The 72,089-nt window shown below is 37.0% G+C and overlaps 2 pseudogenes; both read right to left on the bottom strand.

Annotated features, from left to right (window-relative positions):
- Positions 1–12,587: 12,587 nt before the first annotated feature.
- Positions 12,588–50,218, bottom strand: LOC147373878 (developmentally-regulated GTP-binding protein 1 pseudogene; annotated as a pseudogene).
- An 898-nt stretch (positions 50,219–51,116) lies between these two features.
- Positions 51,117–51,888, bottom strand: LOC147373877 (motile sperm domain-containing protein 1 pseudogene; annotated as a pseudogene).
- Positions 51,889–72,089: the final 20,201 nt, after the last annotated feature.

Raw genomic sequence — 72,089 nt, 5'->3', positions numbered from 1 at the left:
AAAGGCAGTAAGAAATCAGTTACTGTGTTCCTTGATCTCTCATGATTTTACTTATTTTCCAAGCTTGCTTATCTGCATACCAACAGATTCTGGGGACTATCTCTAAGTCTTTTTACAAATTCCTCCTCTCTTTTGGTTGGCCAGAACTCAATGTTCTTGTTTACAATGAAGAACTCTGACTGGTAGAGTTTTGTTTAAAAAAACAACATAACATGTTTGCCTTCCACAAAAAGCATAGATTTAGCACTTTTATGTGGCACGAATTCCAACTAAGCTGAAAATTCTTCAAAATAATTTTATCCATTTCTTAGAATTATAATTTTATTTCATATTCTCTTTCTCTTAGTAAAGATATCCCCCTAGTCCATGCATATGTTTATAAAACAACTCCATCTATTTTTATACGTTAGTTGCTATTTCCACAAATGTTCTAATACTTGCAAAGTGGGCTTGCAGTTTTCCCCATTCAGTATTCAGCTAGGAGTAAATATATATATATAATCTTAAAACTAAAACTACATTTACTATTGCAAAAGTAGCATATGATCTACATTCTTTTTTTTTTTTTTGGCTTATTGATTTTTAAATGTTAGATATTTATTGAGCTAATACAGACTTATCTTAGGTTTACTTGCAGTATTTAATTTCTAGTACATAAAGTTGAGCAATAAAAATGTTATTTACATTTCTTTTGCAAATTATCTTTAAAGTTACTTATATATTAAATACATTATGTATGTTGCACACATTTATCCCCTTTTTTATGGCTCAAATTATTTTTATAATTTTTGTTTAAAATTGTTATTTTAGTTAACACAACAATATTTTCCCAGTGTTTTTCTCCTTTATCTTTGATCCTGGGCCCTGGTAATATTGCTAATACCCTCTGTCCTTCAATCACAAAGGAGTAATAAAAGCTTTCTGCTGTTGATACATTTTGCAGCACCTTTATAGATTTTCAGCATAGGAAAAACTAATTCTCTGTATTAAATTTCCTCTGTTTGCAATGTTTAGATTTTGAGGGTATTTTATTAATTTACTGGAAAGTGTTTGGAATTTGCTTCTCTAAAAAGCCTCTTGATGAAAGTGAAAGAGGAGAGTGAAAAAGTTGGCTTAAAGCTCAACATTCAGAAAACAAAGATCATGGCATCTGGTCCCATCACTTCATGGGAAATAGATGGGGAAACAGTGGAAACAGTGTCAGACTTTATTTTTCTGGGCTCCAAAATCACTGCAGATGGTGACTGCAGCCATGAAATTAAAAGACGCTTACTCCTTGGAAGGAAAGTTATGACCAATCTAGATAGCATATTCAAAAGCAGAGACATTACTTTGCCAACAAAAGTCCATTTAGTCAAGGCTATGGTTTCTCCAGTGGTCATGTATGGATGTGAGAGTTGGACTGTGAAGAAAGCTGAGCGCTGAAGAATTGATGCTTTTGAACTGTGGTGTTGGAGAAGACTCTTGAGAGTCCCTTGGACTGCAAGCAGATCCAACCAGTCCATTCTAAAGGAGATCAGCCTTGGGTGTTCTTTGGAAGGAATGATGCTAAAGCTGAAACTCCAGTACTTTGGCCACCTGATGCAAAGAGTTGACTCATTGGAAAAGACTCTGATGCTGGGAGGGATTGGGGGCAGGAGGAGAAGGGGACAACAGAGGATTAGATGGCTAGATGGCATCACCAACTCAATGGACGTGAGTTTGAGTGAACTCCGGGAGATGGTGATGGACAGGGATGGTGATGGCGTGCTGCAATTTATGGGGTCACAAAGAGTCGGACACAACTGAGAGACTGAACTGAACTGAAATAGAGTAAGAAAGGGATTTAACTGAATCATTTCCTAAGAATTTGACCAGCTGTTACAAAAAGAATTGTTTATACTGAGAGTTAAAAATGCCACTTTAAAAAAATGCTAAGGAAATCTGTTTCTGTACTTTCTATCTGATTATATTAATGTTTCTCTATATGTGTGCCCTCTGCAGTCTATTTACTAAATTTTATAATATCTGGAGTCTTCCCTGGTGGCTCAGATGGTAAAAGCATCTGCCTACAATGCGGGAGACCTGGGTTCAGTCCCTGGGTCGGGAAGATCTCCTGGAGAAGGAAATGGCAGCCCACTCCAGTACCCTTGCCTGGAAAATCTGGTGGACGGAGAAGCCTGGTAGGCTACAGTCCATGGGGTCTCTGCAGTCTATTTACTAAATTTTATAATATCTGGAAGTTTAAGATTGTTAGCATCTGATGTGATTTTCAAAATTATCTTTTTTCATCCATTTATATTACTTTATTATATTCTTCCACTATATTATTGTAGTGGAAAAATTATATCATCCTTCCATTATATTATCCTTTCAGAAAAACCTTCTATCATTTTTGTTATTTGATACAAAGTCCTTTGGGATATTTATAGGAATGGCATTATTATAGAAAGAATCAACATCTTTATAACATCCTACTTTTGTAGCTAGGAACATGAAACTCTTTATTCAAGTTTTGTTTTAGACATTTAAAAATTTTAATAAAATTTTAAAAATTTATTATGTATACGTTGCAATTATTCCTAGATATTTACTATTAATGCTGCTGCTGCTAAGTCACTTCAGTTGTGTCCGACTCCGTGTGACCCCATAGACGGCAGCCCACCAGGCTCCCCCGTCCCTGGGATTCTCCAGGCAAGAACACTGGAGTGGGTTGCCATTTCCTTCTCCAGTGCATGAAAGTGAAAAGTGAAAGTGAAGTCGCTCAGTCATGTCCGACTCTTAGCGGCCCCATGGACTGCAGCCCACCAGGCTCCTCCGTCCATGGGATTTTCCAGGCAAGAGTACTGGAGTGGGGTGCCATTGCCTTCTCCATTTACTTTTAAGTTTTTGCTAAAAACCTAGACCATTTTGTTATATTTTTTAACATGTATTGATATTTTAGGAAAGTACTATATTAAGATATATTTTATTTAAAACTCAATACAAGAATGTACTGAAAATAACAAATGGAATCCTCTATATCCACCACCCAGTTATCAAGATTTTATGACATTGCCTTACCTAACCTTTGTTATTGCTACTACTACCCATATTCAACTCTCCATGACTCATTAGAATGTCTTTTTACTATTGTTTTAGTTAACATCAATATTTCAAATTAATGTTTCTTATGACTCTTGAAAAATCTAGATCAGTTCTTCCCACTGCTCTACTTCTCCCAACTTCCCCCTCCTCCTTCTCCCTTTATACTACTGCTTTGTTGTAAAAACTAAATCAGGTGCTTTTAGCAACTGGATTTTGGATTTTTGTTTGCTTCTTTGGAATTAATTTAACTTGTTCTTTTTTGTCTTACATTTTCTTTGGCAGCTGGCTCTAAAAATTTGATTTGATTCAGCATCAATTATTATACATAGTAGTGTATATATGTCAAACCATTCTCTCAGTTCATTCCTCCCCTTGCCGCCATACCCATATGTCCATTCTCTACTTTTGCTTTGCAAATAAGTTCATACCTATCATTTTTATAGATTCTATATATAAGTGATATTATATATTTGTTTTTCTCTTTCTGACTTACTTCACTCTGTATGGCAGTCTCTAGGTCTCTCCTGCTGCTAAGTCACTTCAGTCGTGTTCGACTCTGTGCAACCCCATAGACAGCAGCCCACTAGGGTTCCCCGTCCCTGGGATTCTCAGGCAAGAACGCTGGAGTGGATTGCCATTTCCTTCTCCAAGGCATGAAAGTGGAAAGTGGAAAAGTGAAGTCTCTCAATCGTGTCTGACTCTTAGCGACCCCCATGGATTTTCCAGGCAAGAGTACTGGAGTGGGGTGCCACTGCCTTCTCCTCTAGGTCTCTCCAAGTCTCTGCAAATTTCTTTCCTTTTTATGGCTGAATAATATTCCACTATATATACGTTGTTTCGTTATTATTTAGGTGCTAAGTCATGTCTGACTCTTTTGTGACCCCATGGACTGCAGCCCAGGCTCCTTTGACAATGGGATTTCTCAGGCAAGAATACTGGAGTGGGTTGCCATTTCCTTCTCCAGGGGATCTTCCTGTTCCAGAGATTGAACCTGTGTCTCCTGCACTGGCAGGCTGATTCTTTACCACACAGCCAGAATAAAAGCCCATTGTATATATGTATCACATCTTTATCCATTCCTCTGTTGATGGACATTTGTTTCCATGTCCTAGCTATTGTAAATAGTGCAGCAATGAACATTAGGGATCATGGATCTTTTTGAACCTGGTTTTGTCTAAGTACATGATCAGGAGTGGGATTTCTGGGTCATATGTATAGTTCTATTTTTATTTTTTTAAGGACCGTCCATACGGTTCTCCTTAGTGGTTGTATCAATTTACATCCCCACCAATGTAAAAGGGTTGCCTTTTCTCCATACCATATCCAGTACTTATTGTTTGTGGATTTTTTGGTGATGGCCATTCTGACCAGTGAGAGGTGATACCTCATTGCGGTTTTGATTTGCATTTTTCTAATAATTAGTGATGTTGAGCATGTTTCCATGTGTTTGTTGGCCATCTGTATGTCTTCTTTGGAGAAATGTCTACTTAGGCCTTCTATTTTTTTAATTATATATATATGTGTATATATATATATATATAGAGAGAGAGAGAGAGAGAGAGAGAGAGAGCTGCATGAGTTGTTTGCACTATATTTTGGAGAGAAATACCTTGTCAGTTGCTTCATTTGCAAATGTGTTCTCCCATTCTGAGGGTTATCTTCTTATATCATTTATGGTTTCCTTTGCCATGTCAAAGCTTTTAAGTTCATTAGGTCCCCTTTGTTTATTTTTGTTTTTATTTTCATTATTCTAGGAGGTGGGTTGAAAAAAAAGAGAAATCCCATCATTCTTCTATTCTTAATTTAAAAAATTTTAAATAAAATAATACATAACATGCTACTGAAACCTCCTGCAGACCATTTGTCAACTTGTCAACAATATTTTCCTTCCTCCCCTTCTCTCAGAAACAACAACTAACTTGAATTTATTCATCAAACCTTTACATAATTCATACCATTACTTTGCATGTACTTATTCACAATGAATATACCACCTTGTGTGTTTTCACAATTTTGTCACCATTCTACACGTGTAATGACACGTTGTAACCTGTTTGTGTCATTTTCATTTTTTCTCATTTCAAAAGTTGTATTTGCATTTCATGGATATTAAGTCTTTATGTTTGTGAATAGCTAACATTGTTATTTTTAAAGTTATTATCTGTTTTTTCTAATAAAATATATAGTAAATTCATGTTCTGATTTTTATTCTGACAGCTGGCTTTCTTCATGAGCATTCTAAGCTTTGCACGCTGATATATTTGATTGTATTTTGAACCTTTTCTCTCATTTCCTTCCTTTCTCTACCTACACGTCCTTCTCCTTCCCTTTCCTCTCTTTTAATTGCGCTTTTCCTTTAGAGGATTTAGAAAATTGTTATTACTTTTACTGGATCTTTGCTTCAGACTAGAGCCTACTTATGTCTCATAAGAATGTTTCAGTCCTCTTTATGACACTGCAATGGTGCATCAGTTATTATTGCTTTTGGTCCTGTAAGGGAGTCAGTGGTAGAGAAAACATCAATGGATCATACCAGATGCAATGGTTTCATCAAATAAAGATCTTTTTTTTTTTTCTCACAAAAGATATAAGCTATCCATGATATCATAGATGTATAAGCTTCTTTCAAATCTGTTTCCCTGTTGTTACCTTGTGATTTTCCTCCTCAAACACTCCAGAGGGCTCCTGTACCCACATGCATTTGTGATATTGAGGATGAAAGGGAAGTGAAAAAAGCAAATGCCTGTGTAGAATGTCAGCTATAATTATACCTTCTAAAATTTCTGGAAATTCCATTAAGTACTTTGCTTTTACCTTCTTGGCCACTGATATGTATGTGATTATTTGACCTCCAAGGGAGTCTGAGAAAGCAAGTAATTTTTTTTTAAATTTTTGTTTAATATTAAATTTTAGAAGGCAAATAATTTTAATTGGGTTTTTTTAGCCAAAGGAAAATTGGGAACCTCTTGAAAGAAGGGGAGAAGGGGTGAGAGGATGAGGAAAAGGAGGAGAGGAGAGATGGGAAATTAGAAGTGGTGTGACAGAGATACTGTGATTATTACAGATTTATCCTCCAGGACAAGGGCAACTTGGCTTAGTATCTGGTCAGATGGCTGCATCTCCATCCTCTCACCTCATCTATGCTCACAACTTCTTATAAAACAGGATCAGAAACTACTGCTGGTGGGTCACTTTCAGTTTTGCATGGCTTTTGAGCTAAAAATATATTTTTATATTTTTAAAGACTTGTTCAAAAACAGAAGACCCACAAAGCTGAAGATATTTACCCTGCGGCTCTTTGTAAAAAAGTCTGTGACATCTTTTGAAAGTTCAGACTCAAGTTCCAGCAGGCTTTCCCCTCATCTTTTTGTTAACTCTGGCTACCTGATACTGTGGGACATTTCAAGTTTCTTGTAGTCCCATGGGAATTCTGTGAGCTATTCTCACCTTCCAGAATCCCTGCAGCTTCAACCCACTTATTACTTTGTGTTTATGTCTCATTTCTGAAACATTTTACACATATATTTTATAACTATATGTATTTGCACATCTACATGTTCATGACTATATGTGTGTCTACGAATATATGTTCATAACAATGACACTGGCCATACATTTTCATTTTATTCTTTTCGTGTTTCCTGTTGCTTCATATTTCAAAGTTTCTGTCATGTAAAATATTTTAATATAATGTAAAAGTCTGTGGTTATAATAAGTAAATCTCACTCATCTCTTTTTGTTTTTTGTTATTTCCCCTCTTTTGTTGATTTTTTGATTGATGGTTGTATTTTAAGGCTTCCTTTGTGGCTCAGATGGTAAAGAATCTGCCTACAGGAGACCCCTCTGTTCTTAAACATTAGAAAAAGTTCTAACTCCATTATTTTAATCATTGCTCCATTTCCAGCACTTTAATTATTAATAGAAATTAATTATTATCTATTTACTTAACACTGTCATTTTTTTCATTCTTCCTATTCCTTCTTTTTTGGTGTTGTAATTTCCACATTTATTTTTCATATCCCCTCCTTGAAAGAAAAGTTATGAAGAACCTAGACAGCATATTAAAAAGCAGCAGAGGCATTACTTTGCCAACAAAGGTCCATCTAGTAAAAGCTATGGTTTTTCCAGTAGTCATGTATGGATGTGAGAGTTGAAGTATAAAGAAAGCTGAGCACCGAAGAATTGATGCTTTTGAATTGCGGTATTAGAGAAGACTCTTGAGAGTCCCTCAGACAGTAAGGAGATCAAACCAGTCAATCCTAAAAGAAACCAATCCTGATTATTCATTGGAAGGACTGATGCTGAAGCTGAAACTCCAATACTTTGGCCACCTGATGTGAAGAACTAACTTATTTGAAAAGACCCTGATGCTGGGAAAGATTGAAGGCGGGAAGAGAAGGAGATGACAGAGGATGAGATGGTTGGATGGCATCACCACTTGACGGACATGAGTTTGAACAGGCTTCAGGAGCTGGTGATGGTCAGGGAGGCCTGGCGTGCTGCAGTCCAAGGGGTTGCAAAGAGTTGGACATGACTGAGTGACTGAAGCAAAGCAATGTTTATATCATATAATTCACCCTTTTATTTTTTTATGCTAATTTAATTAAAATTGGTTGGTCAATGTTATACGTCACCATTTAGCTTTTCAATTAATTAGAATAAACCATCTACCCCCAACACAGTGAATGACTCATAGATCCCAGCTCTGAGCCAATCAAGCTCTGAGCCAATCACACATGGCATTTTTCTGGCTACAGAAATTAGTTTAAGAGGTTCAGAAGCATGCACTGAAGTCTTTGGGTTGGAAGTACTTTTACCAGCTGGACATCAATGAGTGAAGTATAAAGCTCAGATGTTTCTTACAAGACATCCCATAATTAAAGAGTGAAATCAGTTTTAAAACAAAATTGACATTGTGATGGCAGTGTAGAGAAAGAGAATAATAGATATACAGAGAACAACAACAGGATAAACCAGTCATGAATTCTCTGACTCTGGATTCAAGAGAATTGATTATGTCCTTATTGCTTAAATTTTGCTACTCAAAAAATGATTCATGGACCAGCAGCATTAACATTGCCTGGAAGCTTGTTAGAAATGAAGAATCTTAGGTTCTATCCAAGACCAACCAAATCACAATCTACACAGAATTCCCAAGAGATTAATGTATGACATCAAAATTTAAGAAGCATTATCCATAGCAGTGGCTTTCAACATGTGGCTCATGCCTGCCTGGGAGTTTCCAGGCATTTCCCTGAAGTTGGTGAGGTCACACCTGTTTTTATAATTGTAGCAAGACATTCTTTTCCTTATCTACTGTACCTGGAACCACAATAGTTTCCACATTCTTAGTGAGGAATAATGCTGAAGGCAGAGCATACATTCATATGATTTTGAGGTTTTCTCTCTTCTTACTCTATAACAGACTTGTGTTGTTTGATTTTCAGCATATTTTTCTCTTTCTTTTTATATCACTGAGTTGATTATATTTGGAAGAGCCCACTCTCAATCTGGTTCAGATGTGATTGACATCTTACCCTTACTACTCTTTTTCCAGGCACATAGATATAACCTAAGTCTGGCCCATTAACCATTTTATTCTCTTGGCCAGAGTGATCGATTCAGAAAGTGGCATATGACCCATGTTAGTGCATTCAAAAGAAATACTGACACTTGTTTTTCCTGGAACACATTGAGAATGAGAGTCTCTCTTTAAACTGCTTTCTTTTTAAAAAGATGATGTAAACTAGCACTGCTGGGAACTCCCTTTCGGGATGGCTTCTCTGTTATAGCTAGGTATAGAATTTAGGTCTAAAATAATTTTTCTCAGAATCTTAAAGCATATGCCATGTGACTGCAGGGTGAGTCTATTTTGTGAAACAAAGGCAAGATATAATAGTAACTAAATATTGAAAAATACCAGTTCACATTCATTTCCTTCCAGAAACTAGTATAGATAATCGGATATAATTTTGAACTGAAGGTTCTAGTGATCCTTTCTTATTCATCTTTCAATCTCAGTACCTAGCACACTGCCCAGTTCATGGTCATTACTGAAATGAATAAGGACTTTTGAATATAGGCATTGTAACATCAAACCTTTTCTTCACTACACAGAACTAAACTGTTTTTAATTTTGTAAGGAGTTGAAAATATTTTTTCAAGGTTGACATCATATTATCTTTCAAGGCTCCTCAACTATAATTTGGCTTCTAAAGTTTCAATGAATATTATGAAAAACTTCATAGGAAAGATTTTCCTTTAATTTATAACTACTGTGTACTTAAGATGCTTGGGCTTACACTGGTTGAATAAGACACAATCCACACTGTCTGTACTCAGATCCTATTTAGCAGATAAGGTGGACAGAAGCACACTTTTATCTCTGTGTTGTAAGAGCAGCAGATGTAAAACATGGAGGGAGTAGAGTGATTAATTTTATCTGTGAAGATCAGAAAAGTGTGCTTGAAGGATGTGACAAGTGCAGGTGGAGGATATCATAAGCAAAGGAAAGGAATGTTTATATACACCAGCATTTGATGCACCAATATTTGGGGGGAACTGTAAACAGTGTTGGGGCTTCCCAGGTGGCACTAGTGGTAAAGAACCTGCCTGCCAATGCAGGAGACATGAGACCTGGGTTTGATCCCTGGGTCAGGAAGGCCCCCTGGAGGAGGGAATGGCAACCCACTCCAGTATTCTTGCCTGAGAATCCCATGGATAGAGGAGCCTGGTAGGCTTCAGTCCATAGGGTCACAAAGAGTCTGACACGACTAAAGTGACTTGGTATGTACTCAGCACACACATAGACCACGTTGGGCTTCCCAGGTAGCTCACTGGGTAAAGATTCCACGTCTGCAGGAGACGTGGGTTCAATCCCTGGGTCTGGAAGATCCCCTGCAGAAGGGCATGGCAACTCAATCCAATATTCTTCCTGGAGAATTCCATGGACAGAGGAGCCTAGTGAGCTATAGGCCATAGAGTTACAAAGAGTCGGACAGGACTGAAGTGACTGAGCATGCATGCATGCATGCAGACAGTTTACTATCCATTTCCAATATGGACAGTAAAAGAAAAGACTAAAGAGAAATGCTAAGGGCATATCGAGAAGGACTTTGGGTGCCATATCAAAGAACTTTGACTTTAGTCAGCTGACCAGTGTCATTAATTCTTAAATAAAATCTACTTGAAAAACATACAAATCCCTCCCTAAAACAGTTTTAAGGCTATAGTAGCTTGCATATTTATCCTTCAGTGAAAGCCATTTCTATAGACAAAGTGGATCCTTCAAAACACTTTGAAGAGTACAGGGAAGCATTCTGGAAACAATGGGGAGGTGGACTGGATGATAGACATAAAAGACAGACTTAAGGTAGTGGCTATGTAAATGTGCAGGTGGACAGATTTGAGCAACTTGAGGGATGGTAGGTAGGATCAACAGGAGTTCTTAAATAAATCAGGGCTCTGATCCAATTTATTTATTTATATTTAAGTCAGAACAAGAAAGCTTTAAAAATAATTATCCTTTAGGATGAAAGGGATGTAATCAGTGGAATTTAGGTTTGGTAATGTATATTTTTCAACTTTACAAACATAGAGGCTATTTATAACCCTTTTAGAGAATGATTATTTATAAACATATCATAAAAAGGGGAAGGGGACTTCGCTTCATAAACTGAAATGATTAATTTCTAGCTTGAGACTTCTGACAAAAGATGCTACTTATTCCTTCACTTTAGATTTGATGGCATAATCATGTATAGTTTTGTATTCTTTGAAATAGTCTAATATCTGTTGGTTCCAATTTTATGCAGATAATATTAAATTAGTTTTGGTGCTCTAAAAGATGTTTAGAACTTGACAGTAACTATTTCCTAATTTTCTTCTGCTCTTATAATTTGCTTTTTTCTTTAATACTTTGTAATATTTGCATTTTTATTTTGTAAATTGGTTGCGTAGAGTAATACTTTCCAATTTCTTTCACATCATGGTATACCTATAAAATGAAATATGTATACAATACAATAAAGGAGATATATGAGGTTGTTTCCTTTAGGAGATCACAAGCCAGGTACTCTAACCTATCATATCCTTATCAGACTACCCTAAAGCTAGAGGGAACTACCGTCGTCTCCCACTCCCACAGCCCATTCACACTGGTTGGAATGCTCTGAGTTAGTTCAAGGTGATGAAATGGACATGTGCATTGTTTAGTGAGTACTCTGATAGCATCTGACACATAACAGAATGCCAGTTGGCTCAAGAAACAGTTGCTGGTGGTCACATAAGAACTTTGCAACAGGACAACCTATAATTACTATGAAGTACATATGAAAACATGTGTTTTATTGATGAGGACTCAGGATAGGATATTATAAATACCCAATTCTTTCATTTAAAAATGAAAGCACTTGAGACTAAAAAAAATCATGTGTCTTGACTAGAAAGTAAATGAATAGAAGTTAAATGACTGTATTGTAAGTTTTATGAGTTTGGGGACATTTTGTTAATTGCTACATCCCATTCCTTGGTATAGTGCATAGCACATGGGAGAAATTTCCTAAGATTTTGTTGAATGAATGAATGAATTGGCTAAGGTCAAAAGGTAATGACAGAGCCAAAATGAGAATTACAATCTTCCATTTCCCAGTTCAGTGATTCCTTGTGTATAAGACTTATGTGTCACAGTGTTATCAGTGTTCTATGAATAATTCATCACATTGGCACAAGGCACAAAAGGTCATGGACACATTCCAAAATTGAATATTTTAAGGATTTACCTTTTCTTCTGTTTTGTAGCAGTTCTAATCAATCATATTCATAAGTCAACAGAAATATCTGGGTTGCCATAAAGCTGATATTTATCTTAATATATCTCTGTAAATAAAGATATTTATAAAACAACAGAAGTGGTCTTAAATGAGCTCTCACAATTTTTTTCTCTTTGGTATTTATAATATTTTGTCATTTTTTCAATAGTATAATATATTCAGGTTTGTATTTATTTCCACTAATTAAATGATGACAGATGAAAGTTTAAATAAGTAATTACTGATGTGTCTTACATGCAAGCATGAAAATCAGAGATAGCACCATCACTGAAAGGTTACGTCGCTCAAGAATTTATTAAATATTCATTAGCCTCACCTCAGTTAAGGTGTCCTTGTTTACATATTTGCAGATTTGCATACTCATGCCCTGAACAAGATTTCAAAAATGTTTATGATCCTATGACCATCTTAATTATAAATCGTCAAATAGATAAATAATAAATAAATAAATCTTAATGAATATATATATATTTTAAACCTGGCCCTTCATGCAGTTCCAAGTACAAGATGACATGAAAATAAATGAAGTTCCAGTTTGGGTGCATCCATCTCCCTCCTATGAATCCTGATCCAAATCCAGAATGGGTTTGGGGTAGTTTTCTTAGTCATGGGGAAGGCTGTAGTGGTTGGCATGGAAGATGGGGAAAAAGAAGGTTTACATATCTGAATGACATTCTTATTCCCCAACCATTAACTATTTTCATGTGTGTCTTTCACAGAGAAACCACAGACTGGAACATATTTAAATTCTTTGATAATATTTTCATTAATTTTCAGCAGTAATCCTCATTGTTGTCCTGGGTAAGGTAACTGGGTATGTTTAATCTGGGAACTGGCCTTTGGGTTTAATCTAAGTCCTCACAAATTTCAGATACTACCAGATCTTTTCCAACAATTTATCAAAATCCCAGTGATGGGCAGAGGTGGGTACAGTGAGACTTCTTATAGATGATATACAATATCTCAGTGGAGATCTGATCAATCTTCTTTAACTAACACACAGTTACAGAGGATATAAATTGCTTCTTTCCACCTCATCAGTGAAGTAATTCCCTGTGGTATTGCTATGGTCACGTCAGCATTACGAACTTTGTACTCAGCTAGAATGCTCTTTACAATTTCAGCATCCAGCTCACTCTGGCAGCAAGTGGCCTTCAGAGTAATGCTTCCTTTATCCGTCTTCTGAAAGCCAATATTAAAGGGTTTGCTGTTCAAGCGAATGCCAAAGGCATCCAGCTCATTTTCAATTATATTCTTATGTCTCAAAGGTTTCAGAGCACCCAGAACAATCAGGGTCAAGTGACACATTCGGGCCACTGCAATGACTTGACGGCCTCTCTACCTTTTCCATCCTTGACACTTTCAATGATATCTGAGGGATCCAGGAGCTGGACCTTGGTTCCTTTGTGTCTGATGACACAGTGGTCAGAGGAGTGAATCCCAGCTGCCATCTCGGAATATACTTTGGCCAAGCTACTGAACTGCTTGGACGTCCCCATAGTTAGAAAGCCCACTAACTCAATTGGAGCATCACCTCTCTTGGCCACACCAAAACCTGGCTCACCAGCACCACCACCTTTTGGAGAAACGAGTTTTCTGTGAAGCTTAACAGAGAGAGCCTTAAGCAGCTCTAAGCAGTGGTTTTGTACTTTTAGCCTGAGCCATCTCGGCTTCGATCCCAGAGGTGTCGGCTAAGATGCTGCTAATGGTGGCGATTTCCCTGGGGTGCAGGGGCCTCCACACAGACTGCTTCTGTCACACATCTGTCAGCGGACCTGCCACCGCCAGCAGGAGCTACTGCTGTGCGCAGGCGCGATACCTGCTACTTCTCCCGAAAGTTCAGTGTGACACTCAGTAACTCTCCACGACAACACAGTGCGGCCGGGTGTAGACAAACTTTCCGTTCCCCGTTTTTTGAAGAAGGTTTTCTGTCATTTCTTTTTTAGGGCATGGGTTGTGTCATTCAGTATGGACTTCTGGCTCTTATGGGTGCACAGGTATGTATTGTCCAAAACCAAATTCTGCACACTGAATAAAACAAAGCAGAAAGATGAGTTTATTTTCAAGGCTTAGGGCCTGCAAAACCGGGAAACTCAAGGCGACCGGCAATGTTTCCTGTTGCTTACTGACTGCAGTTTTTTGTTTTGTTTTTTTAATCACTACATAATTATATTTTAATACATAACAAAAATACAGACCACCATAGTAAATTGATGCCAATAAAACATGATATTTCATTTGCACTGCATGACAAATGGTTAACGTCCTTTGTCATTAATGAGTTCTTAGAAACCAGTAACAAAGACATTGATATTCCAAAGGAAATTTAAATAAAGCCAGAAGAAAATAAAATAATACAAATGACTTCTAAGAACCAAAGGATTTTTATGGAGTAAATGCAGAAGTTATTGTCTCTTTCAGCTGAGACCTGGTGGCTTCTTCCTTTTCTGGGTAAAGGTAGCTGAGTCAGGATCAACCAAGTCCAAAGACGGTGTGAACACACTTGGCATTTGTGGATTGGCTGGTGTACTCTGCTAATTTCTGAGAAGAGCTGTCAATTTCCTGCAACTAATGTTAGGTAAAGTTAAATTTAATTTTTCTTTCATGTGCCTACATTAACCAACTCCATTTTGTCTCCGACATAAGTGACTCCATTTCGTTTTGGTTCTACAGGATACATATACGTATACACACATCTGCACAAGGCCAAAATTCTGGTGGGCTGTGAGGTCAAGTGCTTTTACAAGAAGGAATTAGAAAGAGATTGATTCCAGAAGATGGATGTCTTCTGAGACTGAGGCTGTACTCTGGTGGAAAGTCAAGTCTGTCCAAAAGTGAGGTTGCAGTTGACAGCCCAAGGGGTGGGAAGAATTGGGCTAGGAAAGGAGCTTGCATGGACAGAGCAGCATCCATACCTGCCTTACCACCTTTATCACACTGGTGGCAGGTCCAGCCTAGCCCCAGAAGCAGGTATCAGACCTTGTTGGTGAGGAGGGGCATGAAAATCTGAAGTGCTCTATGGGACCATTCTTTGGCCCTTCTCTATGCCACTGCTGTGTATGTCGGAGTCTTTGACTCTTCATCTTTCATTATAATTTATAGTGATCAAATGTTCCAGGGAGAAATGATATATTGAATTATCTGTTAACATTCAGTGTGGAACATTTCATAAACTGTGGGTCAAGAATCACTAGCATCTTGGCGGATTGATGTGGATTATGCTGTTTCCCCTTTCACCATTTATCTATCTAAGCTGTGGAGTTTACAAAGCAGACACTAAAGTGGAGATTTAGTAATTGCCACATTGCCTGTGATTTTTCAGATAATGGAAAAGGGAAAAGTCATAGAATGTAAAGTAAGGAAAAGCTGTGACACTTTGATTTTTTAATAGTTTTGTTCTGAAAATCATGGGTCATTAAAGTTTGTAGTTAATACTAGAAAAGAGTCTGGCTTTCATTATGAAAGAGATAATTTATTCACATACAGAACAAGGTTCATTGATTAGGAGTAGTATGTAGTGAGTTAGAATAAACTTTGCTTCCAAAACTAAGTTCAGCATTTGGAAAAGTTTGATTGATACAGGAGAAACAAGGTATTATGTTTTAACCTAATCACTTAACAGTTTTTTTAGGCAAAATTGAGATGTGCAGACAAGATGATTCTAAAGATGAGTAAATTTTTAGCTTTTTATATTAATACCAAAGTAACAGGAGATGTCTACATATAGAAGTTGCATAAGTAATCGACACATTTCTGTGAAATTTATTAATGACTTAAGATGCAGAGGCATACATGTAAAATTAACCAACATTTATCTGGAAGTACAAAATTAATAGCTAATATGATCTGGAGTAGAATCAGGATTCAGAAAAATCTTTCATTTCAGTTCAGTTCAGTTCAGTCGCTCAGTCGTGTCCGACTCTTTGCGACCCCATGAATCACAGCATGCCAGGCCTCCCTGTCCATCACCAACTCCCGGAGTTCACTCAGACTCATGCGCATCAAGTCAGTGATGCCATCCAGCCATCTCATCCTGTCATCCCCTTCTCCTCCTGCCCCCAATCCCTCCCAGCATCAGAGTCTTTTCCAATGAGTCAACTCTTTGCATTAGGTGGCCAAAGTACTGAAGTTTCAGCTTTAGCATCATTCCTTCCAAAGAGATCCCAGGGCTGATCTCCTTCAGAATGGACTGGTTGGATCTCCTTGCAATCCAAGGGACTCTCAAGAGTCTTCTCCAACATCACAGGTCAAAAGCATCAATTCTTCGGCACTCAGCCTTCTTCACAGTCCAACTCTCACATCCACACATGAAGAGTTGAAATAATAGGCAGAATTCACTAAGAAAGTGTTTATATGAGATGTCCAGAAGTGGCAAATTTATAGAAACTAAAAGTAAGTTAGTGGTTACCAGGGCCTAGGGGAAGCAGGAAATGGTGAGTGACTATTAGCAAATGAAACAAATGATTTCCTTTTGGAGTGACAAAATGTTTTGGAATTGGATAATGGTAATGGTTGCATAATTTTCTGACTATACTAAAATCCAGGCTTCCCAGGTGGTGCTAGAATCCGCCTGCAATGCAGGAGATGTGGGTTTGATCCCTGGGTAAGAAAGATTCCCCGGGATTGGAAATGGCAACCCTCTCCAGTATTCTTGCCTGGAAAATTCCATGGGCAGAGGAGCCTGGTGGACTCTAGTCCATGGGGCTGCAAAGAGTCAGACACAACTGAGAAACTGAGCACATACTAAAATCCACTAAATTTTATACTTTAAAAAGATGAATTTAATGGTAAGTAAATTATATCTCAGTAAAACTCTAAAAAGGCACTTATGTTTAAGAAACTGGGAATAGAAGAAAAACTTACGAAAAACAGAAGGAAATTGAACATAGTAAAGGATTTTTATCTTGCACATGTAACCAGGTGAAAGTTTCATTGCATTCTTATTAACTCATGCGTTAAAAAAATGGAAAAAAATAATAGAAGTAAAATAGAAGTATATTATATCTATTATTATGAAGCCTTGTTCTAGATATTATAACCAAGATGTATATTGTAAATATTCTGACATGATATATATCATATTTAAATGCTGTGAAAGAGAAGGACATATTATATTCAGTGAAGATGGTTTGATTGTCTAGTGAAAGTGTTCATCTCTCAGTCATATCTGACTCTTTGTGACCCCATGGACTTTATAGCTCAGCAGTATCTTCATCCATGGAATTCTCCAGGCAAGAATACTGGAGTGGGTGGCCATTCCCCTCTCCTCCCTAACCAGGGAATGAACCTGGGTCTCCTGCACTGCAGCAGATTCTTTACCATCTGAGCCACCAGGGAAGCCTATATAGAATACATAAAAATTTTATGAAACAAATAGACTTGAAAGAATTCAAAAAAGAATTCTGGATGAAAAGGATTAACAAAGTCAACAGCTTTCTTATATGTTATCAACAAACAAATATAATGAAATGAAATGCAAAAGAGAACTCAATCAAAATAACAGTCTAAAAAATAAAAATATTTAGAGTTAAATTCATGTGATATTGGCAAAGATGAAGACACCTTATATGGATGTCAGAGATGGGTAATTGTAGGAAATTGAATGAAAACAATTTTGTGTATGCATATATGTACATTTCTCTAAGTAGAGAATCTAAACAGTCCATCAAATTCTCAAATGAGCTAAAGAAACAAAAAAGTTTATATATCATTGTCCATAAAGCAGCAGTATATAGAATAGTGTAGTAAAAATTCATTGATAAATGGGTGGTATAGCTTGATATAAATTGGAAATGACAGATAAATGGAATCATAAAGAAAATTTAAAAAATATATATTTGGTGTATGATAAATAATACATAAATAATTGATAGATGATTAATTTTTAAACAGCATTTGAGAAAAGAGATAATTATTTAGAAAAAAATGTAGTCTTCTTCTTCCCATAAACCAAAATTTCATATTAAGGACTTTATATAAAAATTAAATCTTAAAATATTAGAAGAAAATATAGGTTAATTTTTATGTAGGTGTAGGTCTTTAAGAGAGGCTTACCTGGTGGGTAAGTGGTAAAGAAGACTTGTCATAGAAGACTCGGGTTTGATCTCTGGGTCGGAAAGATCCCCTGGAGAAGGGAATGGCAACCCACTCTAGTATTCTTGCCTGGAGAATTCCATGGACAGAGGAGCCTGGCTGGCTACAGTCCATGGTGTCGCTAAAGAGTTGGACACGACTTAGCAACTAAGCAGCAATGACATAATTGCTTTACTATGTTGTGTTAGTTTCTGCTGTACAATGAAGTGAGTCAGCTATATGTATACATATAGCTGAGTATTCTTTTGCAAACAGGAAAGTTTAAGAACTTTACATAGAGTGAAATAGGCAAATAACAAATCAGGAAAAGCATTGCAATATATTTGACAAGGTTTAATGTTAATACATAAAATTCTCTAACACAAACTTCAAAGAGAGAGATCAAAAGAAAAGTGATCAAAGGGCAAGAAAAAAGCAATTTCTAAGAAGAAATACAAATAACCAGTAGACATATAAAATGTTCAAATGTAATCAAAGAAACTCAAATTTAAATAACAATAATACAGAACTGGCTACTATTGTGAAATTTGATAATTCCCAGGGTTTAAGCTTGAGTTAAGAAATGGGCTTTTCCTTTAATACACTAATAATTAAGGTCTAAATTGCCATTCATGTTCCTGAGTCGCATTTTGCCAATATCTATCAAAAGCCTTAAAAAATGTGCTTAAACTTTGTAAGCACTGGTCTCAGAATATCTTAGGGATATAATTGTAAAAATACTCACAAATGTCTATTTGAGAATTGTTTTGCAGCAGTTTTTATATTGGTGAAAATTTTAAATAGTATTAAATAGGTTAAATGAATTATGGCTGTGGAAATACTGATTTCCAAAGATAGTTACAACAGTATTTTCAGTCCCACATGTTCTTCCTTAACCTTGTCACTCCCCAGTTACCATTTTCCTTCCCCTTGAACCTAGGCAATATTTTATGGCTCCTTCACTGAATAACAGATGATGAAAGTGAAACTGGATGACTTTTAAAGGCAAAAGACTTTCCACCTGATTCTCTCCTTTGGGATTTTTCTCCCTTGAAACTCAGCTTGGGATGAAGCCCAGACCTCATGGCAAGGTCACCTGTAGGTGTTCCAGGAGAAAGCCCTAGGTAAGATTGCTGCCAACAGCCAGTATCTACTAATCATCTAAGTGAATGAGATTTCAGATGATGCTAGCCTCCAGCCTTTGAGTCACTACAGCTGATTCTAACTAGAGCAGACAAATTGTTGAATACTTCCAAATTGCAGATTTGTGAACAAAATGAATACTGTTGTTTTAAGTCACTACAGTTTGAGGTGGTTTATTATTATACATAGCCGTAGTACCTGGAACAACATTACCTCCAAAACTGAAATATTGTGAGGGCATTTTTAAAGAAAAACGTAGGTGGAAAATATGTATCTTTAAAATTTTACAGACATTTACAAAGTGCAATTGAAAAAAAAGGGTAGATCAAAAGAGTATATATTATTATATAAAGTATATATAGTAATACTATAATAATCTTATTGGAGAAGGACATGGCAACCCACTCCAGTGTTCTTGCCTGGGAAATCCCATAGACAGAGGAGCCTGGCAGGCTACAGTCCATGGGTCACAAAGAATCAAACATGACTGAGCGACTGAACAATAATAATACTATATATCATAGAGTATACATTATATATAATAATTACATTTTGTGTGTGTATACAAAAATTCACATAAATACCCAACAGTCAGCATGTGTATGTATACAAAAAGGCACTTGGGAAAGTATTTAAAAAATGTAGACAGCAGTTTTCTTCAAACGTTTGGAGTAAAGTGATGCTTTATACTTAATCTATGTTCTTGCTCATCTTGCTGATTTTCTAATTTTTCAACAAGTGTACATTGATCACTTGTTCAATAAATATTAAACAAATTTGAACTTAAATTAATAAACAGCTGGTAGAGTATGAAATACAGAGGAACCTGGCTCAATAGCTGGTCATAAGAAAAAAACAGGTGTTTTAGCTGATTACAAGTTCAAAATCAGTGAACAGTGTGTTGTAACTACCAAAATGTTAATGCAAACTTGGGTAGCAATTACAAAATTCTAGAATCCAGAGGGGAGAAGGCAATGGCAACCCACTCCAGTACTCTTGCCTGGAAAATCCCATGGACAGAGGAGCCTGGTAGGCTGCAGTCCATGGGGTCGCGAAGAGTCAGACACGACTGAGAGACTTCATTTTCACTTTTCACTTTCGTGCATTGGAGAAGGAAATGGCAACCCACTCCAGTGTTCTTGCCTGGAGAATCCCAGGGACGGGGGAGCCTGGTAGGCTGCCGACTATGGGGTCGCACAGAGTTGGACACGACTGAAGTGACTTAGCAGCAGCAGCAGCAGCAGAATCCAGAGGACTGGAGACACACTGAACAGATTACACTTCGAGGTACCACAGTTTTAAGAAAAACAGCAACTGATCTTTTTCAGAAGAGACTGACCCAGATGGTGGTAAGGTCTGAAGTGGGATTATGTGAGGGACAGTAGAAACAGCAGGGAATCCTATTGTGTTAGGAAAGAGAAAACAGATTTTTGTATGAGAAATGGGGTTAGACTTCATCTGGATAATTTCAGAGAGTAAGAATTAAGCAATAAATGAAAACCCTAAGGAGACAGATGTAGCTCAATTGAAGACACTATTTTCAATTAAATTGAGCTATTCAAAAATTTAAAGGATAGCCAAAGAATGTAATGAGACCAAAACCTTGGTCTCTGGTTTTGAGGTTCCCAGGTATCAGGTTGTTTATAGAACTCTGCTCTTCGTGGAAAGGTCTGGTCGAGTATCATTTGAAGACCTGTCCCTTTCCACATCTGCAGGTTTCTGTTGTAGGATCAGAACCCCGACAATATACTCTGTGGCCAATACTCTATAGTCACTCTTTAGCATACCTTTTTCTAACAGCCTGATTTTCTGAATTCCCAGTCTTTGCTAATTAGCACAGCTGAACTGAGTTTGGCAGTGATTTTTCTCAGAATTAAAGACTCATGTTTTCGTAAGATGATGTGTGTCTTAATTAAGTCTCCTCATTAAAACTCCCTAGCTTTGATTGTTAGTGTCTGTCTCCACACAGCACAAAACAGACATTTGGCTATTTCTTATGTAATTTGATTGGTATAACAACTCATTGTATTATTCAGCTCCACAAAGCAAAGTTTTAGGTATTTTTTTTTTCCCCGTCTAGATGGGCTGTGTAGCTCTGCTTCTTGTCTACTTCTTTTAAGTGGAGTTCCTGACACACCTGCACACTCTGCTTACCTACAGATTAAAGATTTTATCAAGTTGTTTGAAGAGTAAAGATTATTTCCTGCTTTTTCTACAGCGATTATGAGGAACTAATTTAAACTGAGCATTTTAAAAGAAAGATAATGTCCTCTTACAAGTTTGTTAAGACCGTGTAGTTTTCCTGTCACCTTGGCCCTGCCATCTCTGATTTTGCAGCATTGATGTATTTCAGGACTTCTGTGTTTACGGTAAAACATCACCCTTCTTTACTTTCTAAAACGTAGGTACAGGTCTCTACACATCTGATATTTGGGTCAAATGCTCTTACACCTCCCTTCGTGCCTCTTCTTTGTTCTTAAAAATAGGAGGAGATTGGAGGGCTTATAAAATTGAGAACATACTCCCAGAAAATATATGGTTTTATTTTCTTGACTCACATCTAGATACAGTCAAATAATTGAACCCAGCATGCAGCTCTGAGTCATAAGGGAATTTTATGATATCTGCAAAACATTTAAATTTGACTTATTAAATTGTACCTAAAATGAATTTAGGCAGTTATTAATAATTCTTAATAATGATAGCACAGAAAATAAACATACAATATCCAGGAGAAAATAAAGATATGTGATAGATAAGTGAGTGAGTGAAGTGAAGTCGCTCAGTCATGTCCGACTCTTAGCAACCCCATGGACTGCAGCCTACCAGGCTTCTCCGTCCATAGGATTTTCCAGGCAAGAGCACTGGAGTGGGGTGCCATTGCCTTCTCCAATGTGACTGAAACCACAAATGTAATATTAAATACACCATTTGGGTTTCTCAGGTGGTGCTAGAGGTAAAGGACCCAGCTGCCAATGCAAGTAGATGTAAGAAATGTGGTTTCAATTGTAGGGTTGGGAAAATCCCTGGAAAGAGGGCATGGCAACCCACTCCAGTATTCTTGTCTGGAGAACCCCATGTCAGGCTGAAGACCATAGGATTGCACAGAGGCAGTCCATAGGATTGCACAGAGTCAGACAGGTCTGAAGCGACTTAGCACGCAGACACATTCCATTTACTGGAAACAATGTCTCTATGGAATACATCTAATAAAACAACTTAAAGTATTTGCTGTGTGAATTTTCACAAGACAAATTCCCAATCAGAAGATATAATAACAGAAGCAAAAAAATAGAGCTATATATATTTAAAAGTCTTTACTAATGATTTGAAAAGCTTTTCAGCAAAAATTTACAGTGCAAGCTATATTCAGATGATCTGCACTGACTGTTTATTGCTAGGTGAGACATAAATCACTTTCAAACAAAATTATTCCTAAGAATAATCCATATATGGCTAAGTTTTACTTGAGTAGTTGTGAAAATTCATGCCCTACTTGGCAAATTGGTGAAATGTCCTTTTTCTTGTATATGAAGACACATTCATATAGTGGTATGTGTTAGAAGATGACTTGCATTGCTTTCTGTTTGCCCGTTTGTATGGAACCCATTCAGTTGGACTTAACAAATAATTTTTACCAATGACTTTTGTTCACTTGGTGGGAAGCCCTTGAATGCCATTATTTTTTATTGATTAAGCACAAAATAAATTTTCTCTTACTGGCAGTTATGGATATGGTAAAAGAAACAATGCTGCTAAGTCACTTCAGTCGTGTCTGACTCTGTGCGACCCCGTGGACTACAGCCCACCAGGCTCCTCCATCCATGGGATTTTCCAGGCAAGAGTACTGGAGTGGGGTGTCATTGCCTTCTCCCAAAAGAAACAATACTCCCCCTCAAAAAGGGAAACCCCCCCCCACATTTTAGCTTAATAATATTCTCTTAAGTGCAAAGGACTAGAAGATGAGCATAATAATAGAACATAATGCTGTGTTCATTTTCCTCTGGGAGTAGTTCATATTTACCTGAATTGTGGGTTGGGAGAAGCTCAAGTTTGGAAGCCAAATTTGTAGTTATTTCTGAGTGTATATTGAGAAATCATGACCACGTTTTCAGCTTTCTTGTCACTTCTCTGCTTTTGCTGTGCTCCTCCATCTCACTCCGTGGCAGGTTAAAGTAATGGGTGAATTTTGGGGTTTTGAAATAGGATGACCTTGGTCTCATCCCAGCTCTATCAGCAGCTGTGTGACTTGGATAAGTTACTTAACAGTCTTGCATTCTGGATTCTCTATCTCTGAAGGAGGGATAATATTCCTATCTCATGATTTTGTGAAGATTAAATAGACTAATGCAAGTACAGTGCTTAGTGAGAAGCATTGTGGGGGCTATAGTGTAGGACTCAGTGGTTATAGCATTACTGCTATTATTACTTTAACAATGTTTGGTGTACACAAAAGGAAGAAATGGCAAACCTTACTCTTTGCACTGATTCTGTTCTCCATTAGTTTAGGTGTGATTGAGCAGAATTTTCTTTTCTATGTGCTCTGTGGTTGTTATCATTCATTTTTATACATTTCAGTATTCTTTTCAGGAGAGTACTGTACCAGTCTTGACGATTCACTCCATAAAAGTGGCATCTGCCAGCCATATCCCTGAGAAACTATTATAATTTATAGGAACCAGGTGTCTGAAATTTGAGATATATTGTGCTTAAGAAGGATTTCTTAGTGATGCAAAATTTTCTTTTTCTAGTGAAAGTATTTCACAGAAATTGAAATGATATTTTGTCTTGTCTTAGAAAATAACTTATACATTATGATTTCTTTAGTTCCAAGAAAACACAAATGAGTAAGAGTTAAGTGAGAATCTAGGTTCAACTATAAATTTGTCCATAACATCAGCGTTTCTCAAACCTGGTGGCCCATTAAGATATTCTAGGAAGCTTTTCAAAATGAAGACTTCTGGGGACTTCCTTGATAGTCCAGGGGTTCAGACTCTTTGTTTCTAATGCAGGCATGCTGGTTTGATCCCTGGTTGACCCCATGCCACACAGCATGGCTGAAAAAAAAATAAATAAATAAAAACTTTTGTAAAATCTTGGTCCACTGGGAGTTGACTTGGAGGAGGAGGAGGGGATCTGGTTATACTGTGGGCTAGTGGTGATCTTGCACCATAGCCACAAGACATGAGTATACCAGAAGAGGCGTAAAGCTAATAACATGTCAGGTTGTGAGACCTGCACTTCCTTCCTATTGCTCTTAAGTTTTACCATGAGTCCTTCGAATTTCCTTAGATAATATGGCAAGTTCAGTTCAGTTCAGTTCATTTCAGTCGCTCTGTCATATCCGACTTTGCAACCCCATGAATCGCAGCATGCCAGGCCTCCCTGTCCATCACCGACTCCCGGAGTTCACTCAGACTCACGTCCATCGAGTTGGTGATGCCATCCAGCCATCTCATCCTCTGTCGTCCCCTTCTCCTCCTCCCCCTACAGGCAATTAATTATCCTGTTGCAGTCACTAGTGTTTCAGCTACCATCAAAACGTCTGCTCAAGGGTGAGAATCCTTGAGCTGTAAGAGTATTTTGCCTCAGAGGCAATTTGAGTGACCAGGAGACATAGGAGCATGAATGGGCAAATATCTTCTATGTGTGACCTGTATTTTCGGAGATTATGTCTGATTTAAGTGTCTACTTTAAAGATGTCTACTTTATTCTGAGAATATGGGTGGTTAATGGAGGGTTTAAAGGATTATTCTAACACAGAACATCCATCTTATACAACGTCCCAAACTGTCAACATAAGAGTTGACAAATGTGCAAAATGGCCACAATATTTTATAGTAACTGTCACCAAAAGGTGGAGTCTGGTTCCCCACCCATTAAACCTGGGGCTTGTCTTGTGGCCTTCTTTGACACACTGAATGTAGTACAAATGATGAAGTAAGTACAAGTTATAATGGGTTATGAGCCAAGACCTCAAGAGGCCTTGTACCCTCAGCCTTTGTTGCTTGTAGAACCCTGTTGTTAGCATGTGGGTGAGTCAACCTGGTGGATAAGCAGAGATCAGTGGCACATTTGCGTCCGTACCCGGATGAAAAACAGCCAGATATGTGAGTCTAGAGTGATCCAGAGGCCATCTTAGGTCACTGGGCCACCAACTAGCCTTCTTCATTCTGCTTGAATCGAGGGATTAAGCTAAGCAGATCCAGATCACAGAATGAGTCTGAGTATAGAATCTTGCTTATTTAACTTATATGCAGAGTACATCATGAGAAACGCTGGACTGGAAGAAACACAAGCTGGAATCAAGATTTCCAGGAGAAATATCAATAACCTCAGATATGCAGATGACACCACCCTTATGGCAGAAAGTGAAGAGGAACTAAAAAGCCTCTTGATGAAAGTGAAAGTGGACAGTGAAAAAGTTGGCTTACAGCTCAACGTTCAGAAAATGAAGATCATGGCATCCGGTCCCATCACTTCATGGGAAATAGATGGGGAAACAATGGAAACAGTATCAGACTTTATTTTTGGGGGCTCCAAAATCACTTCAGATGGTGACTGCAGCCGTGAAATTAAAAGATTCTTACTCCTTGGAAGGAAAGTTATGACCAACCTAGATAGCATATTGAAAAGCAGAAACATTACTTTGCCAACAAAGGTCCATCTAGTCAAGGCTATGGTTTTTCCTGTGGTCATGTATGGATGTGAGAGTTGGACTGTGAAGAAGGCTGAGTGCCGAAGAATTGATGCTTTTGAACTGTGGTGTTGGAGAAGACTCTTGAGAGTCCCTTGGGCTGCAAGGAAATCCAACCAGTCCATTCTGAAGGAGATCAGCCCTGGGATTTCTTTGGAAGGAATGATGCTGAAGCTGAAGCTCCAGTACATTGGCCACCTCATGCGAAGAGTTGACTCACTGGAAAAGACTCTGATACTGGGAGGGATTGGGGGCAGGAGAAGGGGACGACAAAGGATGAGATGGCTGGATGGCATCACTGACTTGATGGACGTGAGTCTGGGTGAACTCCGGGAGTTGGTGATGGACAGGGAGGCCTGGCGTGCTGTGATTCATGGGGTCGCAAAGAGTCGGACACGACTGAGCAACTGAACTGAACTGAACTGATAGAATCATGGGCTAAGTAAATGTTGCTTATATCCAATGGGTATAATGTTATGTAGCAAAACCCAACTAATATACCTGGAACAGTCCTAGTTTAGATCTGTTGTTGTGGTGTAATTATTAGTAAGGCCTTCTCTCATTCTCAAAACTATAGTTGTTCAAGTAGAGGTTGTACAATTAAGTCAAAAGTACTACTGTTGATTTTCCAAACAAATTTTATATTTAAAAATGTATTTTAAAATTAGTTATTTTCTGTTTTAAACTCCTTAAATGAATTTCTGTTGTACTTAGAATAAAATTCAAATTCCTTTCCTGATATATAAAGTCTTAATAATCTGGCCCCACTCCCTTTTCTGTAGACTTATCTCTCTGGTTCCGCAGTCCAGAAAACTGGCCTCCTTCCTGTTCCATAAACAGGTTAAGTTTTTTCTTTGAACCTTTAACTTTATTTTTCCTTCTTTTTCTAATGTCCTCTCTCCTTCTCTATACAAGCAGCTTCTTCTGATCATTAGAGCCCAGCTCAGTGCCACAACCTCTGAGAAGGTGTTCAGAGGTCCCCACTGAAAGAGGCCTCATTTCAGTCTTAAGCACAGCTCACTCTTCATTTCCATTATATATTTTATCATAAAATATAACTTTAAAAATGTTAGTTAACTTGATATTATTAATCTTCCCCATTAACAAGTATACTCCTTCAGATGATTGAATCCTGAAGTTTTAACAGAGTACCTAGCAGAAAGGAGTGAGATAAATATCTGGTGAATAAATGCTGGGTGCCCAGCTCAGGACTTGGAATTGACAGTCCTGGATTTGAGTTTCTCCTCTTCTGTTTCTAGGGTGTTTCATTTTGAGTAAGTCACTTACCCTTGTGGCACTTGTTTCACCATTTTGAACATATAGAAACTGGGATATTAAATGTGACAATGAATGTAGAGTGCAGGGTTGACTGGAATGTGTTATTAAATGTCAGCCGTCATTGCTAGCTGTTCTCTCTTCAAATGATATAATCCTTTTTACAGCAAATAGGTATTTATTTAAAATGTATTTTTCAATAGAGATTAAGTGCTTTTCTTAAGGTTCAAGGTCTTTGCTTACCTGTATTTATCTCAAAAGTGAAGAAAGCTCTGCCAACCGCATCCCATTCTATCCTGTGTCCTGTGAATTATTATTTTTTTGTTGACTGATTGAGCTGAAGGCAAAATAAGGGTAGTGGCTCATCGTACTATCAGTCTTGTCTTCTGTCATTTATTTCTCGTCTTTCAGATTACAGCTTTTTTTAAAGCTCATTTTGAAACAGACAAATAGACTAGTTCTCCTTACAAGTGTTTTTCCTGACAACTGAAACAATATTTTAGACCAATATCTCATCATACCACCTCAGCATAGCTTTGAGAATTATGAGATTTGTTACTGATTTGATATTGAATGATTACAAAGCTGGAATTGTGGGGCTAAAAAAGCCAGTGCTGTTTTCAAAGAAATGCCTCTGCATCTCAGAACATGTAGCTAGTGAAATCATTCTATTAATAAAGTGCTAATGCATGGATATATTACATATATTTCACAATAACCTTTTAAAATGAATTAAGTATAAAACAATTCAAATAAGGATAAACAAACTATATTTGTATATTTTTCCCTAAAGATTTATTTGTATCATATATAAAATACATATTTTTTACATCTATAAAGTATCCTAAATACTCTCTGTGAAACAGGACAGACCATGAGCAAGACACTGAAAATTTAGGCCTTGTCTTTCCTCCCTTCATTTGACATCTCTTGCCAAATGGAGTGTAAGTAACTCAAACTGAACATATGTAGTATTTTCCCTCTTTTTATTTTTAAACTGAAAGTGTAACATATGCACATAGCAAACCTTTCAGGTTGTACAAATGTGTTTATGGTAAAACATCAATTCTCCTCTCACTGTAGATCCTTATTCCTCCAGTGCCCCCTGAAACTAACCTCTGCTGAATTTCTTCTGCACATCTGTTCTATGCATACATATTTTACATACATGTAGATGATGTTTATCTTAAGCATCTAGAAGAATCTCTTCATGCCCAAATGGTCCTTTCCTTTGGACAACATCCTTAACCTTTGTTATCTCAGATGCCTCACCTGTATAATTAACCCACCTTCAGAGAGTTAATTTGGGATAAATGTTTTTTTTTTTTTTTTTTTTTTTTTATGGAAACCTTGAAAGAGTATCTGGTACAAGGCGAGTACTCTGTATTAGTTATTAATGTCTTCACATTTTTGCCCAAGATCTTGCATTACTGATTGACATAATTGCATTTTAATAAAGGTATGGTATTTAAATGTTGAATCCAAATAGTTTCAACTAAAAATGGTCCTATGCTACAGACTATAAAAATCTCACACAGAGATATATTTTTACCAAATTCAAAGGAGGATTTAAAAGTCCTGTAAACATGAACTTAGAACATACAGCTTATTTTCTACAGAGCACAGCTTGCCGTTCCTTAGATATCTTTTCTCAAATGGTAAATGCTAGAAGAAAATGAAGTAATAGAGATAGGGGCTTTCTGTATTTCTTTGCATTACTCATTTGCTCATTTATTAATTTAAAATGTATTTATTTTACACTTAATTCTATATCAGATACAAACTTAGGTGGAAAATAAGCAGATAAAATAATCACAGTCACTACTATCATGGACTTCATAAGATGATGGAGAAGAATTTATTAGTGAAGTAATTACATACCCGATATTAAAACAAAAGGTAATTTATCTAATAATTTTATTTCCAGTCACTTTGTCATGAAGTTCTGAAGGCAACCAAGAGTTGTTTTCTGTTATTGAAAGACTTATAAAATATACCATTCCTATATTCTAAAACACACTGTAGGATGATGGATCCCGATAGTCTCTTTCTCAATCTCTCCTTTTGTTGACAGAACCCTCATTATTCCTGTCCATCTGCAAAGTCAATTGGAATGCTTAGATAAATCTTTGTTTACTTTATTTTGTTTACTTTATAGGGTTTATATTAATTTGTGCTACTGTGTTTTTCATTTTAGAGTATATTAGTAATCATTGCCTGGAAAATCCCATGGACGGAGGAGCCTGGTGGGCTGTAGTCCATAGGGTTGCGAAGAGTCAGACATGACTGAGCGACTTCACTTTCACTTTTCACTTTCATGCATTGGAGAAGGAAATGGCAACCCACTCCAGTGTTCTTGCCTGGAGAATCCCAGGGATGGGGGAGCCTGGTGGGCTGCCGTCTATGGGGTCGCACAGAGTCAGACACGACTGAAGCGACTTAGCAGCAGCAGCAGCAGTAATCATTTAAATTTTATATATATAATAAGATACATTATAGGTGTTAGGATGGTGATATATCTATGAAAATAAAAGCTATCATTATGGTCCTCATGCCTTAATTTATTTGATATGTCTTGTGTTGACGTATGGGCTTGATGTATATTTTGATATTACAAAGGTAAGCTTTTACTGTAAGACAGAATGCTTATAAGACAGAATGTATGTACATCTGTATCATTTTTCTACCTGTGCAAGCATATCTGAAAAATATGTCGTATTGGATTATGGTGTCAAAGATCTCTGTAATGTTGATAGTTATTGCCAAATTTTTGTTCATAAGAATTGCAGCAATATGTATTCCAGTCAGCGATATATGAAGATGTCTGTTTCCTCATAGTCTGTTATTTTGAATTTTCAGTTTTTGAAAATATGATAAGATCAGGTGACTTTTCAAGATAAGTTTATTTTTTTCATTATAGATGAGTTTAAAATCTGTTTATGTGTTTAGCAGCTGCTTGCATTTTCTTTTCTTCTCATAACCTTTGCCATTTTTCATTTTTGTAATTTAGTTTTTGTAACATACATTCTAGCAAGAGTTGTTCTTCATCTGTTTTAGAATCACAGATATATTCCTAGGTTGCCTTTTAAATTCATTTATGGCATTTCTTGACATGAAGTGGTTTTTTTGGTAGTGAAAGTTATCAATCTTTTCTTTGAGAACCCCGGATTTTGAGTGATGGTATGAATATCCTCTCCAACTTTAAGTTATATGTGAATTCTCCATAGTTTCCTCCATTGCTTCTATAGTTTCTTTAAATTGTAAAAAAAGAAAGTTACAATTAAATTTTTGCTTATAATGATTACTTTTGAGGTATGTCAGGAAAGAAACCACTCTAATTTTATTCCGTATTTCTGTGGGAGCAGAGCTGGAGTCTAAGGCCTGTGAAGGAAATTGGGGTCTGGTGGGTGCCAATGTCCTTGCAGAGGATTCTCAACAGGCCACAGCCTTAGAAGAAGGGAAAATTGGAAATAGAAAGGCTGTCATGGAGACTGATGTCAGCTCTGGAACATTTCAGTTTCCAGGAGTGGATAAACACAATCCCATGTTTATACTGCCCCTCAGTTCAGTTCAGTCACTCAGTCGTATCCAACTCTTTGCGACCCCGTGGCCTGAAGCACTCCAGGCTTCCCTGTCCATCACCAACTCTCGGAGCTTGCTCAAACTCATGTCCATTGAGTCGGTGATGCCATCCAACCATCTCATCCTCTGTCATCCCCTTCTCCTCCCAAGCAGAAACTAAAGATAAATCACCTATGGTGAAACCTTATCTCAAATAAATTATTTATACAATAAATTTTGCAAATACAATGTCTGGTAACATAATAAAAAGTATTCAGGATATCATGGTGGACAAGGAGAAGAAACAGGGTGAAAAAAACCCAGCAGAAATAAGCAGTGGAATAAACCCATAGGTCTCCGGATAGTGGAGCCATCAGAGAGTCTCCCCCCGCCTCCAAAAATAAGTTAAAGGAGATAAAATATGAACTTAATTTTGTAGAGAACTGGACACCATAAGAAATAAATTATTTTAAGGCCAACAAATGTAATAACAAGATTTAGAAATAATCAGTAAAGATTTCTCAATATATTAGATATAGATGAGGACAGCATTTGTGAACTAATGGATCAGAAGGCAATGGAAAGCCACTCCAGTACTCTTGCCTAGAAAATCCCATGGACAGAGGAGCCTGGTAGGCTATAGTCCATGGGGTCACTAGGAGTCGGACATGACTGAGCAACTTCACTTTCACTTTTCACTTTCACACAATGGAGAAGGAAATGGCAACCCATTCTAGTGTTCTTGCCTGGAGAATCCCAGGGACAGGGAAGCCTGGTGGGCTTCCGTCTATGGGGTTGCACAGAGTCAGGCACAACTGAAGCGACTTAGCAGCAGCAGCAGCAGCAGCAGCAGCAGCAGCAGATAGGTCAGAAGAACATGCCCAGAAAGAACATGGACAAATCAAAACTGAAAATAAGCAAGAGAATGTAAAGTACACAAGTGAGTCATTCTAATTCAAGTAGGATTGTTGAGAGAAGGAGTAGATAGGGAATATAATACTTAAAAAGATGTAAGAAAATGCCAAGTGCAGCTGAATTAAAAAAAAAAAAAAGATTATCTTGAGAGCAATAGTGATCACTGGCAGGTGATTTCTTGCTAGAAAAGAGAATTGTGGTTTTAAAGGTAATGGAATAGCAACTTCAAAATGCCAACCGGAAATCCTCTATTGAGTGAAAGAATTCACTAAGAATGAAAGTTAAATTAATACATTTTTGGATGAACAAAACTGTGAGTATCTGTCAGTAACATGGCACAAAAAGATGCTAAAGGGTTTTATTCAGGCAGTACGGAAACTTTTCCAAATGGAAACTCAAAGACGCAGGAGGAAATAAAGAGCAATGAAAATAGAAATTGTGTGGTCAAGCCACTTTAATCTCCATTTTTATTTTGGTCTCAATTCTATCAATATAATTAGTTGATCTCAGTCAATCAATCTGACTTTTTGAAAAAAATGATTTTTATAACAATTTTTTAAGTAGATACTTAATGTTCATGGAAACAATATTTCTATAATTCTTGTATATTTGTCTGTATAATAAACCCTGGGCTTTTCTTTCTTTGATGATATTTTGGATATTTTTTCACTCTATTCTGTTATTATCTGTTGCTGCAGAGAAATTTGAAGCTTGCTTTGTTCTCCCCCTTCGCCCACTTTCTCCTGCTTGTTTCTGTATCGTCAAGGTTTAATAACTTGACTGGGATATAGCTTATTATTAGTCATTCTGGCTCACTTCTACTGCTATGATACACTCTGCTAGTTTCAGAAAATGAGAGTTTTCTGGAATGGAATATTTAAATATAGATTTTTGTCTTTTTTTTATCTTTGGAGACTCCAGTTATTCTATATTGGCTTGGTTTGTCTGTCTTCTTTTTAAATATAGTCTCTCTGATTCTTCTCAATTTTCCTTAACTCCATTACTTTTAAGTTTGACACAAATTTGTATTTACTCTTTCACTTACTATATTTTCATCAGTTTCTGTTCTTTGTGTTCCTTCAGAACTTCCATCACTTTCTGTTATTTGTGTTCCTTCATTTCTGTGATTGTTTTTATTCCTTCTAACTTCTTTCCCAAGTACTATCAGCTCACACATTATTTCCTCTTTTGTCTCACCATCTTTGTTCTGAGTTCTAAAATTTCTGGTTTGTGACTTCCTTCACGTAAGAGATGGCTTTATTAAGTATTTCTCAAATTGTGACAAAGTAACTTGTACAGCTTTTAACTTGCATGTGGAATTACTTTCTAGTGAATGTTCCTTGTTTGTAAGTTTTGCTGTTATTTCTTCCTTTTTTTTTTTTTTTGTCAACCACTGCTGCTGCTGCTGCTAAGTCGCTTCAGTTGTGTCTGACTCTGTGTGACCCCATAGACGGCAGCCCACCAGGCTTCCCTGTCCCTGGGATTCTCCAGGCAAGAACACTGGAGTGGGTGGCCATTTCCTTCTCCAATGCATGAAAGTGAAAAGTGAAAGTGAAGTCGCTCAGTCGTGTCCGACTCTTAGTGACTCCATGGACTACAGGCTACTGGGCTCCTCCATCCATGGGATTTTCCAGGCAAAAGTACTGGAGTGGGTTGCCATTGCACTACTCCTCCCTGATTTCTGCTCGTTTTGTTGGCTTGTTGTTGTTTTTTATCAGATGAGATCAGATCAGTCGCTCAGTCGTGTCCGACTCTTTGCGACCCCATGAATCACAGCACGCCAGGCCTCCCTGTCCATCACCAACTCCCGGAGTTCACCCAGACTCACGTCCATCGAGTCAGTGATGCCATCCAGCCATCTCATCCTCTGTCATCCCCTTCTCCTCTTGCCCCCAATCCCTCCCAGCATCAGAGTCTTTTCCAATGAGTCAACTCTTCCCATGAGGTGGCCAAAGTACTGGAGTTTCAGCTTTAGCATCGTTCCTTCCAAAGAGATCCCAGGGATGATCTCCTTCAGAATGGACTGGTTGGATCTCCTTGCAATCCAAGGGACTCTCAAGAGTCTTCTCCAACACCACAGTTCAAAAGCATCAATTCTTCAGCGCTCAGCCTTCTTCACAGTCCAACTCTCACATCCACACATGACCACAGGAAAAACCATAGCCTTGACTAGATGAACCTTTGTTGGCAAAGTAATGTCTCTGCTTTTGAATATGCTATCTAGGTTGGTCATAACTTTCCTTCCAAGGAGTAAGCGTCTTTTAATTTCATAGCTGCAGTCACCATCTGCAGTGATTTTGGAGCCCAAAAAATAAAGTCTGACACTGTTTCCACTGTTTCCCCATCTATTTCCCATGAAGTGATGGGACCAGATGCCATGATCTTCGTTTTCTGAATGTTGAGCTTTAAGCCAACTTTTTCACTCTCCACTTTCACTTTCATCAAGAGGCTTTTTAGTTCCTCTTCACTCTCTGCCATAAGGGTGGTATCATCTGCATATCTGAGGTTATTGACATTTCTCCCGTAAATCTTGATTCCAGCTTGTGTTTCTTCCAGTTCAGTGTTTCTCATGATGTACTCTGCATATAAGTTAAATAAGCAGGGTGACAATATACAGCCTTGACGTACTCCTTTTCCTATTTGGAACCAGTCTGTTCCATGTCCAGTTCTAACTGTTGCTTCCTGACCTGCATATAGGTTTCTCAAGAGGCAGATCAGGTGGTCTGGTATTCCCATCTCTTTCAGAATTTTCCACAGTTTATTGTGATCCACACAGTCAAAGGCTTTGGCATAGTCAATAAAGCAGAAAGAGATGTTTCTCTGGAAGCCTCTTGCTTTTTCGATGATCCAGCAGATGTTGGCAATTTGATCTCTGGTTCCTTTGCCTTTTCTAAAACCAGCTTGAACATCAGGAAGTTCACGGTTCACATATTGCTGAAGCCTGGCTTGGAGAATTTTGAGCATTACTTTACTAGCCTGTGAGATGAGTGCAGTTGTGCGGTAGTTTGAGCATTCTTTGGCATTGCCTTTCTTTGGGATTGGAATGAAAACTGACCTTTTCCAGTCCTGTGGCCACTGCTGAGTTTTCCAAATTTGCTGGCATATTGAATGCAGCACTTTCACAGCATCATCTTTCAGGATTTGGAATAGCTCAACTGGAATTCTATCACCTCCACTAGCTTTGTTCATAGTGATGCTTCCTAAGGCCCACTTGACTTCACAATCCAGGATGTCTGGCTCTAGGTGAGTGATCACACCATCGTGATTATCTGGGTCATGAAGATCTTTTTTGTACAGTTCTTCTGTGTATTCTTGCCACCTCTTCTTAATATCTTCTGCTTCTGTTAGGTCCATACCATTTCTGTCCTTTATCGAGCCCATCTTTGCATGAAATGTTCCTTTGGTATCTCTGATTTTCTTGAAGAGATTTCTAGTCTTTCCCATTCTGTTGTTTTCCTCTATTTCTTTGCATTGATCGCTGAAGAAGGCTTTCTTATCTCTTCTTGCTATTCTTTGGAACTCTGCATTCTGATGCTTATATCTTTCCTTTTCTCCTTTGCCTTTTGCTTCTCTTCTTTTCACAGCTATTTGTAAGGCCTCCCCAGACAGCCATTTTGCTTTTTTGCATTTCTTTTCCATGGGGATGGTCTTGATCCCTGTCTCCTGTACAATGTCACGAACCTCAGTCCATAGTTCATCAGGAACTCTGTCTATCAGATCTAGTCCCTTAAATCTATTTCTCACTTCCACTGTATAATCATAAGGGATTTGATTTAGGTCATACCTGAATGTTATAGTGCTGTCCAAAATCCACATATATGTCTGAGTCAAAGCTTCACTATGTGAATTTTTGTGTATGCTCTATTTTAGTTTAGCTATTGTTTCCATCCATGTATTTTCAATGTTGTCATTGTGGTGTCAGGCTTTGCACTGAGCTTTGGGGATGTAACAGTGAACAGTAAAGGCAGGTCTTCTGCTTTTATATATTTTATAAGATTAGCACAGGAAGAAAAATAATTGAATTCAATACAGTGCATGCTAAGTATGTACTATGAGAGGAGAAATATAGGATACTATGGAAACATATTAAGAACATTAAACATTTAGATTCTTCTAATATGTTCTAGTGTGGACTTCCATGGTGGCTCAGATGGTAAAGAATATGCCTGCAATGTGGGAGACCCACTTTCAATCCCTGGGTTGGGAAGATGCCCTAGGGAAGGAAATGGCAACCCACTCCAGTGTCATTGCCTGGAGAATTCCATGGTCAGAGGGGCTTAGCGGGCTACAGTTCATGGCGTCACAAAGATTTGGACACGACTGAGTAAATAACACTTTCACTTTCAATGTGTCCTAGCACAAGTCCTATAGTTTGGGGAGTGTTGAGGATTCTAATATTTGGAAGAATCATGAGAAGATGCCTAGAAGGAGGAACATCTAAATTGAGATTCAGCTCAAACTAAATGTGTTCTAATTCCAGCTGAAGTAACTGTTCATGATAGTATATACAGGCTAAAGAAAGTGCAAAAGAACATAGTATTGGTGGAGGAATGAGTTTTGTTGCTCTGTTACCGTTTTGTGAATCCATCAGCCGAGTGAATTTGTGAAGCTTTTATTTTAGAAGCACTATTTAGATTTTTGTTAACCCCTTGTAGAACTGACTTCAGAAGCAGGAAGAAGTGGGAAATGCTTTTAAAAAATATTCTCTCTGTGAAAAATGGTAGATCAAATAGATCAAATTTAGAGTTAGAGGGTAAAATATAATACTTTGGCTGATGTTCCTTCAGAATTTGGAAAATTGTTTGGAAAACCCTTTTTGGTTAATATTCTTCCTCTTATTCTTAGTAACTATCCTGCTGTGATCATTTCTCAACAGGATTCTTCCAGTCTTTGTCTGCCCAGCACCTGCCTCAGTTGAACTTTGTAAGTTTAAAATGACTCTAGGCTAATGTGAAAACTGCTGCTGAGGCAATATTTTAGGCCCTCTTTTGAAGATTCTTGCAGGTTCACAATATAGGCTGGTCTTAATCTTTCTTTTCTTTTAACAGTTATCACTTCCATAAGACTGTCTTAATTTTCCCAATATTTCTCCTCTGCATTAAAAAAATCCTGTAAGGAAAGACAAAATTTTTGTCCAAGAGGCGCTAGCTAATTGCAACAATTATAGTATCCATGTGGCACGTTTCCAGCTTGTCAGCTGCCATACAGCATTTAAGCCAGCTTGCTAGATCCTTTAATTTGTTTCTGTGTTTAAAGAAAGTACACAAACATTAACGAACCTATCATATTTATGCCACAAATGTCAAGTCTTGTTATAATTAAATCCTCTGAGTATTTCCTTTTATGTAAGAAAAGGAAAACATATTTGGGCAACTGTAAATGTGTGTTTTTATCTTTAGAGTAGAAACTACAGCTTATTTACTTAATTGGTTTGGCAAGAAAAAAACTGTTAGGAGGAAAGCAACAACTAAGGTCTTTTTCATCATGTATTCCCAAATATGAGCATTGGATCCTTTGTGTAACAGAGGACACACACCTGCAGAGACTAGAAATTTGAAAATTATAATGAACTAAAAGAAATGGTGTGAATCCTTCTTACAGTGAAGTCAGAATAAGAGAATAATCTGAAAAATATGAGTTAAGCTGTTTTTTTTTTAAACTGTGATTCTTTTTTTTTTTTTTTTTTAGTATTTTAAATGAATAAAGGAAAGCGAAAGAAGGTAATATTTTATTCCTGGAACTAGAAGTTCCAAAACCCTCTAGGGTCAAACTAGGGAAAGACAGAGGCATAAAAGGTGGGGGGGCTGTCAAATAAATGTACTTACTTGATTCTGCCAGGTTAACTTTCTCTTTTTGAGTTGATAGGTATTTAAAGCTCTTTCTTTCATGTGCTCTTTCATAGGTTTCTGTGATGAAGAGGTGTAATTTTCTCTGGATTCAACCTTTCCTCTTACTACCTCCTAGTTTTCTGGAGATGTACTTTTCCTAGACTTTTTTTGTTTATGTTGCAAAGCATGGTGCTAAAGAAGGTCTTGAACTTGGCTGTCTGAGTTCAAATCCTTGTTATACCACTTACTAGCCATGTGACTTTGGGCAGGTTACTTAATATCTCTTGCTTCAGTTTTGTCATCTGGAAGAGGTATGATAATAAATAGAACTAACATCATAGAGCTCCTGAGAGGAAATTACATCTATATACCTACCTACTTGCCTGCCTATCTAGCCCTCTATTTATCTATCCACTAATCCCATGGTAAACATAATGTGAACTGAAGTGAAGTCACTCAGTCGTGTCCTACTCTTTGCAACTCCATGGACTGTAGCCCCCCAGGCTTCTCCCTCCATGGGATTCTCCAGGCAAGAGTACTGGAGTGGATTGCCATTTCCTTCTCCAGGGGATCTAGTGTTCTTATTATTGTTTTCAATGTGAGAAAATTTATGGTGGGTTCTGTCTACTTTCTCTCACATGTTCCTCTATTGATCCACAGAAAAAACTCATGCCTTCTTACCAGGAGCAAACTCTAGACGTGTAAGTGATGTCTAACATGACAGTAACTTCTGCTATGCTCATTTTACTCATTTGGCACAGCCATCTGATCTCTATGCCTTTTAGACTTTCTGGTCAACTATGCCACCTCTAACCTCAGGAGACACATGCTGTTTTCTGGGTAGTCCTGTAGAAGACCCAATAACTAGGTTTAAGATTAGAAAATGGAAGCTAGTGGAAGATGCCATAAGTTGCAAATATTAGAAATGAAAAAGAGAAATCTATTATTTGCAAATGGCATGATTTTATACATAAATCCAGAACAAAATGTTGAATTGGGAAATATATTTACTATTTGTTGCCTTATTCTACTGCCTTATAAACCATCCAGTGCTACGTTGAATAGATATAATGATCATGAACATTCTTGTTCCGTGCTATGTTTCCACCTAGAACTTTTTTAAAAAAATTTTATTTATTTTATTTTATTTATTTATTCTTTTAATGACACAAATTTATTTACAAAAAAAAAACAGACTTACAGATATAAAAAAAAACAAATGTACAGTTACCAAAAGGGAAATATGGGGGAGAGGAATAAATCAAGAATTTGGGATTAACATACACACACTAAGATATGAGTCAGATAACAAGAACTCACTGTAGAGCACAGGGAACCTTTCACAGTATTCTGTGATAACCTATATGGGGAAACAATTAGAAAAATAATACATTATGTATATGTATAACTGAATCACTTTATTGTACACTGAAACTAACAACATTGAAAATCAACTATATTCCAATAAAGTTTTTAGAAACTCTTGATCCTGATGACATGAAAGAAAAAAAAAAAAATTCTCACAGAAGAGTCCCATTTATCTCTAGTGTATCCTATCTTGTTCACATTTCAACAAAAAAAGTATAGGACACGTTAAAGGCAAGAAATATTATCTGGGGAGACAAATAATCATCAGAACCCGATTTAGATGCATAGAATTAACAAATGGAATTTAATTTTTAAAAAATTCAAATTTATTTATTTTAAATGGAGGCTAATTACTTTACAATATTGTATTGGTTTTGCCATACATCAACATGAATCTGCCACAGATGTACATGTGCTCCCCATCCTGAACCCCCCTCCCACCTCCCTCCCTGTACCATTCCTCTGGGTCATCCCAGTGCACCAGCCCCAAGCATCCTATATCCTGCATCGAACCTGGACTGGCGATTCATTTCTTATATGATATTATACATGTTTCAATGCCATTCTCCAAAATCATCCCACCCTCTCCCTCTCCCACAGAGTCCAAAAGACTGTTCTATACATCTGTGTCTCTTCTGCTATCTCATATACAGGGTTATTGTTACCATCTTTCTAAATTCCATATATATGTGTTAGTATACTGTATTGATGTTTTTCTTTCTGGCTTACTTCACTCTGTATAATAGGCTCCAGTTTCATCCACATCATTAGAACTGATTCAAATGTATTCTTTTTAATGGCTGAGTAATACTCCATTGTGTATATGTACCACAGCTTTCTTATCCATTCATCTGCTGATGGACATCTAGGTTGCTTCCATGTCCTGGCTATTAGAAACAGTGTTGTGATGAACATTGGGGTACACATGTCTCTTTCAATTCTGGTTTCCTCGGTGTGTATGCCCAGCGGTGGGATTGCTATGGATTCATCTACTTTAACAGGTAGAAAGCCTATTGATATTTTATTTGTTTGTTTATTTTTTAAAATTTATTTATTTTAATTGGAGGCTAATTACAATATTTATTGGTTTTGCCATACATCAACATGAATCCGCCACAGGTGTACATGTGCTCCCCATCCTAAACCCCCCTCCCACCTCCCTCCCTGTACCATCCCTCTGGGTCATCCCAGTGCACCAGCCCCAAGCATCCTGTATCCTGCATTGAACCTGGACTGGCGATTCGTTTCTTGTATGATATTATACATGTTTCAATGCCATTCTCCCAAATCATCCCACCTTTTCCCTCTCCCACAGAGTCCAAAAGACTGTTCTATACATCTGTGTCTCTTTTGCTGTCTCACATACAGGGTTATCATTACCATCTTTCTAAATTCCATATATATGCATTAGTATACTGTATTGATGTTTTTCTTTCTGGCTTACTTCACCCTGTTTAATAGGCTCCAATTTCATCCACCTGATATTTTAAAAGTTGAGTTTTGAAACAAATTTGTCCAGTCACTTCCTCTAAATTTTTAAATTTATTGACATAAAGTTGTTCTTACTATTTTTTTAAATGTTTGTGGGGTATGTAATATTGCCCATTTTCTTTTGTGATGTTGTATTCTATGTATTCCTCTCTCTTTTTTTTTTTTTCCTTGAGTAATGTTTCTGGAGGTTCATCATTTTGTTAGTCTTTTGAAAGGACAGTTTTAATGTTCTTGACTTTCTCTGTTATGTGTTTATTTTCTATTTAATTGATTTCTTTTTCAGTTTTATCTAGTTTTTATTGGTGAATTTTAGTATGTCATTCCTTTTCTTGGTCCTTGATGTAATTCTACTATTCAGCCTTTCTTATTTTCTAATATTTTCAAGTAGGGCTACATAATTCCTCCTAAGCACTGCCTTCTGTATTTCCCACACGTTTTGGTATTCCATGTTTTAAATACTTTCTAATTACTATTCTGACTAATTCTTTGGTTTTGTAGGTGCTTAGAAATGTGGTACTTAAGTATCTGAAATTTGGTAATTTTTGATATATATATTTTTGATCATTTCTGACTAACTCCACTATAATTAAAGAAAATATTCTGTATGTTATACAGTGAGTCCCCCTACCAATGAACCTTTAGGTTGGGAAACTTTCAAAGATGTGAACGTGCACTGGCATATCCAATCACATAAGTTGGTTCATGTGTCTGGCATACATTGTCATGTCCATGCATTCTCTATAATTGTGCTTTTGTGTACTTTACTTTATAATACTGTATAGTACAGTAGTACAGTATATTTATTTCAAGCCCAAAATGTCCAGAAGCAAATGTGAGAGCAGTGGTCATGAAGCTGGTACTGCTAAGAAGCACCAAGTGATAACAATGAAAACAAGAGTAAAAATGATTGAGTTGAGTGATGGGAATAGATGGTAGATGTCACTCATAAAATGAGTTGTTCAACCATCAACATGATTCTAAAGAACAAGACAAAATCATTGACTGTGTAAAGTGTGCTGTGCCAGTGATGTCAACAATAATATAGAAGGAGCATGGAAAAATGGTGGAGAAGATAGAGAAATTTCTCAGCGTGTGGATGCAGAATCAGCATCAATGTTGAGTCCTGCTCAACCTAATGCTGATTTAAGATAAAGATAAAAGCTTGTATGAAGACTTGAAAAAGAAACACAGTGAAGAATCAGAGGGTGCATCTTTTAATGTCAGCCATGACTGGTTTCATTAGTTCAAGGCTAGAGTCAAACTTCACAACATAAAAGTAAGTAGCGAGACAGTGAGTGCAGATATGGTAGATGCCTGAGAATTTCCTGAAAGTCTTTGAGAAAGTATTGATGAAGACGTGTATTTACCCGAACAGCTTTTTAATGTGGATGAGCCAGGACTATACTGGAAGAGGATGCCAGACTGAAGTTATATCAGTGAGGAGGAAAAGTTAATGACAGACTATAAGGTAGCAAAGGATAAGCTAACGCTGTTGTTTGGTGGCAGTCCTCAGCAATATGAAACTGAAGCCTCTCTTAGTTTATCACTTAGAGAACCCCAGAACATAGAAAAGGGCTCGCTTCATATTATGTGGAAGAGTAACCCCAAATCCTGGGTCACACAGGTCATTTTCCAAGACTTGTTTTTCCACCACTTTATCTCAGAGGTAGAGAAACTGCTTGGGGGAGGACATCTGATTCAACATTCTTTTGCTGCTTGTCAGTGCTCCAGGCCAACCCCCATTCATGGACAGCTTTCACCCCATCGTCAGAGGAGTTCACCTTCCACCAAATACTACATCACTCATCAAACCTACAGACCAGGGAGTTGTAGCAACTTTCAAGAAATATTTACATCACACTTTTCAGCAGGCAGTAAAGGTGAGTGACAAATCAGGAAGAACCTTGTTGCAATTTTGGAAGGACTATAATGTGGATTGGGGGCAAGAGGAGAAGGGGACGACAGAGGATGAGATGGCTGGATGGCATCACTGACTCGATGGACATGAGTCTCAGTGAACTCCGGGAGTTGGTGATGGACAGGGAGGCCTGGCGTGCTGTGATTCATGGGGTCGCAAAGAGTCAGACACGACTGAGCGACTGATCTGATCTGATTTGATAATATCTACAAGGCCATAAAAACCATTGACTTTGCTTAGCATGAGGTTACAGCCATTACCCTGAAAAAAAGTCTTCAGTAACTTTGTGACCCTCAGCGAAAAACTGGAGCTAGAACTGCAAGAAGATGGCTTTTTTGAACTCCTTGCTGTGCAATAGGAAGAGCTTGCCAATGAAGAAGACCTGATGGAGTTGAGAAAGATAAAGAATGAAGAGAGACAAGAGGAAGAAGGAGTAATTGAAGAACCAAAGGGATTCATGATGCAGGAAATGGCAAGCGCAATTTTTTTATCTGAGGAGGCAATATTATTTTTTGAGGAACAGGACCTGAACGCAGAATGGCACACAAAGGTTGCAACAACACTTCAGAATGTGGCAATACAGTGCTATCATATAATCTATGATAAGAAAAACAACAACAACAACAACAACAACAAAGAGCTACTATCCAGACATTTCTGGATCGCTTTTCCAGAGGGTAGATAGAATTGAATCCAGAATTGAAGGAACTAGAACCTGTGCTATCAATGTCAGGCATGAGTGAAATTGCAGATTGCCCTCCTTCTCCTATTGCTGATGATCCTTCAGCTCTACCATTTCCTACCTTCTCTCCTTCCTCCTGGACTTCACTGGTGGCTCAGACAGTAAAGCATCTGCTTACAATGCTGGAGACCTGGGTTGGGAAGATCTCCTGAAGAGGGAAATGCCAACCCACTCCAGTATTCTTGCCTGGAAAATCCCATGGACAGAGGAACCTGGTAGGCTACAGTCCATGGGGTTGCAAAGAGTCAGACCTGACTGAGCGACTTCCCTTTCCTTTCTTTCTTTTCTCACTCCTCCAGTCAGTAACTCTTCTTGCCTGTTCACTTGATGCCAGCCTCTGTATGCCAGCTGTTGTACTGTACTACTGTACTTTTCAAGGTGCTATACTGTAAGATTAAAAATGTTTTCTTTATTTTGTGTTTGTTTTTTATGGTTTTTTTTTATGTGAAAAATACTATAAAACCTATTACAGTACCATACTGTATAGCCGATTGTGTTAGTCAGGTACCTAGGCTAACTTTGTTGGACTTACAGACTCATTGGACCTATGAATGTGCTCTCAGACGGAATTTGTTCATATATAGGGGACTGACTTGTATGTTAGTTTCATCATTATAAATCTGTAGAGACTGGTTTGTGACCCATAGATGACCTTTTATATAAAGTATTTCTATTAGGCAGAAGGCAATGGCACCCCACTCCAGTACTCTTGCCTGGAAAATCCCAGGGACAGGGGAGCCTGGTGGGCTGCCGTCTCTGGGGTCACACAGAGTCAGACATGACTGAAGCATCTTAGCAGCAGCAGTAGGCAGAAATAGAGTGTACTGTTTTATTGTTAGGGACAGTGTTCCACATCTGTTAATTATGTTTTCTGTTAACTATGTTTTTTGTCAATTATGTTTTTCTGTTGGTTGTTTGCTTTTCTTTTCTATTAATTACAAGAAGAATTTATATTAATGTTTTTTCAGTATTTTTGGAATTTGTCTATTTTTCCTTTCAATTCTGTAAGAGTTTTCTTCGTCTCTTTTGGTGCTGTAGTATTAAGTCCACACAAATTTAAGATTGTTATATATTTCAATTGAATTTATCTTTTTCTTGTTGTTGTGATAATTAATTTTACATATTAACCTGACTAGGCCATGGGTGTCCAGTTATTTGGTACAATAATCTGGGTGTGTTTGTGAGAATGTCTTTGAATGAGATTAACATTTGAATTGGTAGACTGAGTGAAGCAGATTGCTCTCCTCAGTGTGGGTGAACCCCAACTGACTAGCTAAAGGTCTCAATAGAACAGAAAGTCTGACTCTTCCCAGAGTAATAGAGAACTCCTTCTGCCTAGTTGCCTTGCAGGTCTAGGGATTTATTATCCTCCATAATTGCATGAGCCAAGTCTCTCTATTTCTGTGGTGGTGATGGTCTGACTCTTGTGACCCCATGAACCTGCCAGGCTCCTCTGTTTATGGGATTCTCCAGGCAAGGATACTGGAGTAAGTTGCTATTTCCTTCTCAAGGGGATCTTCCTGACCCAGCAATTGAACCCAAATCTTCTGCATTGCAGGCAGATTCTTTTCTCACGGAGCTACGACGAAGCCCTATATCTATATATCTCTATATTATATCCTGTTGGTTGTTTCTCTGGAGAACCCTAATACAATTATTACAAGATATTTCTCTCTATGTATAGTTTTTCATGGCATGCTTTTTCATCTTTTTTCTTTCAAACTTTCTATGTCTTTTAATATTTAAAGCATATCCATTGTAAGCGGTGTATAGTTTGATTTTTTTCTATTCAGTCTGACAATTTAAAAAAAATTTGGAGTAGTTAATCCATTTAAATTTCAAATAATAAATATAAGTAATGATACATGTGGAATTTAAATTTATTATCTTTATATATTCAGGGTTTTTTTTTGTTTGTTTATTTTCCCCCTCCACTCTTATTTTCTTTTAGAATAATTGTATAATTTTAAAGTATTTTCTTTATTCTCTTAGCTTTTTAATTATATACGTATATTTATTATTGAAGTGATATCCATAGAGCAGGATCCATAGGGCAGGAGTCCCCAGCCTTTGGGATCTGATGCCTGATCATCTCAAGTAGAGCTGATAAAATAATAACAGAAATAAAGTACACGATGAATATAATATGCTTGAATCATCCTGAAACCGTTACCTTCTCTCCAGTTCATGGAAAAATTGTCTTTCAGAAAACTAGTCTCTGGTGGCAAGAAGGTTGGGGATTGCTGCACCAGAGGTTTCAATGGTCTACTTTTTATTAATATTTTTTATTAATTCCTGGACTTTATACATTTTAAGTTCATTTGCCTACCTCCTAAACTTTTTTCTATTGTTATATATTTTAATGATATATACAAAAACAAGTACAGGTACATATATATGTGTGTTTGTATGCTTATATGCATACAAGTACATATATGTGTATACACACACACATATACACACACTTCAAACAGCACTAGATATTATTATTTAGAACAGTCAATATTTATTTAGATTTACCCTCAGGTCAATACTTTAAAAAACTTACCCATCCTTTGCTTTACTATGCTTCTGCTTTGTGAAGTTCTGCTTCCTAAAGAACAATTTTGTTATATCTTTTAGTGCAGTTGCCCTTGAAATGACTTTTCTTATATGTTATTTATCTGAACATTTCTTCATCTCACCACCTTTCTAAGGATGTGTTCACTGACGGAAGGTGTCTAGGTTGGCATTTATTTTTTTCAGTACTTTAAACTGTCATTTCATTGTCTTCTGACTTGCATCATGTCTGCTCAGCAAGCTGTCAGTCTTATTGTCTGTCACTTCTTTGAAGGTAATGTTTCCTTTTCTGTTTTCTGTCCCTCTACCTTCTTTTAAGTTTTTTTTTCTTTTTCCTTTCCTTTTTCAGTGACTGTACAGCTCAGGTGCCTATCTTCTTTGATCTCAGAGCTTTTTAATATGTTTTATGCTTGATGTTGCCAGCTAGTTTTTATCCATTTTGGAATGTTCTCTGTCCAATATATGTGCAAATATTCTTTCATTCCATTGATTCTTGTACTCCAATTTCAGGCATGTTAGATAATTTTAGTATTCCCATATGACTTTCCTTCTCTTTTATATATTTTTAATTCTTTTACTAACTTTATTTTTCTGCTTCTTTGTTTCCAAGTTAATAGTCTTCTTTTCTGCAGTATCTTATCATCCAGTAAGCATATCTATTAAATTCACAATTTAACTTATTGTAAGTTTATTTTTATAGAATTTCCACTTGACTATTTTTAATGGGTTTCATTTTGCTAGTAAAATTTTTTATCTTATTTGTTTTCTTGGACACATTTATCATTGTTACTTTAAAGTCCCTGTTTGATTGCTATAATATATAAATGGTCTACCTGTGGATCTTTTTCTGTCATGTGGATTTTGGTCTTGCTGTTTTGGTCATTTAGTGAATACCACAGATCTTTAGGAAAAGTTATAGAGAAAAGTTAGACAGTTATAGAAGGACTATATGATATTTCTTTCTCCAAAGAGAATTTAATTTCCTTTTGTTAGCAAAGAAACCACCTTTAGCCATGCATGTATTTAAACTGTTTCAGAATTTTTGAGTCCTGTTCTATTTCCAGTTTGTCTTTACACTACTGTGAAAACCTTTGGGAACCTCAGCAGAAAGCCTTAAGTATTTTTCCTATCCCTCCTCTTTGAAGGAGCTTACCTGAGAGTTGCATAATCACACTTTTAATAGAAACAATGTTATAAAAGCCTATTCAGATTGCATTTTAGGTTCAATGCCCTACATAGTTTCAGTTCAGTTCAGTCACTCAGTCGTGTCCGACTCATTTCGACCCCATGAATTGCAGCACGCCAGGCCTCCCTGTCCATCACCAACTCCCGGAGTTCACTTAGACTCATGTCCATCGAGTCAGTGATGTCATCCAGCCATCTCATCCTCTATCGTCCCCTTCTCCTCCTGCCCCCAATCCCTCCCAGCATCTGAGTCTTTTCCAGAGTCTTTTTCAATGAGTCAACTCTTCGCATGAGGTGGCCAAAGTACTGGAGTTTCAGCTTTAGCGTCATTCCTTCCAGAGAACACCCAGGACTGATCTCCTTTAGAATGGACTGGTTGGATCTCCTTGCACATAGTTTAGAGTGAAGCTTTTCCACTCTGGAATGGTTATAGTTCAAAAGTCTAGAAAGTTTACACAAAGTTGAGTCACATGATTTACGAACTGATTTAAATTTATGACCCAATAAATACTATTGATATGTGACCACTTGAGAACAAAATGTTTGAAAAGTGATCAACATCACAAATTTATTAAAGTTTTTTTTTTTTTTAAAGCTGCTCTTATCTTCTCTAATTAATGATGGATTTATTAGGTAAGAGAATACTGGAGAGCAATTTGTTATATATTATGGATTCAGTATGTTTTCGATGAAATGCCATATATCATAGTTCCGAAAACATCAATTTTAGAATACTAGGATTTATATGGTATTTATTTAAAAAGCAAGCAAGTTTAGAAGAAAGAGTGTTTAGATGTAAAAGTTACTCTACACTGTTAGGCAGATATAACTCCCATCTTCTGTGCTTCTTGTCACATTACATGCACCTTTATTATGACACAGTATAGTGAATTATAGTTATTTGTCACTTTGCCTCCTTTCTAGACTGCAAGATCTTTCATGTCAGAGAGCCATATATTTTCATTTCTAGATCCTCAGTGTCTAACAAAATACCTGACATACATAAGGAATTCTTCTTCTTCTTCTTTTTTTAAATTTTATTTTATTTTTAAACTTTACAATATTGTATTAGTTTTGCCCAACATCAAAATGAATCCGCCACAGGTATACCCGTGTCCCCATCCTGAACCCTCCTCCCTCCCCCCTCCCCATACCTTCCCTCTGGGCCGTCCCAGTGCACCAGCCCCAAGCATCTAGCACTATCGGCTAGAAATGGTAATTTTCATAATTAGTAAAATATTTTAAATTTTAAACTGAGTCAAAAATCCTTAAAGGTTTTCAAGGTATGTAAGTTCCCAAGTGTGAAAGGTGGGAAACATTTTTTTCCCCTCTGAGAAAATAAACATTGTGTATGAAAAGATCTGATTTCAAAAAATGTTTTTCCTCAGCTAAAGAAAATTACTAGGACAGAAGTCACTGTGGACAAGAAAGGGTCTTCACTTTCCTCATTTGTAAAATAGGTGATGGACAAGAGTCAGTGCTTCTAAAGTATTTTATTTTGCTTTGAAAATACTTCTTTAAGATTACCTTTCCCTGCTGTAGAGCTGGAGTCCTCACAATCTGTCTGCCCTGCTCATTATGAGGGCTCTCTGCTAAGATTAGAAGATTGGAAAGGTAAGGACTTACCTAGGAGTTGTGCCATTGTAAATCTAACCATAGGAGATGTACTACTACTTGCTTAAAAGAAAAACAAATATTCATTTGAAACAAGATATCATTGGCTTCTTAGTATAGGTATTCCTAAAGTTAAAAGTTTTGTTATACAGCAATTAATTGAGCCAGAGGATTTATGTTGAATAATTTACCTAATAAGACCTGTCAATGTAATTTGGTATTAATTGCCAAGTTACTTCAAATATAATAGCTTCAGTTTTATGACTAACTTCACTGCCAGCTGATAACAGTTTAGTGTGTATTTTAGGAAATAGTAGCACTCCTTCTGAGAATATAAATATGAAGAAAGTAGAGCAGGAAGCATTAGCTAAGGTGAAAGTGAAAGTGAAGTAGTTCAGTCGTGTCCGACTCTTCGCAACCCCGTGGACTGTAGCCTACCAGGCTCGTCCCTCCATGGGATTCTCCAGGCAAGAATACTGGAGTGGGTTGCCATTTCCTTCTCCAGGGGATCTTCCCAACCCAAGGATCAAACCCAGGTCTTCTGCATTACAGGCAGAAGCTTTAACCTCTGAGCCACCAGGGAAGCCCTAGCTAAGGTGAATGTATAATAAAACCTTGTTATGGGAGAATCCTATAAAGAACTAACATATAAAGAAAACTTTTTTCTAAAAGTAAATATGTTGTGCTGAGAAATCAATCACACAAAAACAGCTAGCTGTAGGGATGTTACTAGTCATTATGCATCAGAAAAATGAATTTGAGGTGTTCCGATTTTTTGTTGACTTGTTAAAATTTTTTCCTAAAACTAATTATTAAAGTTCTGCCTGTCTTGAAACAGTAAAAATAAAACAGTACAGGTGTTGCTTTGTTTCAGTTTTTTATAACTATGAATTTTCACTGATAAGTACTGATTTTTTCTTCTACCTTCTTAGTACAAAGTAGGAAGATGCATAAAATAGCAGTTAAAATATGGAAAATAAAGTGTGGCTATTTATTTATCAAGTTAAAAGTTGTCCAAAACCAACATAAGAAGTCACAATAAAAATTCAGTGTGAAATTGAGATTAAATGTTTGCAGATACATTTCCAGAATGGTGGAGGGGGAGAGAGATCCTTATCAAACTACTGCTTGAGGATTGTCACCAAAAAGCTACTAACTTGTACCTAGGATCCTGATTACTATAGAAGAATCAAAGTAGAAACTTTTAGAAAAATTAATTCATGGACCAGAAATAACAAAGAAGAATTTATGTTCATCTCAATTAATTTTACACAGGCACTGAAACTTGACTAGAATTTTGTAAAACATTGAATCAAAGTTAGCTGTTTCTGGTTTTTCCCGTTACAGAGATGAGAATGAAACAGCCATTGGAGTCTCTTTTCTGCATATTTGATTTTCATCCAAAGATTGAGGTGAAGGGACAAAGTAATTAGAAAGGCTTCTTCTAAGCACTAGTTAACAAAGCCACAACTATACAATAATAGGGACTTTGAAGCAGACTTAGGAAGTAAAAGTAAGAAAAGTGGTGGGGAAGGAAAGTGGGAGGGAAAAATGAACACATTGTTAAAAAGTGTAAGTATTAAGAGTCTTCTGAAACATGTGTATATTAATAAGTAGCTTTGTGCCCATTTGAGAAACGTAAAATATTTATTATTAAATTATTAAATTGTGTTTCTTATTAAACATATCTTAGATGTCCCCCTAAGTGTCCCTTGAGAAGGAAGTGGCAATCCACTCCAGTATTCTTGCCTGGAGAATCCCGTGGACAGAGGAGTTTACGGGGCTACATCACGGGGTTGCAAAAAGTTGGACACAACTGAGTGACTACACTTATTACTTACTTAGGTGTCCTCCAGAATTTTAGGATATTTATTTTCTTTTCAACCTCAGCCACAACTGTTGTGTCTTCTCTTACCCACTGCTAGAGCTCCAAAATGTCACGACGTAGGGCATCCTTAAAGAAATCAACACACTTGACTGTTTACAAAGCATGCGTCTGTGGGAAGCTAATGTATATTGGTACTCATTACATACCAGCTACTTATGTTATTTCTTTTAATTCTTATGTTTTGCAACTAAAGAAATCAAGCCTGAAAATGTAATTCAAATTCAACTCCGACTCTGAGGTTTATGATATTTCTATTGCTGTCTATTCTGATGTTTACTTTATAGTTAATTATAAATGGATAATATTTAAAAACAAGAAATAAATAAAAAACTAATTTGAAATTTTGCTCAGGTGGTTGATGAAGTAAAGGGTACAATAATAGGAGAGGATAAACAGAGGATACTTCAGGTTATACTAGAAGTGATGATTGGATATTCTTGAATCAGGATTGGCAATGATGGTTGTATTGAGCTGAATACAGAAGTGTTCTTTTTTTTTTAACTTTATGCTTTTTATTACTCTCTACATATTAACTGTAAAACTTGTATTTTAGAAATACCATGGCAAGTGTTTATAATAATAGAGGACAAGGCATAGTCTACATAGGAACATTGATGTTCGTACCTAGGAAGTAAATGTACTTTTACTTTTAGACTGGTCAGTTTGCTCTTTTAGGCCTTTAACTTTGAAGGACACATGACTGCAACAATCAAAGTGAATTAGGAAAAGGATGAGAAAAAAAGAAATGTCTTAATTAAAGTCTTTTGCATGGGTGGCTTAGATATAAAAAGAATTTCTTCAAATAATTTCCTAAGTGTCACTCAGAAGCCTCCCTGCTATCTGTAATATAATGTGCTGGAGTCCTTGGAATAAAATTATAGAGTAATTTAAAATATATATTATACATTTGAAATGATTGTAAATCATTCTATAGTTTGTAGCATGTTAATGGGATGAAATAGAGATAAAAGGCAGTCCACGTTCATATTTTCAAGATAAATGTACTTTAGAAGTCAACTGAACTCCTTGTTCATGTTCTAAATATAGCCCTTGTGATAATACCTAAGATATAAGCAGCCACTGATTTTTGATTCACACTTAAGTGGAGGTAGAGAGGCACCAGCCATTCCACATCCCCCAGCGTGGGAAGCATCAGAGCTGTAAAACACACCACTGCCAGGAAGACAGGCAGTTCTATTTTCTGGTTGAAACGACTGCTCAAAAAATAAACTTTCAGTTAAATGTTCTTTTACTCTTTTTTCCTCCTCTTCCTTTTGTTGTTCTTTTGCGGATGGGAGAAGAGTAGCCACAACCTCTTTGCTTCTTAAAGCCTTCCTCTGGCTTTGCTCGGAAACTTGGAGATGGAATTTGTCTATTGCACCATAGTGACAGGATCGGACATCTCTATGACGAATTACACTTTGAACTTCAAGGCAAACTCATAGGGATTATAGAGTGTCAACACTTGCTTATGTGTTGACTGATCATCTGCATAAGATATTAGCTCTGTGGGAAACACAAAGACAGGAAGATTTCCTTCCAGTAACTCTGGCTGTCTTTTGTTGATGCATTGGCACTAAATCCCCCTCGCTGAGGCGTCGGTTTTTACAGTCTCAAATCTATTTGGGGTTTTTCTTAAAAATCAGTTAAAAACTCCAAAGCATTTTGGCAATCTCGGCAATACCGACTCCTCGGAAAGCAGCTGCGATTGCTCCTTCCAGTCCTTTGTCAGCATCTCTAGGCTGCACTGCCTGCTGGGATACCGGAGGACTCAAATACCTAGAAGGTTCTTAGAAGCACTTTACAAATGATGTTAGGACAGAGTTATGGTGTAGAAGATCATGGCATCTTGTCCCATCACTTCACGGGAAATAGTTGGGGAAACAGTGGAAACAGTGTCAGATTTTATTTTTTGGGCTCCAAAATCACTGCAGATGGTGACTGCAGCCATGAAATTAAGACTCTTACTCCTTGGAAGGAAAGTTATGACCAACCTAGACAGCATATTGAAAAGCAGAGACATTACTTTGCCAACAAAGGTCCGTCTAGTCAAGGCTATGGTTTTTCCAGTGATCATGTATGAATGTGAGAGCTGGACTATAAAGAAATCTGAGCACCAAAGAATTGATGCTTTTGAACTGTGGTATTAGAGAAGACTCTTGAGAGTCCCTTGGACTGCAAGGAGATCCAACCAGTTCATCCTAAAGGAAATTAGTTCTGAATATTCATTGGAAGGACTGATGCTGAAGCTGAAACTTCAATACTTTGACCAGCTGATGAGAAAAACTGAGTCATTGGAAAAGACCCTGATTCTGGGAAAGACTGAAGGCAGGAAGAGAAGGGGATGACAGAGGATGAGATGGTTGGATGGCTTCACTGACTCGATGGACGTGAGTCTGAGTGAACTCCGGGAGTTGGTGATGGACAGGGAGGCCTGGCGTGCTGTGATTCATGGGGTCGCAAAGAGTTGGACACGACTGAGTGACTGAACTGACTGACTGACTGACCCACTTAAACTGAAACAGTTCCTCATCTTGGCCTCAGTTAGAAATTCTAAGAATCAAAGAACATTGTGCCTCTTCTTGTTTTGCCTTTACATTGTACAAAACAAAGTATAAGTAATAGATATTAAATCAGTATTTTCTTAATTAAACTCATAACTATAGCAACTGTATTCCTCTGAATATAATGATTGTGCATATTCTAATTCTGCAATAACACAGAACTATTTAAATATGATGTATCAAACCCATTTAAGGAATTAACTAGTAATTTCAGTAATCTTTTTTAAAATGGATAAAGCAGGTAATATTAGTTTGAATTCCATCTTATTTTACTTTCTTCACGTTCAGATGTTCTACATTATTTTGCCAAACATAAAAAGTGAATTTTTAACATTTTAGCATCTTTGAAATTGAGATGTAACTTTTAGTTGATGTGATAAAATATCATTATCACTGTCATGATTAACTGGCATTTTTTCAGTAGTACATAGAAAATTGGTGCATTTTCCAATTAAGGGCATCTTAGATTTAGTAAGATTAGATATAAGGTGTAGCGCTCATAAAGACAGTGTCTCCCTATAAAATGTCTAAATGTTCAGTAATATTTTAGGTGAAAATCTTTAGGCATTATTCCTCTTAGGGGAACACATTTATTTAATAAGCTTCTAAAATGAAACAACAGCAAAAAAGATCAAGTCAAGTAAAATATCTTAAGAACTCCAAATAATGATTTTCTGAAAGTAGACTTTCAATCACAGTGGTAGGTAGTGGCAGAAGTAGTTTTTGTCAGGCTCTATTTCTGACACTGTTGAAATCTGTTCTGCTTGTTTTAGTCTAAAATGTTACACTCACTAGTTATGCAACCAAAGCCAAAGATTTTAATCTCAGTTTCTTCACTGTGAAGTGGAGATATATAATCCACCTCATCAAACTATAAAGGGAACCACATGAGTTGGAAAATAAAGAGAAGTAGCACAGTTCCCCATGCATTAATGGTAGTTATTCCTTAGTTCAATTCAGTTCAGTTCAGTTGCTCAGTTGTGTCCGACTTTCCGACCACATGGACTGCAGCATGCCAGGCTTCTCTTTCCATCACCATCTCCCAGAACTTGCTCAAACTTATGTCCACAGAGTCAGTGAAGCCATCCAACCATCTCATCCTCTGTCATCCCCTTCTCCTCCTGCCTTCAATCTTTCCAAGAATCAGGGTCTTTTCCAATGACTCAGTTCTTCTCATCAGCTGGTCAAAGTACTGAAGTTTCAGCTTCAGCATCAGTCCTTCCAATGAATATTCAGAACTAATTCCCTTTGGGTTGAACTGGTTGGATCTCCTTGCAGTCCAAGGGACTCTCAAGAGTCTTCTCCAACACCACAGTTCAAAAACATCAATTCTTTGGTGCTCAGCTTTCTTTACAGTCCAATTCTCACATCCATACATGCTGCTGCTGCTGCTAAGTCACATCAGTCATGTCCGACTCTAAATGACCCCATAGACGGCAGCCCACCAGGCTCCTGTCCCTGGGATTCTCCAGGCAAGAATACTGGAGTTGGTTGCCATTTCCGTCTCCAACATGACTACTGGAAAAACCATAGCTTTGACAAGATGGACCTTTGTCAGCAAAGTAATGACTCTGCTTTTTAACATACTGTCTATGTTGGTCATAGCTTTTCTTCCAAGGAGCAAGAGTCTTTTAATTTCATGGCTGCAGTCACCATCTGCAATGATTTTGGAGCCCCAAAAATAAAGTCTCTCACGGTTTCCATTGTTTCTTAATCTATTTGTCATGAAGTGATGGGACCGGATGCCATGATCTTAGTTTTCTGAATGTTGAGCTTTAAGCCAACTTTTCACTCTCCTCTTTCACTTTCATCTAGAGGCTCTTTAGTTCCTCTTTACTTTCTGCCATAAGGATGGTGTCATCTGTATATCTGAGGTTATTGATATTTCTCCTGGCAGTCTTGATTCCAGCTTGTGCTTCATCCAGCCTGGCATTTCATATGATGTACTCTGCATATAAGTTAAATAAGCAGGGTGACAACATACAGGCTTGAGGTACTCCTTTCCCAGTTTGGAACCAGCCTGTTGTTCCATGTCCAGTTCTAACTGTTGCTTCTTGACCTGATACAGATTTCTCAGGAGGCAGGTAAGGTGGTCTGATATTCCCGTTTCTTAAAAATTTTTCCACATTTTGTTGTGATCCACAAAGTCAAAGGCTTTGGGGTAGTTAAATAATGCAGAAGTAGATGTTTTTCTGGAACTCTCTTGCTTTTTCGATGATCCAGTGGATGTTGGCAATTTGATCTCTAGTGCCTCTGCCTTTTCTAAATCCAGCTTAAACATCTGGAAGTTCACAGACTGTTGAAGCCTAATTGGGGAATTTTAAGGATTACTTTGGTAGCCTGTGAGATGAGTACAATTGTGTGGTAGTTTGAACATTCTTCGGCATTGCCTTTCCTTGGATTGTAATGAAACTGACCTTTTCCAGTCCTGTGACCTCTGCTGAGTTTTCCAAATTTGCTGGCATATTGAGTGCAGCACCTTCACAGCATCCTCTTTTAGGATTTGAAATAGCTCAAATGGAATTCCATCACCTCCACTAGCTTTGTTCGTAATGATGCTTTCTAAGGCCACTTGACTTCGCATTCCAGGATGTTTGGCTCTATGTGAGTGATCACACATTCATGGTTGTCTGGGTCATGAAGATCTTTTTTGTGTAGTTCTTCTGTGTATCCTTGCCACCTATTCTTTAATATCTTCTGCTTCTGTTGGATCCATACCACATCTGTCCTTTCTTGTGCCCATCTTTGCATGAAATAGTCCCTTGGTATCTCTAATTTTCTTGAAGAGATCTCTAGTTCTTCCCATTCTATTGTTTTTCTCTATTTCTTTGCATTGAGAAGTGAGGAAGGATTTCTTATCTCTCTTTGCAATTCTTTGGAACTCTGCATTCAGATAGGTATATCTTTCCTTTTCTCCTTTGCCTTTAGCTTCTTTATTCCTACAATGGTCTTAAATTAACTGCATTTAGAACACTGAAATTCATTGCATATAATAGAAAGTATTCCTGATTATTGGTTTACTCTGACAGCAGACTAGATTGATAAAGTGTATGTGAAATAGAGGCTGTTAAACCTGATTTTTGAGGATGGATGTCCTCTGTTCATTTTAGTAAATGATTAGTAGGACACAGCAGGATGAAGGATGAAAAAAAAAACACCTCTTTTAATGAAATGATTACATTCATCAATCAAAGGACCATGCCTAAGTCTCCAAAACAGAAGGTATGAGTGTCATATTGGGAACACCTCGCCATGAGATGGGCAGTGCAGTTAAATACCAAAATACTTTCACAACACTTAACACCAGATGGTAATAGTATAATCCCTGCATAGCCATACAGGTAACTGCTTAGGGATTCAATCTCATCATTTCCTCGAACTGTCTAAGAGTTTGAAATACCTACCAGTAGACTCACTTAAGTTTAAACACATGGTCTCTAGAAGGACACTACACAAATGCACAACTGTCACTCAGTAGGGGGCAGATATTTTATTGATTCATTAGCATATATTAGTGTGTCAGATAATAATAATCAGATCTGATGATAATAACCAGATAATAATCTTTACTTCCTTGTTGGGTAGACAAAGAAGTAAAGACTGAGCCAAATAAGTTGAGTGGAGATGAGTGAAGCGTAGATATTCTCAGGAGAAGGGCAGACTCTAACAGCAGGGAAACAAAGAAATAATCTGTCCAGATGGAAGGGTCTAAGGAGCTTTGTTATTGTGAAAAGAATAATATACAATTACAGTTCTGAAAAACAAGGAGTATGCTGATATTTCATTGCTGTGTCTCCAGTTACAGAATGTTGCACAGAATAAGCCCTTGATAAATATTTTTTGAGCGAAATAAATGAATGAACAAGACATTTTAAAATGAAATATATTTTTAATGTCTATATATTGCTGAAATGTCATAGACTGTAAAGTGAATTTCGTCTTTACATGCTTGTGTAAGGCAAGAGCATTGCTGAACTTTGACGAATCATGTTGTATCAGACTTTGCTTGGTATTCAAGAAACGTAAGCTGATCTATAATGCATCTAAAGCTACACAGTAAAGAAAAGACTTAAGGTGTCAGGCTTCTAAGTGTGTGGACTGTGCCTCTTTTCATCTTGGTAGTTCCAGTGGTTATCATAGTGCATGAAATATGATAGGTGTTCAATGAATGTTGGCTAAATTAATAGGATTCTATTATACACAGTTAATCATCCAAAAGCTTTTGTGCATATTTTGTCTAATAATCCAGAAAATTGACTGTATAGTTACCATGCAGACAGAGTCAATGGCACGCCTCTCTCATCCATTGATGGGGTATAATTTGGCTCCTTTAATTGTGTTTATGTTTTACTGTGTTGTATTTTCTTTGTGAGAATATTTGTTCTTCTGCCAAATTTTTGCTTAGCCACATTTACATGTGTACTGAAAAATTAATATATTTCAGTGGCCTTATGTTTCTGTTGAACAGCCACGAGATGTTTTATTTGCAGCATCTGTGTATTTTAAAATATCATTCTGCCTAAGAGATACCAATTTTTCATGTAAATAAAGATGTAAAATGATATTAAAACATTGATAAAATAGAAGTGAAATTGTAGTTTTCTCAAAATAGGGACTCCAGTCCCTTTCTGAAAATTATTACTTAGTTTTACAGTGAGAGAGGACCAGATAGGTAAATTGGAATGTGCTAGCTTCCCTGGTGGCTCATCTGGTAAAGAATCTGCCCGCAATGCAGGAAACCTGGGTTCAATCCCTGGGTTGGGAAGATTCCCTGGAGAAGGGAACAGCTACCCATTCCACTATTATGGCCTGGAGAATTCAGTCCATGGGGTCGCAAAGAGTCAGACATGACTGGACAACTTTCACTTTCAGATGACTGCAGTCTTTGAACTTACGTATACGTTATTTCCACTTTTGCTTTGAGGCTGTGACTCCTACGAGGGTGGGGCTAACTGAAATCGGGCAAAAGTACTCACGCTTCAGAAAAACTCCCCAACACCACACCACATTGCTTTAACCTGTGAATTTCCACTTACTTGTCAGAGTTTTTGCAGAAATTCCTGGGTGATTTTGATGATCTTCTTGTGGATGAGCAGAAGAAGGAAGATGTGTGTATGATGATGTATTATTCCTGTTTTCCCAAATTACAAATCCACCACCCACAACCCTATTCTGACTGTAAAGATATCATTCTGAGTGAAAGAATGCATTTCTAAAAATTAATTTTTATTGGAGTATATTTGCTTTACTCCAGTATAAAGTATATTTGATTTATATTTGTTGTGTTAGATTCTTGCTGTACAGCAGAGTGAATCAGCTGTACGTGTATATATATACACTCTTTTTTAGACCTCTTTCCTTCCCATTTAGGTCACCACAGAACATTGAGTAGAGTTCTCTGTGCTGTTGAGTAGATTCTCTTTAGTTATCTGTTTTATACATAGCAGTTGTATATGTCAGTTCCAAGTGAAAAGATACTTTAGAAAGAAAAAAAATCCTGTTGGTTCAGAAATAACACTGCTCATTTCCTTCTCCATCTGAGGACTACTGCTCAAATGTTGTTCCACATTTGTAAGACTTCAGGAAGGTTCTCTGTAGATGATTTAGCATGTGCTAATTTGGGGATATTTGTCCATTACTTAAATGTTGAGAAAGACTCTAATCATGGTTAGTGTGATGATTTTCTACCTCATATTCATATAAACAGAAAAAAAACAAAACAAGTTTATGTTCTTGGGAAGGAAATAACATATGAAATGATTTCATCCTAGATTGTATAAATGTCTTAGGTATAGTATGTATAACAGATATAATCTTAAAGTACCATGGGATGTGACAGCAAATCAGTGAGAGGTTTTATTGTTTGCTTTTCGGAGGTTTATTTATTTATTTTTTTCTTCTTTATGCTATCTCTGTTGCTCTGGATACTTAGGGGTATGAAATCACTTTACCCTGTCTTTAACAGTTTTCAATCTGAGAAATCGTACAGAAACACCACTTTCACTTTACGGATGAGGAAACTGAGGCTCAGAGCTCTTTCATACTCTAATTCCCATTTCGAGTTGCTTATACTAGAGTCTGACATTGTCTATAATTTTCACTTTGCACTTAATGTGCCCAGGCATGAACAGCTATATCTTTAATAAAATAGAGTGATTTGGCTCCTTTTTTCTTTGCTTGCCATATTTAAGTCTTCAGTTCAGTTCAGTCTCTCAGTCATGTCTGACTCTTTGCAACCCCGTGGACTGCCCCACCAGGCTCCTCTGTCCATGAGATTTCCCAGTCAAGAGTACTGGAGTGGGTTGCCATGTCCTTCTCTAGGGGATCTTCGCGGCCCAGGGGTCAAGCCTGCATCTCCTGCATTGGCAGGCAAATTCTTTACCACTGAGCCACGAGGAAGGCCCCATTTGCTAAATAGGTCAACCAGTTATGAGTAAATTAATGATTTGATGCCATAGGTTTCAATCTTGTTTACTTTTATGATAGTCTAAGATAAGAAAATATCTATGTAGACATTGCAGAATTTTGAATTTACAGATACTTCCTTGTCACTGAAACTGTTTAACTATGCAAATGCTCTTTCATTTAACATGTATTTTCTAAGTGTTCACTCCATCCTTAACCTCAGACCAGGTATTGCTAGATTAGCAAGGACAGCCTGTGAAGCATGTTATCTTCTTCACTGCCTCCAAGTGAAATCTATAATAAAACTAAAGCCATACTTGAGTTATTTCAGAGAAAAACTTTCAGTGCCATATTTTCAGGCAACTTAGCAGGTCAGATGCCTTTGGGTTCTTTGCATGACTGAGTTAAAGCCCTAGAATGTATATAAAAGCGTAGTGAATTGTGTTTGCAATTTCAGTGAACAGCCACAGGTAAAACCAGACTTTGTTCAGGTTTCAAGTGTAACCACTGAAGTGGTCGCTTGTGATGAAATTGCAACTCTGTTGAAATGCATCATTGAAGATGACGAGCTGCTGGTATGGCATTTCCAGGTTACAGTTTGGTTTTAATATTTGTCCACATGAAGACTCTTCCTGTATGTATATCGCACTCAAATGCAAAATTAATCTAGGAAATAAGATTGAATTGTTTTGAAGCAGAAACTAACCACTAATAAACAAAACTTCTATGAGAAAACAAATCCCAAGCCATTCTTTATTGGTAGAAAATTTCCCTTAAAAAACCAAAGCTTATAAGTTTATTATACTGATAAGCTAACTCTGTTTAAATGGTCAATAAGAAACTTTAAAAAAAATTAGCCTCTGAAAAGTATTAACAATGTCGATAAAAGTGAAAAAAATTTAAGGCATAAATTTCTTAATTACTGCTGAAATCCAAATTAACATGAAATTATTTAAGTCTAAGTAACATTTGCTGATATATCATCTGGGATACATTTTCCCCTGGCTATGTTTCCTACCACAGCTGGATGAATAGTCAATGATTATTATTCAGTATCACACATATCATAGAAACTGTCAGAACATGCAATTAGTCAGAAATGATAAAATGGAAGTAAAAGAGTTAGGAATAATGAATTGGCAATATACGTTATCACTGTGTGATACATACATTTCTTAAAATGTATCATAGCCTGCTGGTTATTACATGTAATCATGACTGCTAAAAGCAGATGACTTCTGATTTAGGGACCAAAATGTTTAACTTTTCCTTTGAAAGTGAACCACATTTCTTTGATTATCTTGGCCTTCACTGTACCATAAACCAATATAGAATTCTCTGTTAGGAAATCTGCTCTAAATCTGGGACCATTGTCTGAAGGCATTTATTACAGAAAATTGTACAAATGCTTCAGCTCTAATATGATTTTGCAGTGTGAATCCCATGAACAGTAAGTCTCCAGAGAAAAGTAAAATGTTTTCAGTAGCTGAGCTCTAAGGTTAGAGTTTAAGACACAATTGATTGCAAAACTTTAACTTTTGATTATAACTTTTAACCTTTCAGCACACAGTTTAAGCGGTCAAAGAATGCTAAATATAAAGCCTTACTTTTTTAGTTTCTTCAAATAAACAAGAGTAGCAACAAACAATGACCTTAAATGTCCCTGTTATCACCAACATACCTTTTCATATTTTTCCATTTTGTGAAGTCATGCATGTATAGATATATAGCTGGTAATTTAGACTGTGCTGCTCCTAAAAATAGGCCACTGCAATTCTTATTTTGAAAAATGCTCAAGCTTACCAGGCATAACAATTTAAATCATGAATTAGTTAGAAGTCATGATCTGCTATGCTCCATTTCGCCTCTGAATACTGAAATCACACTTGAGAGGTAACTACAATACAGTGATGGATGAAGTATTTGGGAAATTTCTGTGATCCAGAGCTTCTGGGGTACGAAAGAATATTTTACAGGTGTGTAGCCAAAGAAGAGTGGTGTAACATAATATTTCTCAAGCTATAGTTCATATTACATTGACTAGAGGAAGAGAATTGCTCATTTATAAATTCCTGAAGATGGTGACATCTGACATAGATCTGAAATGGGAGACTGAATTTAATATCCATAATTGAGTGTCAACATTCATGCTTCTTTCCTGTGCTTAGCAATATTGTACTGACATTACAGAAGAGTGGTACAGAACTTGCTGTTATGTGGCAGATTTTTAAATGAGCATATTTCAAAGTTCCCTATGAAATAATAAATTAGAAATTGGCTTTGGATTTGGCTTGGTTGGCAGCTATTACTTGGTACATAGATCTCATGAGACAGTATAATGCTGTTAGATAAGAGCTGCTCAGAATTCTTTGTAGCATTACATGGTCATATTAAAGATAATTCTTAGGTTTTCCATCTGAATCAAAATTTTTTTGAGGGTTGGCTTTCACATTTATGATATAAGGCCAGAGCCTCACAGTACTGCTGTGGAGAATGTAGAATTCAGTATAAAGTAGATGTGTTTTTGACCCTATCTCAGGGGATTTATTACTGGAAATACCAAAAAGATCTCACTGTACCAAGGCTTCATTTATAATAGAGTCCCATGGCATGGATCCTGGGGATTACATTACTGTATAGTTCTGGGTCTCTATGACAAAGAAAAGCAATTATGTATAAAAGAAAAACAACTTTTTTTTTTCCCTTATAGTTTATTTTATTTTTTTTAATTTTATTTTTTAACTTTACAATATTGTATTGGTTTTGCCATGTATCGAAATGAATCCGCCACAGGCATACATGTGTTCCGCATCCTGAACCCTCCTTCGTCCTCCCTCCCCATACCAGCCCTCTGGGTCGTCCCAGTGCACCAGCCCCAAGCATCCAGTATCGTGCATCGAACCTGGATGGTGACTCGTTTCATATATGATATTATACATATAAAAACATCTTTTTAAAACACAGATGTTTGATTATTTGTAATAATGTCATAGGAATGTTAATAGAGTTAAGATATCCTAAGCATTGTGCTTGATAAATATCTGTCACATTTTAACAACTTTGATGCTGTTACACATTAATTCTGTTTCTGAGAGAGACAGGGCAGTGGTGTTATAAAAGCTTCCCAATTATTTGCCATGCTTCGGTCTCAAAGGGTTTAGCCTTCTATTCCAAAAATCTTCATGATATATACTCACTATTCATTGCACAGTTGTAGTCAAGAATCCGAGTTCTCCTTGAATTTTTATTCACTTATATTTAATTTTAATTTTAGGCTCTGATACCTCTTATCTTCATCCACTGGGGTATGAGTGATAATTTCTTTGATATCACCTGGCACTATTTCATTCACTCATTGTGGGATAATCCTCAAATTCTTTGAGCCTGAGTTTCTTTATTTGAAATGTTAAAATAATAATAACCAGTTTTGTTCTCAAAATAGAATGCATTATGGCAAATACAATTTCTTAGTACATAGTAGGTGCTGTTTTGTTCCAGAATCAGTTACCTCCGTATCATCCTCATTCTTTTATAGAATTCAGTTATGTTTCCTTTCAAATTTACTTTTTGTGATTCATGATTCCCACTTCATTATATGAAAATTTCCACATATTCTTGATTTTAACTACCTTTTCTCCTGTCTTCAAAGTTTATATTGTCTTTCTTCAGGCACGGCACCAGAACAACTGTACCCAAGAGTTCAGACTTTTTATCAACTCTTGTAATTAGCTTCCATTTTTAAGTATCCCAGAAGGAAAGTGAAGTCTTGTTGAAATTGGAAGGGATGAAGAATTACTCATTAGACTTATGGCTCCTCTTGCCATGGAAGTCTTGGAGTCTGATGAGAAAAATGTCTGTGGGAGTTCATGAATATTACCTTCTTAATCATTAGCCCTTTGTTGTGGCAGGTAAGCAAAAAGGGGTGACAAAAAGGTACACTGGACCAAATACCTCAGTGGACTTAGGCATTCTTCATGACCTTAGTGTCAGTTTGACTTAACAACATAGTATCAACATTATTTTCATTAATGTGGTTAGAATTTTATTTAAAAACATGGTACATATTTTTAAATTCCTTTATAGTGTTTCTTAAATCATTCCTTTTTTCCCCATCTCCATTGCCATTACCTTATGGTATTATACCTGAATTATAAAAATATTTTTCTAACTAGCTTCCATTTCTTTATTCTTACCCTTCTTTCCTGATTCTGTATATACTAGGGCTTCCCTTGTGGCTCAGCTGGTAAAGAATCCGCCTGCAGTGCAAGAGACCTGGGTTCAATCCCTGGGTTGGGAAGACCCCTTGGAGAAGGGAAAGGCTACCCACTCCAGTGTTATGTCGTGGAGAATTCCATGGACTGTATAGACCATGGGGATCACAAAGAGTCTGACACAACTGAATGGCTTTCACGTTCACTTTTCACACTAACATTTATATAATATATGCTTTTTCATTATTCTGTCTTCATGCTCACACATCCTTGAATTGCAGCAGAGTTCTCAAGAATTTCTATCCAAATGGCAGATGGGAGAGGACTGGAAGATCCTGGGGGCAAAGAATTTATCAATTCTCCTCCAATCTTGCCTTGCAGTTTTAAAATGCAAATTAACTTTTCATTCTTAATCACATGCTATTGATACCAATCAGAGTTCTTGGTCTTTCCCAAGTAACAGAAATTGACTAGAGGTCAGATAAGAATTTCAGGCAACGCTTTATTGGGGCTCCTGCCCTGGCTGTAGGAGGAAGTGAAACAAGTAACTTGTTCCTTTGTTCACAGCTCCCCCTACACCCTCCTGTTCCATTCTTTATATGAAGTGAGGGTAGAATAGGGGTACATCCTGGGGTGGGGGCAGAGGAATGGCTTAGGTGGTTTGCCCACCCCTCTGCGTTGTTGAGTGCAGGCATGCACAGTACTCTGCTTTTGCCACCCACTTTTCTTTTGTTACTGGCTCTTCAGAAATGGCAGCTGAGTTTTTTGTTATTGTTGTCTTCACATCTTTTGGTTCAGAATTTGCCCCAGCTGTACATGTGCAGTTATTTTTGGCCCCATGCAGCTTCTTTGTATTTTGTTGCTCTGGGAGAGGTGTGCCCGGGGGGAAGTTCTGCAGCACTGCTTCAAAGGGTCTTAGGTCCCAGGCCTGTCTCACTATCAACATTTGTTTTCATGTTATTAAAAATACTTCCTGGTTAAAGAGCCCAGTATTTCATTCCAAATCTTGAGGTGATTTTGATGTTCAGGAAGATTTGCCATATGCCTCCAAGTTTCCCTGGCTGTACCACGTTTTCATGGAGATAAGAGTACTCTGATTTGAAAAGTCAGACTGAGTTCAAATTCTTTTGCTGGAATTTCATGATACTCCACATATAGCTTTAATAGACTTTTATAAACTATCTTCTGTTAATTCTCTACGTGAATCCTACATACCAGCCAGACTGCTGAACTTATTCACATACAGGCTCATCTCTCTTCTCCTGCTTTCTTATCTTTGTTCATGACTTAGCAGTGGCTTCCTTCCTGCTGTCATGTCTGCCTATAAAATGCTAATTAATTTTCAATATCACATTTATACTCTTTTCTTTAAGTATCTTTAAGCTGGAGTTATTTCCCATGACTGATTTCTTATAAGCCTCTAGTGAGTCGCACTATGATGTTTAAATTCTTATCCTTTGTTTTGAGCAGAACCCTGTTCCCATATCCTTCTTCCTCTTTCAAAAATGTGGTTTTAGTGGTAACGAAGACTCTCTCCTTGACCAAACTTTAGTCAGGGTCCTCAGAGCCCACTTTTTAACTAGTCCTTGTCCTTGGGCCCTTTGTATAGCCTGCCTAGTTCAGTTGTAGCAAGAATCCTGCTAAGTCTTCTTATTAAGAGTCCTTCCACCCTTGATATCTGATCACCCTGGCCTGTCTTCATCAAGAACCCTGTTAAGGGGGTTTAACAAGAATTCCTCCCCACCTTGATGTCTTCTCTTTGTAACTTTCATCCAATAACCACTTATTCTGCTCATCGACTATACATTTCCAGTTGTCTTTTCTGTATGAGGAGTTTGGGCTGATCTCTCTTCTCTGTTATTATAGTCTTGATATTGTTGTTGTTTAGTCGCTAAATCATGTCTGACTGTTTGTGACTCCATGAACTGTAGCCTGCCAGGCCTGTCTGTCCATGGGATTTCCCAGGCAAGAATACTGGAATGGGTTGCTATTTCCTTCTCCAGGGGATCCTCCTATAGAACCTGGGTCTCCTGCTTTGGCAGGCAAATTCTTTTGGCAGGCTGAGCCACCAGGGACCCCAGATAGTCTTGATATCTTGATATTTATCACAATAGTCCCAAAAGAAAAGTCTAACTTACTATTTTAACAGGTGTCAAATATTATTTTTTAGCAGTGGAGAGTGCCAGTCATGTTAACTTATATCCTGGGCTGTAGAGTGTGGGTGCAACACAAGCTCAACCAGTCAAAATTTTTTGAACTGTAGTCTTTTTAATGGAGTTACATGGGTATGAGCCCTAAGTTGCTATGGACCATCCCCTGCTTCCACCATATAGAAAACTTGACATTAGAAAATGATGTCACATGGACAGAAACAGAGCCCAGATCTGTCTGCTTCTACATCCTTCTTTTCAGTCATCTTTAAGATCAGCCTGAGTTTTGCTCTGCCCAGTTGTGTAAGCAAATAATTCCCCCCGACCCCTGGCCGTAGTTTTTTGTTTGTTTTTTGTTTAAGCATATTCAACAAGGTTGCGTTCAGTTTCTTGAAGTCTTAAGTCAAAATATCCTGCTGATGTATTCACTTATACAGTGCTTTTCATCTACCCTGCTATGTTACTGATTTGTGACTTAGTTCCACAGTACACTTTATACTTAAGTGTAACTACACAAAATACAGGCTCTTAATAACTGTTTATTGATTTATGTCGTTTTATATGTGCTTGAAAATTAAAGAATTTTAGCAATTATAATTTTTAAAAGTTCTGTTCTAAATAAGTTACTATTTAGAATACAGAAAATAAGGATTAATATAAAATTACATTTACATGTAATTTTAATATCCAGAGATGACCCGTGAGTAACTGATGTACCCCATTCATTGTTTTCCATGAATCATGTACATATTACTTTGTTCATTTTCTTTTCTTTTTTTTTTCCTAAGCAATATGTTGTGACCATCATTCTGTCAATAGTATCTTTCTATCATGTTAAGGCATTGCAGTTAATATAAATAATCCTCTTAAGATGTCTTAAGATGTCTAATTTGTTTCTAAATATTCCCAATGTATAATACAAACAAACCAAATGAAACTAAAATTTTGTGTGTGTGTGTTTTTGTTTCGGCTGCTCTGCACACATGCAGGAGCTTAGTTCCCTGATCAGGGATTGAACCATTGGCCCCTGCGCTGGAAGCATGGAGTCCTAACCACTGGACTGCAAGGGAATTCCCAAAACTAAAATTTTTAAATTTTCTTTTTTACATGTTTCTCACACATTTCCTTATTATCTGAGGTTATATACATTAAAATGAACTTTTGGTGCATATTGACAAATATCTTCAGAAATATGGTATGCATTTATACTCCTAAAATTATGAATTTGCAATTTTAATTTTTTATCAAATTTTAGTTAAAAACATATTTTTTAGCTTACAATTCATTGTATATAAGGATAAAATTTTTTTTTGGTTTATTTACTAAGCTTATTCTTTGAGTTAAGTTTCTATTTCCTCACTTATAAAATTTTATTAATCTCATTTTTCTGTGTTCTCACTGCCTTTTTAAAAATTGCTCCTTATAATATTTTAAGGAGGTTAGCATTTGTCATTGATAATAATTATAATGATTATATTTTAGAGTTATTGGCCCTTTTTATTTCATACATGCTAAGAGTTTTGTTCAATTTTATGTTTGCATTTTAATTTTTAATTTTTGTTAAGGTATATTTAGACAAGCAGTCCATTTTTGATGTGTTGCATTTCTATTAATGCTAGCCAGTTCCTATGTTTTGGATCTTATATGTGTAGAATTGTGTGTGTGTGTGTGTGTATGTGTATGTATATGTATTTATTATATTCCATTGTGCAGTAGAATAGATAATTCTAATTTTTAGATTATCCAAGTACATTTTTATTTTTATATAGACATGTATTTATATTACATATAAAATAAATTTATAAAATGACACGTTATGTATAAAAGACACTCATATATAACTTCATTGTACAGTTTGTATTGATTTTATGCCATGTGTAGCCATTTGACAATAACTTTAAACTTCTTGGAAAAGGTTAAAAGTCAAGGTTAACAAGTAGCAAGTTAGTATAACACTAAAATGTTAAGAAAGCCCTAGTAGAATGCAATTCTAGACATTTGTTACAATAGATCAATTTTTCATTAAATTCTTTAAATGATTTCAATACTATTTTGGTGTGAAACCAACTACCTTTATAATACTTACCAGAAGATGGCGCTATATCAATAAACATCTTTTTTATTTTATGGAATGTAGATAAATATTATCCAAGTATTTAAAACCAATTCCTAGGGCTTGGCAAATAACTCTCTGATGATGTGCTCACCTTATCTTTAATGCCTATGTAGTAAAATAAGTTTGCTATGCATCCGGGTGAGAAAGGCTTAAAAATGTTTTACACAGTACCACATTTTTTTTTTTTCTCATGCTTTCTCTCTTCTTGCTTTTCACATTATAAAAGCATCTTGAGTATGAAACTGCTAATTAGTGGATTTTTAAACTAAATATATATAACATATCTTGAATCATTTGCAAGTTATGTGCTGACAAACGCACACACACACACAGACACACTCTACTGTGCTGAGACTGAAAAAACAGAATAATAGAAACCAAAGGCAAGGTTTAAAACTGTGATAATTGCCTGAGACTAACCACAAAATAATAGCTTCTGTACTTAAATTACGTACATTTAGCAGTAGTCCAGTAAAATTCAAGTTGGGGGCATGTTTATGTTGCATTTAGTTTATAGCAAGGCAGCATCATTCATCAGAGGTTTTAACAGAGCAAGGATCCCTTTGCCATGCTTTCATTTAATGTATTTAATGTATTTATGGGTGTATTTTTAAAACATAGCTAATATAGTATAAACTGAAATGCTGCAATGTGTGCTAATAGCAGAAATTTTATTCAGCATAAAAAATGAACCTTAATAAACCCCTTCCTTTTGTATTGCTCCTGGCTCCAGAATTTTCTAATGAGTAGCAACAGGAGCTCAGCAACCACTAAGAGGTTTCTTAACCTGACAATAATTTTGTCTAATAAGTAGAGAGACCAGAGTATTCAGCAAAAGTTCCATTGAGATATCCAGAATTACCTTATTAATTCTTACTAATGACTGAGAAACAAATGGTATGCCTTGGAACTGTCCGCAAGGCACTAGTGCAGGAGAAAGAACCATGGAGATTATATAAAACTTTACTAATGAGCAGAAATAGTATTGGTACATGTTTTGCTTTTGGTATGATTCATGTAGTGCCTTCTGAATCCATATAAAAACATGATTCACAACATCTCACTCTTTTGTTTGGAATGTGTAGCTCAATAGTTATCTACCTTATTTAATGAGTTCCTTCTTTGGGCGGAGAGAGGGTCTTCACAGTATTCAGAACTGAAGGGTACATTAAAGAAATAGAAAGCCATGCTTTTTGGAAATAGTTGTTCGATTAGGGGGATGAAATAAACATATGCTTGCAGAAAAATAGCAGCAAGGTATTTTTATGCATTAAGTCATATAGTATAAAATGATGTTAGGATTCCTTTGTGCTTATTTGATTTTGTATCAGAGCTTTTAGTGGAATGTGGGTAAAAAAGCCTCAGTACGTTGTTTAACATTCATCACAGTCTTATCATGTAGATTTTATTATCTTCTCTTTTTTGATGAATGAGAAAACTAAGTTTTGCAGAGGTTGACTAATTTAGCCACTCACTGAGCTAATAGGCCATGGGACAGGATGTGGTCTCATCTGTTCTGTCTCAAGGACTGAACTCTCTCTAACATGCCAGGCAGGGCTCTGAAACCCTTTCTGTGCACGCCTGAACCAGTTTAGGCTCACACTCATTTTGTCTGCCTCCTAATGTGAAATCTTAGGTTGCCTGTCTTTACTCTTTTCAAATAAAAATCCCTGCAGAAGATTTTTCATAGTCAGAGTTGAGATTGACTTCTGTGATTCATTTGTCACTGTGAAAAGAGATTATAGCTGAAAGAAAAGTGACTCATGTGACGGCTCATGTTCACTGCTGCATGACTGGCAGCTTCTAGAACATAAAAGCTGGTTGGTTTTTCCTTTCCTTTGAGGACTAAGCAGCGTAAGGTCATTTCATTCAGTAAAGCTGATGACACTTTTTCTTTAAGTTGGATACCCGAATTCTTCCAGGTTCAGTCTACAGTGATATTTCCATGTTCATAAAATTTCAAAACCATCTCTTCCAAGGGAGAGTGCATTTTCTTTTTTCAACAATTTACATTGTTCGTGTCCCTTCTAATGATTTCCACAAAATTATCTTATGCATTTATATTTTAGACCTTTACAAAAGTTGTTCTCTGAAAACGGAGAAACTAGGTATTCCTTCACTTGATTTGTCATAGTCTGTGTAAATCTATTGACCAGATTAGTTCTTAGTTATCCTCAGATTGTATATGTGCTTTGAATTTCTTTAGAATTTATTATTTTGCTAATTATAAAAAGGATGTGTTTGAGAAAATAATGTGTTTACTAGAAAGTGTTTTGCCTTGTTTGTACTTGTCTGGATTACTGATTTTGATTCTCTGCTTCTGTTAAAAGGAGCCAAAAGGTGTTTAGAATAATAATTCATTGTTACCGTAGAAATTATAAGTCACTGATAAAACTGTGTATTAATCAAGTTCTAGTGAATGAATGCGGAGAAGGCAATGGCACCCCACTCCAGTACTCTTGCCTGGAAAATCCCATGGACGGAGGAGCCTGGTAGGCTGCAGTCCATGGGGTCGCTAGGAGTCGGACATGACTGAGCGACTTCACTTTCACTTTTCACTTTCATGCATTGGAGAAGGAAATGGCAACCCACTCCAGTACTCTTGCCTGGAGAATCCCAGGGATGGGGGAGCCTGGTGGGCTTCCATCTAAGGGGTTGCACAGAGTCGGACACGACTGAAGCGACTCAGCAGCAGCAGCAGCAGTAAATGAATGCAGAGGCCTTGTGACTTATGAATAAATCTATACTGGAAGACAATATCACAAGAGCATTGATATACACTTTGGAGTCAGACAAACCCGAGCAGAAATCATAGTGAAAGCTTAGGTTAGTTACTTAAATTCTTTCAGCTTTGATTTCTTCTGATAAATTTCTTCAAAAATTTCTCATAAGAATTAAATGAAATTACATTTGTATAGGTGCATAAATAGTATATATTTATATGTACACATAAAGTTTAGCACACTATCTGGCAGTTAGTAAGTGCTCCAGTGGTAACTAAATTGCTATGCTTTGCTTTTTTCTTTTCCTATGTTTATTTTTAAGTCTTTATTCACAAGCAAACATTTTTTTTTAATCAAAGATATGTTCAATTTCTTCCATATGCAGGGAATTACCAAGAATCTACTGCCCCAATAATGCCTGCTAACAAACAAGTAAAATCCTCAGTGATATACTACATACACATTTATTTTTGCTTATAAGTTCATGGTTTGCTGTTTCTGCAGATCTGGACCAGACTGGGCCAATCTCTACTGTGTCTGTGGAGTGGGAGAAGGTAATATCTCCCCCAAGCTCACCTCTTCCCTTTGTAGTTCTTTCCTCTGGTCAAATAATTAAAATGACATAAGATAGATTAACAGGAGTAAATAAAATTTTTTATGTGCCTGTGGGGAATTCACATAAGCATGAAGGATGCCAAAGACAGACAATTTTGGATTAAGTAGAATGAGTTAGGGGCTTGGGACTTCAAAAAGGAATAAGGAAATTTACAGGAAGATGAAAAAAGTTAATGTTTGATAAACAAGTGTTTGCCTGGTCACCAAGAGACACTGGGACCCAGAAAGGGCTTTGACTGTGGGGGCTTTGCTAAATTCCTCCTTGTCTACCACACCTGCTGCTGCTGCTGCTGCTAAGTTGCTTCAGTCGTGTCCGACTCTGCAGCCCCATAGACGGCAGCCCACCAGGCTCCCCCGTCCCTGGGATTCTCCAGGCAAGAACATTGGAGTGGGTTGCCATTTCCTTCTCCAATGCATGAAAGTGAAAAGTGAAAGTGAAGTCGTTCAGTCGTGTCCGACTCTTCGTGACCCCATGGACTGTAGCCTACCAGGCTCCTCTGTCCATGGGATTTTCCAGGCAAGTGTACTGGAGTGGGGTGCCACTTCTTTACTGCAGTTATCTGTGGTGATAACTCCTTGGAACACACCTTCTATCTTGAATTCTTATAGTCAGTAGGGGGAAGTTCAAGGGTTATGCTGAGTCTTTGGGGCCTTACTTGTTTTCGGCTCGAAACAATCTGAACACCAGAGTGACACCTCTTAGGGCAGCTTGTTCTGAACCCCATCGGTGGACAGCTGTAGATCAGCTGGGGGTTGGCTCATCTATGATCTCAGCTGGCCATCTGCTCTCTGGTCCCCATGATCTCTCGTCCTCCAGCAGACCAGCCAAGACTGGTTCCTTTCCAGGAAGCAGCATGAGGAAGTGTTCAAGGTTATTGAATCCCCCACATGGAACTGGCACTTTGTCACTTCTATTTTATTCTTGTGGCCAGAGTCTATACTTTCTGAAGGAAGGAGCTGCACAGTCATGAGGAAAAGAATGTGGATGTAGGAAAAGGTGGTGAATTGGGACCTTTTTACAATTAATCATCAGTAAAGATGGGCTAAGAAAAAGAGACTTGTTCAAAAAAGACACTAATCTGTTTTTGACCGTTTTTGTATCTGTTTCTTTCAGGTGCTCATGATTTTTTCCTTCATAGCTAATATCAGTGC

The sequence above is a fragment of the Bos grunniens genome, chromosome 4, assembly GCF_055505025.1.
Source record: "Bos grunniens cultivar Pamir isolate PY7600 chromosome 4, Bosgru_T2T1.0, whole genome shotgun sequence".
Lineage (NCBI taxonomy): Eukaryota > Metazoa > Chordata > Mammalia > Artiodactyla > Bovidae > Bos > Bos grunniens.
Note: the sequence above shows the minus strand (reverse complement) of the source record. Positions and strands in the feature narration are given on the sequence as shown.